We start from the raw sequence: 72,089 nt of genomic DNA on the forward strand, positions 1-72,089 counted from the left end.
TTCCATATGCATCAACAAACGTAAATGACGAAGAGGAGAAGAGTGAATTATGTGAAGAATTGGAAAGAACAGTGGAGAGCAATAGCAACATAAATCTTAAGATTCTTCTGGAAGACATTAATGCCAAAGTGGGACAAGAAGAAATTTATAAACCAACAATTGGAAAAGAGAGTTTACATGCAAAAGCAAATGAAAATGGCCTGTTGTTAACCAGTTTTGCGTTAAGTCAGAATCTTGTGGTGAGCTCAACATCTTTCTCCTACAAACAGATTCACAAAGCCACCTGGATTTCCCGAGATGGCAGCACCGTCAATCAGATAGATCACCTGCTAGTAGATGAGAGGCACGAGAAGTATCATATCCTAATTACTTGTACAGCTGTGCTACAAAACGAAAAAGGTAACAACTAAGAATAAATTGTTCAATGAGACTTGTGAACAAGCTGTGGAGGCCAGAAAGAGAGCGAGGGAGGTGCCCATGCTGGACAGACAATGTGCGGAATAACAGGAAGCACTCAAGACCGTAAGAAGATGAACAAATAGAATTCTGAGAATATAAAAAGAAAGTTCATGAACAATGTGATTGATGAAATCGAAAAGGCAAATACAATATCAGACAGCAGGAAAATGTTTCAGATTTTGAAACATATGAGGAACGGTCACAGAAACGAAGCTTTAATTATTAATGATAAGAATGGAAATGTGTTAACAGACAAGGAAAGAATAATTTGAAGAGTTATTAAATGCTGAAGATCCAGAGAGTGTCTTTCCGCACTAGAATAATACAGAGAGTGAAGGAGAAATCGCAGTCATTCAAGTGACTCAACAAGATGTAGAAAGAGCAATGAGGAAACAAAAGATTAATAACGCACCAGGAGAATACAGGATAACGGCAGATATGTTAAAGGCAGGAGGAGAAACACTTTAAAAAGAGCTATACAATCTAAAAAAAAGCATGGGAACAAGAGGAAATCCCAGAAGAATGAAAACCAGGCGTAACTATCCCACGGCATAAAAAGAACAGTAATAGAAATAACAGAGGCGTTTCTCTCGCAAGTGTAACTTATAAAGTGCTATCTTTAATAATACTTGAAAAACTGAAGCCATTTGCAAAAGATATTGTGGGAGAGTACCAGGCAGGTGTCGATAAAGGACGATCGACCATCGATCAAATTTTCACCATGAGGCAAATCTGGTCAAAGCTCTGGGAATTCAACCATCAGTTTCCGGTGACGTTCGAGGATTTCTCAAAGGCTTATGACAGTATCCACAGATTAAGTATATACAACATCCTGAGAGAGCTTGATATACGAATGAAGTTAATAAATATGGTCAAGGTATGCACAGCGGAGACAAAAGTCAAACACCTAAGGCCGCGCGGGATTAGCCGAGCGGTCTAGGGTGCTGCAGTCATGGACTGTGCGGATGCTCCCGGTGGAGGTTCGAGTCCTCCCTCGGGCATGGATGTGTGTGTTCATCCTTAGGATAATTTAGGTTAAGTAGTGTGTAAGCTTAGGGGCTGATGACCTTAGCAGTTAAGTCCCATAAGATTTCACACACATTTGAACATTTGAACATACACCAAGGGGAGCTGTCCAAGGAATTCCGTATCAGAACGGGTGTGAGACAAGGTGATGTTATTTCACCACTGTTATTTAGTCTGGTCCTAGAGAAAGTAATCCAAGAAATGAAAAGGGAAAACAAATGGGTGATGCCGAATGGTAGGACAGATTTTTTTGGGTAATACAGACGACATCGCACTTCTAGCAGAATCAGGGGAAGAAATGGCAGAAACTGTAGAGGACCTAGCGTAAAATGCAAGTAAGATCGGGTTATGGATTAATGTAGAAAGGACTGAGGTAATGGAGGTATCAAGAGAAACCCCTAATGACATCCTATTACAGGTAGCAATATGGAAATTTGCTAAAAGTGGAAAATTTTAAATACCTTGGTACGTGGTTCGAGAGGCAAAATAACTTAAAACAGGAAATAAACCAACATACTGTGAATGGGTCTAAAACTTATTTCAGTCTAAAGCAGATAATGTCATCCAAGAATCCGTCAATTAAGACCAAACTTAAAGCATACAATGCCATGATAGTGCCAGTATTGTTCTATGGGACAGAAACACAAAGCATAACAAAGAAGATTGAAGGAATCGGGGTGGTCTTCGAAAGAAAAATTATGAGAAGTAACTTTGGGCCTGTCCAGGATGAGAGCTCGTGGAGACATAGGAAAAAACCAAGAATTGTATTAGCTGATGAGGCAACCGAACATCGCTGAAAAACTGAAAGCGTGGAGAATAATCTTGGCAGGCCACATTCCTAGGAGATCAGACACCTAATGGGCAAAAGCAGTACTTATTGGAAGACTTGATGGTATCCGTGCAACCGGAAGACACAGAGAGCGATGGGAGTATCAACTACAGAAAGACCTTTACCAGCTAGGGGTTCTGACAACTGGATCCAAAGTGCACAAGATCGCCATCTGTAGAGGAGCATTGTGAGGTCAGCGCAATATCTACAAGCTCCTCGATAGCCGATTCATTGTTGATGTAAATAATGTATCTTTCTTTGATTCACGTCTATTATTTGTGTGCATAATGACATTAGGTTTCTGCCTGATTTTTTCAGCGTTGGGAGCTTTGTCATTCTTTCGTCATTGTTCGTCGAAGTGAAAATGGTGTCATTTGAGGAGAAGGGACATATCGTGCTTTGGTACGTGGAGTTTAATCTGTTGTTATGGTGAAAAGGCCGATTCATTCTGTTTCCAAGAATGTGGCACCAGACACCAAGAGGATTAAAGAATGTCTAAGGTAGCTTCTGGAAATTGGCAGCATTCTGAAGTGCCATGCAATGGGTCGTTGTGTCTCTTAAAAGCAAGTTGACTATGTCCCCCACAAACAAGTCCATGCAGATCATGTAGTCAAGTGTCGCAGGAACTTCACATATCACTAGAGGATCCATCCCGACACCACATCGAGCGATTAACGTGCCTACGATCAACATATGGAACACATCCTGGGAGTCATATAGCTTTTTTCCAATGCACCAATGACAGGTTACTGTAACCCGCGCGACTCTCACGTTGTCGATTTAACACAGAAATGGCGTCGCTATTCAATACTAGAGGATCCATGCCGACATCTCCCTGAGGGAGTAGCGTGAATACGGTCAACGTATGGAACGCCTCCTGGTAGTCATGTAGCTTTTTCCGATGCACCACTGCCAGTTTACTGTAACCCTACCAACCTCAGATGGACGATTTAACACAGAAATTGCGTTGCTATTCGATACTCATGGATCCATGCCGACCTCTCACCTAGCGAGTAACGCTCCTATGGTCAACATGTGGAACACCTCCTTGGAGTCATGTAGCTTTTCCCGATGCAACACTGCCTGTTTACTGTAACCCCCACACAGTCACATTGACGATTTAACACACAAATTGCGTCACTATTCAACACTAAATGATCCATGCCGACTTATCCCCGAGCGAGTAAAGCGCCCACGGTCAACGTGTGGAACATCTCCTGGGAGTCATGTAGTTTTATTCCGATGAACAATTGCCAGTTTCAGGAAGTGGGAAGTAGAGGGGAGGCAGGAAGACATGTAGAGTGAGGGGGCACAAGATGAGAAGGGGGATACAAGGTCAGGTACGGGGAAGGAGGAGGGGATAGACAATGAGAGGGGACGGAGGAGATGGACAGTGAAAGGAGGAAAGAAGATTAGGGGGCGTTTCCACTTCCATTGCACGATCACATTGACGATTTAACACAGAAATAGCGTCGCAATTCAATACTAAATAATCCATGCCGACTTCTCCGCAAGCGAGCAAAGTGACTACCGTCAACGTATGGAACTTCTCTTGAGGGTCATGTAGATTTTTCCGATCCCACACTGCCAGTTTATTGTAACCCTCGCACCCTCAATTTGACGATTTTACACAGAAATTCCGTCGCTTTTCAATACTAAAGGATCCATCCTGACTTCTCCCCGAGTGAGTAACACGCCTATGGTCAACGTATGGAAGTTGTCCTGAGAGACATGTAGATTTTCTCCGATGCACCACTGCCAGTTTATTGTAACCCTCGGACGTCATATTGACGATTTAACACAGAAGTTGCGTCGCTTTTCAGTATTGATAGATCCATGCCGACTTCTCAGGGAGCGAGTAATGCGGCTACTGTCAACGTATGGAAACTTCCTGGGAGTCATGAAGCTTTTTTCCGATGCAGCACTACCATTTTACAGTAACCCTTGGACCCTCACACTGACTATTTAACACTGCAATTGCCTAGCAAATTAGTACTGAATGTTCCATACGACTTCTTCCCGAGCGAATAACGCGCCTAAGGTAACTGTATGGAACTTCCCTGGGAATCCTGTAGCTTCGTTCCGATGAACCGCGGACAGGTTACTGTAACCCTCGCACCCGCACAGTGACGATTAACACAGAAATTGCGTCGCTATTCAATACTAAATGTTCCATGCGACTTCTGCCGGAGCGAGTAATGCGCCAACTGTCAACTTACATACTACCTCCTGGGCGTCATGTAGATATTTTTGGATGCATCAGTGCCAGTTTACTGTAACAGTATTACCCTCACATTCACGATAGGACGCAGAAATTGCGTCACAATTCAAAACTGAAGGATCGATGCTGACTTCATTCCGAGCGAGTAACGCGCTTACTTTCAAGTTTTGAAACACATCCTGGGAGTCATTTAGCTTTCTATTCGTTGCACCACTTCCAGTTTACTGTATCACACCCACCCTCACATTGACTATTTAACACATAAATTGCGTCGCTCTTCAATACTAAAGGATACATAACGACTTCTCCCCGAGCGAATAGCGCGCCTAAGGTCAACGTATGGAACTCCTCCTGGGAGGCATGTAGCTTTTTTTATGATGCTCTACTGTCAGGTACCTGAAACCCTCGCACCCCTACATTAACGATTTTACACTGAAATAGCGTTGCTATTCAATACTAAGGGATCCATGCCGAATTATCGCCGAGAGAGGATTTCGCCTACGTTCAATGTATGGAATATCTCCTGGAAGTCCTGTATGTTTTTTCCGGTGCACCAATGTCACATTCCTGCAACTCTAGCACCCTCACATTGATGATTTGAAACATAATTTGCGTCGCTATTCAGTACTAAAGGATCCATGCCGACTTCTAGCCAAGCGAGTAACGCGAATGCGCTCAACGTATGAAACTTCTAATGGGAGTCATGTAGCTTTATTGCGATGCACCACATCCAGTTTACTGTATCTCTGTCACCCTCATATTGGCGATTTAACATTGTAATTGGATCGCTATTCAATAGTTCAGAATCCATGTCTGCTTCGCAAGGAGTGAGTAATACGTCTGAGGTAAACGCTTGGAACTCTCCTCGGAGTCATTTAGCTTTTTTCCGATGCATCACTGCCAGTTTACTGAATCCCTCGCACCCTCAAATAGACAACTTAACACAGAAATTGAGTCGCTATTCAATATTTAAAGATCCAAGTCGACCTGTCCCGGAGTGAGTAACGCGCCTATGGTCAACGTATGGAACTTATCCTAGGAGTCAAGTAGCTCTTTTGCTATACACCACTACCAGTTTACTGTAACCTTTGGACCATCACAATGACGATTTTAACACAGAAATTGATTCGGTATTCAATACTTAAGTATCCATGCCTACTTCTCCCCGAGCGAGTAACGTGTTTACAGTCAACGTATGAAACCTCTCCTGGAAGACATGTAGCTTATTTCCGAAGCATCATCGCCAGTTTACTGTAACCCTCGCACCACCACATTGCCGACTTGACGGTGAGACAATTTAACACAGAAATTGCGTCGCTATTTAATACAAAAACATCGATGCCTACTTCCCTCAGAGCGAGTAACGAGAATACGGCCAACGTATGGAACTTTTCCTGGGATTCATGTAGCTTTTTTTCCGATGCACCACTGCCAGTTTACTGTACTTAATACGCAACTGCGTCGCTTTTCAATACTAAAGCATCGATGCTGACTACTCCCCGAGCGAGTAACGTGACCACAGACAACGTATGGAACGTCTTCTGAGAGTCATGTAGCTTATTTCCGATTAACCACTTCCAATTTTCTGTAACCCTCGCACCTTCAAATTGACGATGTCAGACAGAAATGTTGTCGCTATTCAATAACAAAAACATCGATGCCTACTTCCCTCAGAGCGAGTATCGTGCCTGTGGTAAACGTATGGAACTTTTCCTGGGGGGTCATGTAGGATCATTCCGATGCAAACTGCCAGATTTATGTAACCCTCGTACCCTCAAATTGACGATTTAACACAGAAACTGCGTCGCTATTCAATACAAAATCATTGGTACCGAGTACTCCACGAGCGAGTAACTAGCCTATGGCCAACGTATGGAACTTCTCCTGGGAGTCATGTAGCTTAATTCCGATGCAAACTGCCAGTTTACTGTAACCCTCAGATTGGCGATTAAAGACAGAATCGTTGTCGCTATTCAATAACAAAAACATCGATGCCGACTTCTTTCCAAGCGAGTACCGCGCCTACGTTTAACTCCTTTAATTTATCCTGGGACTCATGTGGCTTCAATCAGATGCAAACAGCCAGTTTACTTTAAACCTCACACCCTCTCATTAACGATTTAACACAAAAATTGCTCCGATATTCGATGCGAAAGCATTGCTGCCGACTTCTCTACGAGGGTGGAATGATCCTACGGCCAACGCATGGAACGTCTCCTGGAATTCATGTGGATTTTTTCTGGCGCACCACTTCCAGTTTGGGTAGCACTCACACCTTCGAATTGACGACTTAACACAAAAAATGGCCACTATTCAAGACAAAAGCATCCCTGCCGACTACTCCACGAGCGAATTACGTGCCTACGGCCAGTGTATAGAATTTCTCCTGGTAGTCATGTAACTATTCTCCGATGGACCACTGCCCGTTTGCTGCAACCCTCGCACCCTGAAAATGGTGATTTAACAGAGAAACTGCGTCGTTGCATCTCTGCCAACTTCTCCACGAGCGAGTAACGACCCTACGGCCAACGTATGGAACTCTTCCTGGAATTCATGCACTTTCTTGCGATGCACCACTGTTAGCTTGCTGTAACCCTCTCACCCTCAAATTGCGTCGTTATTTGATACAAAATCATCACTGCCAACTTCCCAACTAGCTAGTAACAAGTCTACGACCAACGTGTGGAACTTCTCCTGAGAGTCATTTAGCTTCTTTCCGATGAAATCTGACAGTTTATGGCAACCCTCACATTGACGGATTAACACAGAAAATGCTTCGTTATTCAATACTAAAGCATCCCAACTTACTTTTCCATGAGCGAGTAACGAGCCTACGCTCAACGTATGGAACTTCTTCTGGGATTCATGTAACTTATCTCCCATGCACCACTGCCAGTTTGGTGCATCCATTGCACCCTCAAAATGACGATTTGTCAAAGAACCTGCGTCGCTATGTGATACAAAAGCATCGCTGCCGACTTCTCCACGAGCGAGTAAAAAGCTTATGGCTAACGTATGGAACTTCTCCTGGAATTCATGTAACTTTTTACCCATGCACCACTGTTAGTTTGCTGTAACCCTCGCACCATCCAACTGTAGATTTAACACAGGAATTGTGTCGCTATTTAATACAAAAGCATCACTACCGACTTCCCAACTAGCGAGTAACGAGATTACGGTCAACGCATGGAACATCTCCTGAGAGTCATGTAGATTCTTTCCGATTAACCACTTACAATTTACTGTAACCATCGCACCCTCTAATTGACGACTTAAGACAGACATGGCGTCGCTATTAAATAAGGAAAACATCGATGGTGACTTATCTCCGAGGGAGTAATGCGCCTCCGGTCAACGTATGGAATTTCTCCTGGGATTCATGTAGCTTCATCCGATGCAAACTGCCAGATTACTGTAATCCTGGAACTGTGAATTTGACGATTTAACAGAGAAACTACTTTGCTATTCAGTACAAAAACATCGCTGCCGACTTCTCCACGAGCGAGTAACTAGCCTACAGCCAATGTATGGAACTTCTTCGGGCTGTCATTTATCTACATTCCGATGCAAAATGCCAGTTTGCTGTAACCCTCCCACCCTCAAATTGACGATTTAACACAGAAAAGTCGTCGCTATTCAATAAAAATGCGAGCCTGAAGACTACTCCATGAGCGAGTAACGAGCCTATGGCCAATGTATAGAACTTCTCCTGGGAGTCATGTAGTTCTTTCCGATGCAAACTGCCAGTTTACGGCAACTTTCACTCCATCACATTGACGGATTAACACAGAAATTGCGTCGTTATTTCATACAAATGTATCGCTTCAGACTTCTCCATGAGCGAGTAACGAGCCTACGGCCAAGGTATGTTACTTCTCCTGGGAGTCATGTAGCTCCAATCAGATGCAAAATGCCAGATTACTGTAGCCCTCGCACACTAAAATGGACGATTCAACACAGAAACTGCATCGCTATTCACTACAAAAGCATCCCAGCCTGCTTCTCCCTGAGCGAGTAATGGGGCAACGGTCAACTTACGGAACTTATCCAGGGATTCATGTAACCTTTTTCCGATTCACCACTGCCAATTTGATATATCCCTTGCACCCTCAAATTAACGATTTAACACTGAAACTGCGTCGCTATTCGATACAAAAGCTTTGCTGCTGACTTTTCCACGAGCGAGTAACAAGACTACGGCCAACGTATGGAACTTCTCCTGAGAGTCATCTAGCTTTTTTCCGATGCACCACTGCCAGTTAACTGTACGCCTCGCTCCGTCACATTTATACCTTAACACAAAAAAAAGCTTTCCAATACTAAAGCATCAATGCTGACTACTCCACGAGCGAATAGCTCGGCTACGGACTACGTATGGAACATCTCCTGAGAGTCATGTTGCTTCTTTATGATTAACCACTACCAATTTACTATAAACCTCGCACCCTCAAATTGACGAATTAAGAAAGAAATGGCGTCGCTATTAAATAACAAAAACATGGATGACGACTTCTCTACAAACGAGTAACGCGCCTATGGTCAATGTATGGAATTTCTCCTGGGATTCATGTACCTTCATTCTGATGCAAAGTGCCAGATTACTGTAATCCTCGCACTCTCAAATTGTCGACATTAGATAGAAACTGAGTCGCAATTCAGTACAAAAACATCGCTGCCGGCTTCTCCACTAGTTAGTAACTAGCCTGTTGTTGTTGTTGTGGTCTTCAGTCCTGAGACTGGTTTGATGCAGCTCTCCATGCTACTCTATCCTGTGCAAGCTTCTTCATCTCCCAGTACTTACTGCAACCTACATCCTTCTGAATCTGCTTAGTGTATTCATCTTTTGGTCTCCCCCTATGATTTTTACCCTCCACGCTGCCCTCCAATACTAAATTGGTGATCCCTTGATGCCTCAGAACATGTCCTACCAACCGATCCCTTCTTCTGGTCACGTTGTGCCACAAACTTCTCTTCTCCCCAATCCTATTCAATACTTCCTCATTAGTTATGTGATCTACCCATCTAATCTTCAGCATTCTTCTGTAGCACCACATTTCAAAAGCTTCTATTCTCTTCTTGTCCAAACTATTCACCGTCCATGTTTCACTTCCATACATGGCTACACTCCTTACAAATACTTTCAGAAATAACTTCCTGCCACTTAAATCTATACTCGATGTTAACAAATTTCTCTTCTTCAGAAACGCTTTCCTTGCCATTGCCAATCTACATTTTATATCCTCTCTACTTCGTCCATCATCAGTTATTTTGCTCCCCAAATACCAAAACTCCTTTACTACTTTAAGTGTCTCATTTCCTAATCTAATACCCTCAGCATCACCCGACTTAACTCGACTACATTCCATTATCCTCGTTTTGCTTTTGTTGATGTTCATCTTATATCCTCCCTTCAAGACACCATCCATTCAGTTCAACTGCTCTTCCAAGTCCTTTGCTGTCTCTGACAGAATTACAATGTCATCGGCGAACCTAAAAGTCTTTATTTCTTCTCCATGGATTTTAATAGCTACTCCAAATTTTTCTTTTGTTTCCTTTACTGCTTGCTCAATATAGAGATTGAGTAACATCGGGGAGAGGCTACAACCCTGTCTTACCCCCTTCCCAACCACTGCTTCTCTTTCATGTCCCTCAACTCTTATAACTGCCATCTGGTTTCTGTACACGTTGTAAATAGCCTTTCGCTCCCTGTATTTTACCCCTGCCACCTTTAGAATTTGAAAGAGAGTATTCCAGTCAACATTGTCAAAAGCTTTCTCTAAGTCTACAAATGCTAGAAACGTAGGTTTGCCTTTCCTTAATCTTTCTTCTAAGATAAGCCGTAAGGTAAGTATTGCCTCACGTGTTCCAGTATTTCTACGGAATCCAAACTGATCTTCCCCGAGGTCGGCTTCTACTAGTTTTTCCATTCGTCTGTAAAGAATTCGTGTTAGTACTTTGCAGCTGTGGCTTATTAAACTCATTGTTCGGTAATTTTCACATCTGTCAACACCTGCTTTCTTTGGGATTGGAATTATTATATTCTTCTTGAAGTCTGAGGGTATTTCGCCTGTTTCATACATCTTGCTCACCAGATGGTAGAGTTTTGTCAGGACTGGCTCTCCCAAGGCCGTCAGTAGTTCCAATGGAATGTTGTCTACTCCGGGGGCCTTGTTTCGACTCAGGTCCTTCAGTGCTCTGTCAATCTCTTCACGCAGTATCGTATCTCCCATTTCATCTTCATCTACATCCTCTTCCATTTCCATAATATTGTCCTCAAGTGCATCGCCCTTGTATAGACCCTCTATATACTCCTTCCACCTTTCTGCTTTCCCTTCTTTGCTTAGAACTGGGTTTCCATCTGAGCTCTTGATGTTCATACATGTGGTTCTCTTATCTCCAAAGGTCTCTTTAATTTTCCTGTAGGCAGTATCTATCTTACACCTAGTGAGATAAGCCTCTACATCCTTACGTTTGTCCTCTAGCCATCCCTGCTTAGCCATTTTGCACTTCCTGTCGATCTCATTTTTGAGACGTTTGTATTCCTTTTTGCCTGCTTCATTTACTGCATTTTTATATTTTCTCCTTTCATCAATTAAATTCAATATTTCTTCTGTTACCCAAGGATTTCTACTAACCCTCTTCTTTTTACCTACTTGATCGTCTGCTGCCTTCACTACTTCATCCCTCAAAGCTACCCACTCTTCTTCTACTGTATTTCTTTTTCCCATTTGTGTCAATAGTTCCCTTATGCTCTCCCTGATACTCTCTACAACCTCTTTTTTAGTCAGTTTATCCAGGTCCCATCTCCTTAAATTCCTACCATTTTGCAGTTTCTTCAGTTTTAATCTACAGGTCATAACCAATAGATTGTGGTCAGAGTCCACATCTGCCCCTGGAAATGTCTTACAATTTAAAACCTGGTTCCTAAATCTCTGTCTTACCATTATATAATGTATCTGATACCTTTTAGTATCTCCAGGGTTCTTCCATGTATACAACCTTCTATCATGATTCTTAAACCAAGTGTTAGCTATGATTAAGTTGTGCTCTGTGCAAAATTCTATCAGGCGGCTTCCTCTTTCATTTCTTAGCCCCAATCCATATTCACCTACTACGTTTCCTTCTCTCCCTTTTCCTACACTCGAATTCCAGTCACCCATGACTATTAAATTTTCGTCTCCCTTCACTATCTGAATAATTTCTTTTATTTCATCATACATTTCTTCAATTTCTTCGTCATCTGCAGAGCTAGTTGGCATATAAACTTGTACTACTGTAGTAGGTGTGGGCTTCGTATCTATCTTGGCCACAATAATGCGTTCACTATGCTGTTTGTAGTAGCTTACCCGCATTCCTATTTTCCTATTCATTATTAAACCTACTCCTGCATTACCCCTGTTTGACTTTGTGTTTATAACCCTGTAGTCACCTGACCAGAAGTCTTGTTCCTCCTGCCACCGAACTTCACTAATTCCCACAATATCTAACTTTAAGCTATCCATTTCCCTTTTTAAATTTTCTAACCTACCTGCCCGATTAAGGGATCTGACATTCCATGCTCCGATCCGTAGAACGCCAGTTTTCTTTCTCCTGATAACGACATCCTCTTGAGTAGTCCCCGCCCGGAGATCCGAATGGGGGACTATTTTAACTCCGGAATATTTTACCCAAGAGGACGCCATCATCATTTAATCATACAGTAAAGCTGCATGCCGTAGGGAAAAATTACGGCCGTAGTTTCCCCTTGTTTTCAGCCGTTCGCAGTACCAGCACAGCAAGGCCGTTTTGGTTATTGTTACAAGGCCAGATCAGTCAATCATCCAGGCTGTTGCCCTTGCAACTACTGAAAAGGCTGCTGCCCCTCTTCAGGAACCACACGTTTGTCTGGCCTCTCAACAGATACCCCTCCGTTGTGGTTGTACCTACGGTACGGCTATCTGCATCGCTGAGGCACGCAAGCCTCCCCACCGACGGCAAGGTCCATGGTTCATGGGGAGGGAGTAACTAGCCTAAGGCAAATGTATGGAACTTCTTCTGGGCGTCGTGTATCTTCATTCCGATGAAAACTGCCAGTTTCCTGTAACCCTCTCACCCACAAATTGACGATTTAACACTGAAAAGTTGTCGCTATTCAATACAAATGCAACCCTGCCGACTACTCCATGAGCGAGTAACAAGCCTATGGCCAATGTATAGAAATCCTCCTGGGAGTCATGAAACGTTTTACCGATGCACCACTTCCAGTTAGTTGAACCCTCAGAGCCTCACATTGATTGCTTAACACAAGGAGAGGTTCATGCAACTAACTGGACTCCCAATAATGGTTACAAGCACAGACCGTTTGTAGCGTTAGTCCCTAGGACATACGTCGGCATGGAGCCTGTTGTGATCAACTCCGATGCAAATTAGGTGTTTCATCGTCAATGTGAAGCTGGAGGGGTTACAGAAATCCTGCAGTGGTGCATCGGAAACAGTTACTGGACTCCCATAAAGGGTCCCAAACACAGACCGTTTGAAGCGTTACTCGACTAGACAGAAGTCGGCATGATGCCTGTTGTACTCAATCCCGATGCAATTTCTGACTTTCATCGTCAAAGTGAAGGTTCAAGGGCTACAGTAATCCTCCAGTGGTGCATCGGAAACTGCTACTGACCTCCCAAAAATGGTTCCAAGCACGGACCATTTGAAGCGTTACTCCCCATGGTCCGTGTTGTATTGAATCCCGATGCTATTTCTGTGATCTCATCGTCAATGTGTAGGTCAAATTGTTACAGTAATATTGCAGTGGTGTATTAGAAACTCCTGTTTAACTCCTAGGAATGGTTTCAAGCACAGACCGTTAGAAGCGTTACTCAGATGGACAGAAGTCTGCATAGTGCCTGTTGTATTCGGTTCAGATGCACATTCTGTGTTCCGTCCAAGGATTACAGTAAACCTGCATTAGTGCATCGGAAAGTACTACAGAACTCCCGGGAAGGGGTCCAAACACAGACCGATGTAGCGTTACTCACCTGGACAGAAGCCGGCATGGTGCCTGTGGTATTCAAATCCGATGCAATATCTGTGTTCCATTGTCAATGTGAAGGTCAATGGTTTACAGTAGACCTGCAAGGGTGCATCGGAAACCACTACTGTACTCCTAGAAGAAGCTCCAAGCCACTACTTTCGAAGCGTTACTCACGTGGACCGAAGTCGGCAGGGTGCCTGTTGTATTAAATCCCCTTGCTATTTCTGTCTTTCACCGTCTATGTGAAGGTCCATGGGTTACAGTAGACCTGCACGAGTGCATTGGAAACTTCTACTTAACTCCTAGGAGAGGCTCCAAGCCCAGTCCTTTCGTAGCATTAATCACTCGGACCGATGTCGGCATGGTGTCTGTTGCATTGAATCACATTGCTATTTCTGCCATTCATCGTCAATATGAAGGTCCAAGGATTACAGTTAACCTGTATTAGTGAATCGGAAACTACTACTGATCTCCCAGGAAAGATTCCTAACGCAGACCGTTTGAAGAGTTACTCACCTGGACAGAAGTCGCCATGGGGCCTGTTGTATTCAATCCCGATGCAATTTCGTTGTTTCATCGTGAACGTGAAGGTCAAAGGATTACAGTAAACCTACCATGGTTCATCGAAAACTACTACTGAACTCCCAGGAAAGTTTCAAACACATACCGTTTGACGCGTTACTCACCTGGACAGAAATCGGCATGGTGCCTGTAGTGTTCATTCCCTATGCAATTTCTACATTTCATCGTCAATGTGAAGGTCCAAGGTATACAGTAGACATGCAAGGGTGCATCGGAAACTGCTACTGAACCCCCTGGACATGTTCCACACACAGACCGTTTGAGGCATTTCTTACCTGGACAGAAGCCGGCATGATACCTGTTGTATTCAATTTCGATACAATCTCTATGCTTCATCCACAATGTAAAGGTCCAAGGTGTACAGTAGACAAGCAAGGGTGCATCGTAAACTACTATTGAACTCCTAGGATAGGTTCCAATCCCAGTCCTTTCGAAGCGTTACACACTCGGAACGAATTTGGTACGGTAACTGTTGTATTCAAACCCGTTCCTATTTCTGTGTTTCATCGTCAATGTGAAGGCCCCAGAGTTACAGTAAACCTGCATTAGTGAATCGACATTTCCCAGGAAAGTTTGAAAAAACAGACCGTTTGAAGTGTTTCTCACCTGGACATAAGTCGCCATGGTGATTGTTGTATTCGATCCCGATGCAATTTCTGTGTTTCATAATCAATGTGAACGTTCAAGGTTTACAGTAAAACTGCACTCCAGAAGACAGAAGTTAAAAGGTATTGATTTTTACGTACCTGGGTGACTCGTGAGGACGGGAAGGAGACGGCCTCACATCAGCAGTCACCTGTGAGCTGCTGATGAAGGTCTGACAGCCGAAGACTGTCACGCTGGAGTCCGTTGTTCGAGTCCGGGACACTTTCCTTCCCCCGCCGCGCCTCTCCGCTGGCCGACGTACAACACAGACACACGCGGCCGCATAGAGAAGGGAAACACTGGGACGCCACATCCAAGGTATCACCATCCGATTCACGACTTCGTTCTCAATAATTAAACGGGCCACCGCAGGAGGCGCGTCTCCAGTCAACTGGGCGAAACAGCGATGCGAGATACACACCGCCAGGCGTAATCAGACGCCGCCGCTCACGCAGCAAGGCTACGCAAACGACACAGCTGCCGCTCTCCCAGCTAGAACATCCAGTAAGGAAACAGTTGTACAAAACTTTCAATAAAAGTTATCTCATGTAATAATGCTGTTTCATTCTACCTCATACCCGAGCCAAGGAAGAACCCACCCTGCCCACATGTTGTTAAGAGAGAAAAAGTAATTATTTAGTGTGTTTAAACCTGACATGATGCTTTAGAATCAAATGCCTATTGCACTAATGCTCATCCGGACAACTGACTAGCATCAAAAGAGAAAACCCAGTTACAATTAGTGTCAGAAGAGCTACATTTAGTGTCAGAGAAAAAACCCTTGGCTCAATATGAGGTGTGAATGACAGTCACTAAAGGTCCACAGTTAGTATTGTTTAATGTGTGAAAAGATAGAGGTTTGCATAGCAGTCGTAATATTTTCTTTATTTATAAGTGTATTTTCTCTCATAATTGTTAGAGTTCGTCGAAAATATTTAAACATCTTTTCATTCAGTGAAGTAGGATTGTGTAACTAATAGTTTGCAAAATGATGACACGAAATCGTACATAGTCAGAGTCAGCACCACAAGCGGTTTCTACTCAGGAAGCTATTCAGAGCTTAATTAGTCAACTAGCACAGCTTAAAAATGATAATAATGTATTATTTAAACAGTTGTGTGAGGTTAGGCAAACCGGTTCAATCCCTCCCACCCTAGATTGCTCAGCAGCGTCCTTGGTAACTCCATTTTCAGGTAAAGCTGGCGAGGACATAACAGCCTTTTTTGATGATTTAGTAACAGCTGCATAGTTAGAATCATGGTCAGATGAACACCTCTTACAAATGACAAATTTAAGATTGATAGGAGAGGCTAAAGCACACGTATTGTACCATGAAGAATTACGGAATGCTCCAACATTTGAGGAATTGTAGAAAGGATTACTTAAACGTTTTCAAAAACAGAGCAGCTGTAGATTTTATAGGGAAAAATTAAACACTATCACTCAGAGGCAAAACGAGTCGTCAGAAAGCTTTGTAGATAGGATTAGAAAAGTTATTGTTAACACCTATCAGTTGACAACCAGCGATGAAGCAAATAAAGTTATTTTACAAGAGGCAGAAGATAGAGTTCTGCATACATTTTTACGTGGGTTACCTCCTGAAACATCCCGTCGTGACAGGTCAGAGTTTCCTAAAAATTTAGTGGAAGCTGTATCTGTGGCGACGGCTTTCGAAGAAATAGACATTTCCGCCAGATACAAGGAGAAGCGAAATGTATTTTCAGCAGGAGTACGATGTTTTAGGTGCGATCGACAGGGACATATAGCAAAAACCTGCAGACAACCTCAATGTGCTAATTGTCAAAGAATAGGTCACACATTTTAGGAATGCAGGTCTAAGAAAGTTTTTGGAAGTAGAAATCAGTTAAACTCAAACGGGAATGTCGGAGCCGCCGACAAATGTTCCCAATAAAATTTCATGCCTTTAAGGCGAATGTGAAGGCGGAATACTGGTTATCTGCGACCATACAGGATAAAGAGGCAAGAATACTGGTGGATACAGGCGCAAACGTATCGACAGTGAGTAATGAATGCATTGGAGGAAAGAAATATTATCCTCCAAGGTTTAGATTGAGTGGGGTAGGAGGAGGCACAGTAAAGTCATTAGGATGTACATCATTGATTTTCTATATTCACGGTGTACAATTACAAGAAGGTGTAGAAGACAATAATGAACATGTTGTGCGTATGTGTAACGTATTTCAAAGATCTTAGAAAAGCTAATTAACATCAAATTTGGAAACATACAGTTTTACATTGACAGAGGTTACATACCTAGGGCATGTCATTAGTGAAAAAGGAATTAAAGCAGATCCTCGATTAATTTCGGCAGTTAAGGACTTCCCAACACCACAATGCATTAAGGTAATACGAAGTTTCATTGGTCTCGCATCGTATTACCGAAAATATGTTCAAAATTTTGCTGAAATTGTCTGAACCTTAACCCAATTATTGAAAAAGGGAGCAAAATTTCATTGGTCTGAAGATTGTGAATCGGCATTTCAAACCGTTAAAGATAAGTTAACACATAGTCCAGTGTTAGCCTACCCAGATTATAATAAAGAATTTATTTTATCCTGTGACGCAAGTGATCATTCAGTAGGAGTTGTTTTGAGTCAGAATAATACTTTAGAATCAAATGCCCTTCGTAGAAATGCTCATCCTGACAGTTGACTAGCATCAAAAGAGGTTACCCAGTTATAACTGTAAGACATGACGCCATGATGGATGACATGATGGCATGCGTCATGTTATACGATACAACATCATTCATCATGTTACTTTACGTGACACAATGCATTATATTACATGACATGGATATTAACATTAGCAAATAAAAAAGTGAGAATATGTCTAGATATTTTGATTTAAATGTCATTAAAGTTGCCATATAAGTCGAAAAAGTAGTTCCCTTCTTTAGCATCCCTAACTCTGTCCAGGACACGTCCGTCCTTTTTGTGCTGTGATAGGAGCCTTTTTCAATATGGTGCACAATATATAGGTGAGAGAAAGAGCTCTCTTGACAATAATTGTATGTGTCCTGATCGACAGGTTGTCAGAGGCCACATTCAGTTCAAAAGCTCTGTTAGTGAGCAATTATTACAGTCAGTAACACTGTCATTCGTCTGTTCCTAATATGCATCGTCTTATGGTAAACTTTGAAACTTGTGAGGATATAAAATCTATTAAATCCGGGTACAGGAGGGGAATAAATCAATTAAAAAATGAGAGCTTTAGGAGACTACTCAAAGACTGGAACTGGATACATATTGACAACTATTTTCTCAAGTGAAAATTGTTTTCCCCTAAAGGTAACTCAAATTAAACAGAAGTCTAAAAATAAGCCGCGGATTACGCAAGGAATAAAAGTATCAAGCGTGACAAAAAGAAAACCGTGTCAACTATGTAGGAACAGTTATGATGCTAACAATGCAATACATTACAACGACTACTGCAAAATATTGAGGAAAGTAATCCAGAAGTCTAAGCAGCTTTATTATGAGAAAAAGAAAGTTACGTCAGGTAACAAAATAAAAACTATATGGGATACAGCGAAGACTGCGGCAGGTGAGACCAGAAAGAAATAGGAACAGATAGCTATAAAATTGTATGAGACATTGGCAACAAGAGCATGCTGGTTTGCAAACCTCTAAAACAAGTATTTTGTTTCTGTGCCTGACAGCTTGGGTTTATCAGAATCAGAATGCAGTGCAATGGTAATATCTAAGAACAGTCTCCACAAATAACTTAAGTAAAATGTAAATGACACTCACTTCTCCCAAAGAAGTAGCAACTATCACAAAATCCCTAAAATTAAATTATTCTAGTGGTTATGATGACATGTCAACAAAATTAATCACAGCATTTATGTGAATTGAGTCCTATCTTAAGTTACCTGTGTAATCAATCTCTTGATATGTGGAACATTTCCAGACGCTAAAATAGTCTGAAGTGAAACCTCTTGAAAAGGTTGTGTTGTTGTGTTCAAGCGTCTTGTCAAGCATCTGACTGCTAATAATATATTATCCAAGTCACAGTTTGGGTTCCTTAAGGGTTCCATATACAAAAGCCTATTTACGCGTACAGTGAGAACATACTGAATTCATTAGATAGGAAATTAGAGGCTACTGGCATTCTCTGTGATCTGTCAAATGTCTTTGACTGTGTGATCACAGACTCCCCTTAAGTAAATTAGAATATTATAGTGTCACTGCCAGTGCTACAAAACGGTTGGAGTCTTACCTGACTAACAGGAAACAGAAAACACCGTTGCAAAATACCTGTGAAGTAAGCAGTCAGTCTTCATGTGATTGGGAATTAATTAATGTGGGGTTCAAGTTTCCATCTTGGATCCGTTGCTTTTTCTCGGGTATATTTGTGACCTCTCGTGTGTTATTTTGTCAGATGCTAAGTTTGTTTTGTTTGCAGATACCTAGAAACGACACTTGTAAGTTGTGTGATTGTTTCCAATACCAATTTATACTTCAAGTTACAGTGAGTCCGGAAGCTAAGAGAACTCTGAAATTGCAGCTGCGCAAAAGTGAATGATCAGGAAAAGTGATGAGAGAGAATATAGCTGAATCCCAAGAGCTGCGTAGTTATATATTCTGTATCTCTATTGTAGTGAAAAAAGAATTTAGTGCATGACATCATAACATGAAAATTACCAATGAGATCGCCCCACACTGGGAGCCATACCAAAATAAATACCATAACTGGGCACCAGCTACATCACTACCTTTTTCGGCCTTTATGTGATTTTGGGTCCTTTCAGGTAGACGAACATGCAGGTAGGCAGCGGGAGGGCTTGAGTGCATCGTATTTTGAGGACCAGGTTCTACATGATATTGAGACGAACCCTAGTACAAGCTCCAGGCAAGTGGCCCATCAACATGGTGTAGTCAAAGTACGATTGTTGTTGTCTTGCATGACAACTGCTGCTATTCCTATAACCTGCAACGAGGGCTAGGATTATCTACAGCGGATTTTCCTCTATGGGAAGGATTTTGTCGATGCTTCTTACTTCAGAACATTACAATTATGGAACTTCTCTCATCAGTCCACTTTAATGACTAAGCAAACTTTACTAGACTCGCATCCTCAGACTACATAATCGTCATCTGTGGGCTACAGATAATCCTTGAGGAGTTGTTGAGGCGTCTCATCAGCGTCGGTTCAGCATCAGTGTGTGGGCAGGGATCTTGACGATCACACAATTGCGCAGACTAGTACTCCGCGACGCCTCGACGGAGCAACGTACCTGGACCTCCTTCGGAATACTCTGCCTGGGATGCTTGGAAATGTGCCTTTGGCAATACGACAGGTTATTTGATTTCAGCATGTCAGAGCACCACTCTACTTCCAATTTACATTTCACCAACACCTCATCTTCTCCGGACGTTGGCTAGGAGACGGAGGCCCTGTAGCATGGCCGGCTAGAGCACCGGAATTAAATCCCCTGGAATTTTACCTCTCAGTGCATCTGAAAAGCGTTGTGCATGCTGAACCAGTTCCTGATGTGCTAGACCTTTCAACAGTGTGTTCACAATGCCTGTGACGCTAGTTGGAGAGAAGCCAGAATGTGTGAAAAAATGCGGCAATCCGTGATGCGACCTGTGAATGCGTGCACTGCATCCCATGGAGTCCACTTTGAACATCTGTTGTGACGTCTTTGCGATGCAGATCTGTAACTTGTTCCGGGACGATTTTTTGTCTTTGCACGCACACTATCTGTTTCTAGACACACGTTCGTAGGACATTTTTCCTTCCATTTCCAGTCAGCAAACCGTCCCTGCAGTTTGCCAGTTTTATTAACGTTCACCCTGTATAGAGAGTCACCTACATACGACATGCATACAATGACTAAACAGCTCTATCTTTAAATTTTATGATTAAAATTTTAAGAGTGTCAGGAATAAAATAAAATGAAAAGAAACTTAGTACAGGCGGGAATCGAACCCAATTTCCAGGTTCTGCCTTCCTTTCCTTTTTAAATTTGAAGGACCTGTTAAGATTTGAACTCATAACCTTCTACACATCAACATTGTATGATAACCACTATGTTAAATCATCATTATGCCTTGTACCTTTCGTCCTTGGTGTAGACATGGGAATGGGGCTTTAAAAATCCATCATACTCTACGCTTGCACAATACACTACACGCATTTCATGGAAAGTGCATGTCTGAAAATTGGAGGGGAGAGGCTCGTACATCGGCGCTTCTGACAGAGCATCGCTGAAAGCTAATTCGTGTGGCGCTAGCAAGTCCAAAAACCATAGGTGAAGGGGCTTGGTCTGTGTGCCTATTTGAGACGCATGAATCGCTTACTGCAAAGAGTCAGCTAGTCCATAATTTATACGCTTTCTTTTCTTGACAGTTTTGGTACTGTGTGGATCTGTGTATTGTTCACAGCAAAAAGCAAACCTGTTAGCACGATAACTCGGGTCTCGCAATTTTACTCCACACAGGGACTAGTCTGGTACATGTTGGTGGACTGAGGAAAGTTACTATACAGTGTATGACGTTGTTGAACAAATAAAACATTCCATTGGTCGAGTGTATGTTGATTCTTTCATCAACTGCAGTTCCTGGTGGCCTACATACTATAAAAGAACATATCTGAGCGATGGTTCTTAATGTTAAGTCTTTCCTAGCACCTGAAAAGGCTTCTCACTTTCCAATATTACTTGAGATGACTGTAAGTTTAGTGTCATGAACAGAATTATTGTGCTAGGTACTTTTATCGTTTATTTACATCATGAATTCAATATTATGTGACAGAAGCAAAATAACATCATCATAGATACATAAGATTAGAATTTCAATCATGAGCTGCTGAAGGACTTGAACATAAAGCTCTTTTGGATCAGGAAGATGACGGTCCCAAGAAAAATTAATCCACGTTTTCTATCGTTCCAAGTGAAGACAGACTACAGAAATTCTGGTTTATTTATTGGTCCTGATGGAACTCAGTGGAGTAAAACACTGCCATCATGCAGCAGAATTCGAGTATACAGTACCATGAAAATTCCACCTGAACCAATAACATGTAGTTCAACTGCCACTCAAAGAATGTATGGAACAATTTCATCTCACAAAAAACTTTAGAGGATGTTGTATATTGTACTAATATAGAAGGAAGGTGCATTGCTAGTAACAAGAACAAACTGGTGGAGTATCGTGTCGGAGGAAACAAATCAATTTTTGGGAGCCTGATCAGACAAAACAAACCAGTGACAAACGAGCGACACTGAGAAGAAATACAACAATATTGGAATACATAATATTTCATAAATGTTCGTTTGCTTGAAGAATTATTGCAGGAAAAAGTTACAGCAAAAGGGAACTCTCAGACAAAACGAGGAAATTCCACCAAAAATGGTGGCTTCCACATCCAGAGAAGCTTTGTCATGGTCATACGGTTTTTGAGACAATTTTTTAACCGTAGTTACGTACCAAAAAAGATCTAATGTGCCAAACTGGTCAGTTCTCTGGACCACAGTGTCTTTGGCGCCCTCGACCCATCGGAGGGGGAAGACGATCTGGACGCCACACGGTACGTCTCCAAAACAGCCGCCATTACTATTCGAACGCAGACTGTCGCTTCCGAGATACGAAAAGCATGAAGAGACCAAATGGTTTCCTATAATCTTATACACTATTAGGCTAACTTGTTCGAGGTATGTATAAACATCCGACCATAGCACGTCAGGTATAAACGACTGAGGTAGTGAGAGACACCGGCGTCAGATTGGGAAGGATGGATCCCGTTGATTTCACTTCAGGCAAAAGCAGGTCTTATTGCTTAAACAGGTTTACGGCTGACCACCTGTTATGTCCTTATTTAACACATTTTATACATTCCAAACCCAAAAAAACCAGTAAAATAAAATAAAAGACAAAGAAAGAAAGAAAACCGACGCATCACGAAAGTAATTATCTGAATAGGACGGAAATCGGAAGAAGTAATGTACATGTACAGAGAAACTAATAATTATAGTTCCAGAAAAATTGAGGGATTTATTCAACAGATAGACATTCACAAATGGAGATGTCTATAACGTTTTCATCCACCTCTTGCCATTACGCAAGCAACTTGGCATTGATGACAAAGTTGTTGGATGTCCTTCTGAGGAGTAAGTTGCCTAATTCTCAGGAACTGGAGAGTTATTTTGTCAGAATCCCGGACTGGCTGAGACCACTGTCCAATAGTTATCCAAACGTTCTCAGTTCTGGAGAGATCCACCTTGGTGGCCAGGCAGGGGTTTGGGAAGCACGACGACTAGTAGCAGAAAGTCTAGCAGTAACAGGATGGACGTTATTTTGCTGAAATGTAAGTCTGGATGCTTCCCAATGAAGAGCAACGACTTGGGGCTTGAATATCGACAACGTACCGCTGTGCTGCCGCGCATGACAACTACAGGGATCCTGCTGTGAAATGAAATGGCGTCCCAGAGCAGCACTCCGGGTTGTCGGGCCGTATGGCGGGGGACTGTCAGCCTGATGAGATTCCAGGCCGAACATCCCAGACATCACTGCATACGAATATGTTGGTGTACAGAGAACAATGGCAGTCGGCGCTAGAGGCACCGTAAGCTCAGATCTGTTTATATCAGCACCCTAGCAACTCTTGCTTGATAGGTATGGTCCTTTTACATCCCAAGGTCCCGTTACATTAAATGAAACAGTTTCAACCTTGAAAAAGGATTCTCGACCTCCAGGTATGTATTATTATTTTTATTATAAATGACCAAACTACTCAAGATTGTTCTGCGGGGTGTACAATAATAATTTTGATTTCTTTAATTGAGGCCTGGAAACACCCCAAGTATAGAAAATGTGATTTTCAATGTTATGTTTCAACTTTACAAGATAGCTAAAAATCTGGGATCAACGCTTTCTCAACCGACTTTTATGTGTCCATGGTTGTAACCAGTCCACAGGAAAAAAAGACGTGCATTCCTGCAATAAATGCACAAATTGAATTTGTGTTTTGTTGAAGTAGACGGTGATATATTTTACTCATATTGGATGATGACTGAAAAGGGCTAAGACCTCAACGCCGTGAATTACACAGTCCACAGGAAAAAAAAGACGTGCATTCCTGCAATAAATGCACAAACAGAATTTGTGTTTTGTTGAAGTAGGCGGTGATATATTTTACTCATATTGGATGGTGACTGAAAAGGGCTAAGACCTCAACGACTCTTTAGCAGGTACATATAAGAGTACCAGTGATGATGAATCAATTTTGGGAAATGTGGATTAGAGTGATGGTCATGAAGATATGACAGAGAAAGACATACAGCTGGAAGTCTAGGTGTATGTGAATTAATATGGAGAAGATGATAATAGTATAATATCCAGGTAACTATTGCGCCTACAATTGCATGTAGAAGTGGACAGGTAATATTTTACAGTACCACCTGATATGCCTAAACAAGCTGCCAGGAATATAATATCTGAAAATTCATATATCCCATGTCACCTCACACCACAATTCTGAGAAGTGAAAATCGTCGCAGACCGTTTATTACCAATCACATGCAGAATGTAATAGTAATACACACCAATAATAATGCAGAAGACAGAGAAATTCGACAGCCATATCCTGAGGGGGGCGTTGAACTTGACTTTACATATCAACAGCAGTCCTTTGATCTACTAATAACACCTAGTTTACACAAGGCACGTGGAGAACCTTTGAGTGACTTTGGTGAGATTATTGTGGCTTACATGTTTTTCGAGCCACAATGAGCTTCATAAGATGTGATCTCGGAGTCTTTCTATGTAGCATGCTTCTACAAAATCTACTCGGTTTACAAGCCGCGTCATTTCGAATAAGACACTCGATTTTCCTGGGACATCGTCATCAGGAGTTGAAATATATGACTGCCTGTCTAGGATCGCTATTCTACTTATATAGATGCTACGGCAGCGTGTGGAGCCTTCCAGAGAGGACTGGAGTGGTGCATATACAGGAGGCAAGCTGGACAGCAACTAGAGGTTACGGAACCGAGTGATGTCACATGGAGCGAGCGGTCGGCGCTACGTTTGAAACCGCCGCCCCCTGTCGACACACCCGTCGATCCTACGTCTTTCCTACTATCACCCTCTCATGCCCATTCCATTTTATATCGCTCTGAAATGTTAGGCCTTGATATTCAGTCGACGTTACTGTGCCAAGTAGTACACTAGCATCACTGTATTCGAATAATATCGATTTGTTTTTCCTACTGATATGTATTAACTGACATTTTTCTTTATTGACACCTACTAACCATTCACCATAACAACTAGAAATTTTGTCTAACTTATACTGTATACACGCACAGTCACTAAACGATGCCACCTATCCTTACATCACAGTATCTTCAGCAACCAGTCGCAGACTGTGCTTACTCTCTCCACCAGATCACTTAAGTATATCGAAAACAACAGCTGTGCTATCACACTTCCAGGGGACATCTGACGGAGCCCTTCACTCTGATGAATGCTCCCCGTCGAAGACAACGTACTGGGGTCTGATACTTTAGGTAACGTAATCTGTATGCTTGTACCGCCCTTAAGAATCTGCTTTGGGGCATTGTGTCAGACGCTTTTCAGATAACTAGGAATATGGAATGCGCGTGTTGCTCGTCATGCATGGTTCGAGGGGTGTCATATGAGAAAAGGGCACGAGAGATGATTTCCAAAACAATATGATTCGTGGACAGAAGACTTTCGTTCTCAACGGAATTTACTGTATTAGAATTGAGAATAAGGCCAAGAACTCTGCAAAAAACCGATATTATGGCAATTGGTCTGTAATTTTGCTGGTCGGTTCTTTTGCCTTTCTGCAACGATTTTTTCCATTCCTTGACCCGGCACTGGGTAGAGATTCGCTATAAATACAAGCTAACTGAGGGCAATACCAAAGACTACTGTTCGTAATACCTAATCGGTATTCCATCCGGACATGGCAAACTAATTATTTTCAGTTTTGTCCTGCTTGTCTACGAAAGGGATTCATATTAGTATGTCCTCCATACGTGAGTCTGTGCAGTGGTCGAACTACGGGATGTTTGCACGATTCTCGCGCGTGAAGGGTTTCTTAAACGCGAAATATAAGATTTGGCTACGCTTCTGCTATCTTTTGCTGTCGCACTAGACTGGTGAGCGAGAGACTGGATAGAAGTGTAAGACACACATAGCGATTTTGGGTTTGTCCGTATTTTTCTCGGGTATTTGTCAAGATCTTTCGCTAAGGTGTGGTGATGATAGTTGTATGCTTCGGTACGGACATTTTTAAGCCACTCGAACTTCTATTAACTTTCGCCTCTCTGTTCTGTACGAGAGTAAATTTATATATTTCCAGTAGCACGTTAGTTCAATAATTTCTTTATTCACTATTAACTCATTTTAATCCATATACATATACCCTTTAACGACGCGAGGTCTTTCTATAGCTCATAATTTAAGGACCAACGTCACGGCATCCATGCATAATTGTATTTAGGTTATTACATGTGTTACCTTTCTAAACAACAGTGAATACAAAATGCCCGCATAACATCTCCGATAAAACACTGCGGAATTCTCTGTGTAATTCACGGCGTTTTTGTTCAGTGACGATCCCTGGGAACGTTCGCAACAATGCACGGTCGGTGGAGAAGGGCCTGAGTCGTTGCCTAGCATCATTGCGATTTCTGCCGAGGCTATCGTAGTGTCGTTACGAAATCGTGCGCTTAGTTAAACCGCAAAGAAACTATTGATATTCTGTTGTGAAGTGTTAGAGCTCTTGTTACAGCACAACAGCCGCTGTTAAAATCTCATTCCGAGCTTGTGAGCTTCGCAAGAAGTCTTAGCTCCAGCTTTGGGGACACGAGACGCATCAGTAATAACAGGTATGATCCAGTGGCTTGGTGTCACTCCTTATTCGTCTTTTAGCAGGAGATTTGAATTACAATCAGCATAACGTAGATTATTCTGTCTCACTATCTGTATAGGAAGTTAGTGCTGGCGTATAAAACTTTGCTGTCGGATGATGAAGCGTGTTTCGGACACCTGGTTGGTTACTAGATTCCCTATGATAGATAAAACTCTAATGACGTGTTTATATTGTAGCACTTCTGGGTAACTTCCACAGAGCTGAAATCTTTGTTGCTTTAATTTTTGTAACAATCTCACGGAATATGTGACGCTATATATGCAATGCTTTCGAGTATTCACAAAGTGAGTTAGACGTTTAATAGTTTAAAGTGGGGATTATAATTTTATGGAACAGCGCTGAAATGAGCTAGACGCCTGTGTGTCACACTTGGTAATGAACACTAAATCACATTTCTGGCAATATTTTGAACTTTTAATGAAGAGGGAGTTTTCATTACGCGAATTGTACACTGAGGTGACGAAAGCCTCCTAACATCGTGTCTGACATGCTTTTGCACGGGTTCGCGCAACAACTCGATGTGGAAAGGGCTCAGCAAGTCGTCGGATGTCCCCTGCTGTCTCTACCCTCTACCGCCGTCGATGTTTGCGAAAGTGTTGCTGAAGTAGGATTTTGTGCGTGAACTGACCTCTCGATTATGCCCCATAAATGTTCGATGGAGTACATGTCGGGTGATCTAGGTGGCCACATCGTGCACTCGAATTATCCAGAATTTTCTGCAAACCAATCGTTAACAATTGTAGCCCGGTGGCAAGGCGCAGTGTCATCGATAGGAATAAAATCCATGAATGGCTACAGATGGTATCCAGGTACATGAGTACGACTAACTCCAGTCAATGCTGGGTTGAGATTGACCAGAAGGCCCAGTCTATTCTATGGAACCACAGCCCTCACCATTACAGAGACAGAATGAGCTTGCACAGTATCTTGTGGAAACTTGGGTCCGTGCCTTCGTGGGTTCTGCGACACACTCGAAGCCTACAGTAAGCTCGTACCCAGTGAAACTGCGACCAATGTGAGCATGTTATGAATTTTCCAATCGTGTAGAATTCTATGAATATGGCCGCGAACCCAGGAGAGGCGCTGCAAGCGATATTGTGCTGTTAGCAAAGGCACTCTCGTCAGTCGTGTGCTGCCATAGTCGTGTGCCCATTAACGTCAAATTTCGGAGCAATCTCGTGATGGATACGTTCGTCGTAAGTCCCACAATGGTATTGCAGTTACTTCACATAGTGTTGGTGGTCTTTTAGCACTGACAACCTAATGCAAACGCAGCTGCCCTCGGTCCGTGACAGGAAGTAATACCCAAAATTTGGTATTCTCGACCCGCTCTCGACCCTTTGGGCCTTGAAGTATTCAATTCCCTATTGATTTCCGAACTGCCATTACGCGTTCACAGTTTGTTAATTCCCGTCATGGAGCCATTATCACGCCCGAAAGCACTTCACATGAATCACCTGACAATGAAGGACAGCTCTGTCAAACGACTGCCCATTCTTATATTTTGTACACGATAACACTGTCTGCTGAATATGTTCGTATAGATATCCACTGTCCTTTGTCAGCACTGTATATTACGTCGTGAAAGATAATATCAGTTACGAATGAGGTACTCAGTCTTAGATTAATGGTATGACAGAGAGAGAACGAATCGGTATCTCAAAGAAAGCTTTACAGCGGATCCCATTATTATTTCTACTACAAAATCCTATTGTTCCAGAGACGCTTCAAAGGTTGAAATGTAATTTATTCCGGGACGAGCACAAATATGAAATCGAACAATAGTGTAGAGCAAATAAGTTCAAAGTGTACTACAATAGGTGATGTCACACTAAGGCATTACAATTTCGTCACTGTTCAAAGCTGCCTATATAGTAATATCGCACATTCCTCTTCAGGTGTTTCGCGTTGCTACATTGCTAACGAGACATTCTCCCGATTTGATGACGTAAGGATAATCTTCGTGTCCACTCTTTCATCGTGATACTGCCAATTCAGCCATTTGTGAAGTGGTAGCTGTTTCAGCTGTTTAGAGCCGTGTGGAGTTGAACCGAAGTGTTCTCTTCCTGTCGAATAGGTGGCCACTATTTCTGCAGCACAGTTATCTGGTCTTCACCGAAGTGCTTAGTATGGAATTCAGTGGATCTCATTCCCGTTAGTAGGCATGTTTTCATTGCGAATTGTGATTATTGTGTTGCACGTGAAAATCTACTGCCTAGCATTGACTTAAGGTCTTCTTCAATGCTGTGGCAGAAAGTGGCTTGGGGTGAAGCTAGTCGTTGGCGTGCTGACCCAACCTCACGGATCGCCACATGCACTGCCACGAGTGCTCGAGTCTTTAGAAGCTCCCAAGACGTTTGTGACTGAAACCGTAGCAGCGTAATTTTCCACCAAACACTGATTTCATGTCCCACGAGCGCACTGACACCGGCACTTAACAGCCGACACAGCGCTATGTCTTATCAGCGCTTTAATATGGGGAAGCACATTAGCACACGTCTCTAGAGACGTTAGACGACTGTGGTGTTATGATAAGGATTGGAGTACATTCTCAAGCGCATACAACGAACGTTGTAGGACCTCTCGCTTTCCAAATAAAGTAATACGGCAGTTCTCAAATAGTACTGAGTCTGTGGTAGAGTTATATACATTAAAATGTGTTGACAAGAAATATATGGAAATTGTTCATGATAAGGAAAGTAGAATGATTTGGTGACCGAGGCCATCCTTGTCTAAATCAATGTATCATTTCAACTTTCATCACTGCACAATCATTTTAACACATGTTTTGTCATACGCATGATCGTTCTAACTAATTTTGTTTAAGGCCTTTGCGTAAAAAGACTTGAAGTAATTTTTTTGGAGTTACCTAATCAAATCCTTTTGCGTTGGCGATACGACCAATGTTAATACAATTTTTCATTCTTATATGGACAGTTGAAGAAATTTAGAGTTCATATCACCACATTCTCATGCCTTCTTCCTTCTTAGACTTTATAAGCTTTACTGAGTTCATCTGTTGTTATTGGATGTACAGTTCCTTTTTCATCTACTGTGAAATCTACTAGTGAGGAGTTTCGTAGTTATTTAATCCATAAATTAGGACAGAATATTACTACAATCTGCGTATAAATGCTGTATACGACTCTTAGGAAGACTCCTACGGGGTGATGAGGAACATAATGAACAAGATCTAACAACCATTCAGGCAAAATGAGATCTCACTAGCATGAAATACGTCTCATATGTCCAGGTAGTAAAACTACAAGGTGGCTAGGCATGTTTGTGACCTTGTCAAGCGACACAATAAGTCATAAAAGTGAGTCTGCTGCTAATTTCTTCTTTGCAATTCAGTTCTGTAACAACAGTCAGATGCAGATTTGTTCTCGGATACTCAAGTGATTAAGGCTGGAAGTAGGAACAGGGGAATATGTGAAATTTTCTACATCACTTATCCGAAAATAAACTGGAGTCCCTAATCAGGGAACCGACTCGGGAATATAACATATTAGACATCCTGGTCAGCAACAGGCGAGAACTTCCGACGCAGTAGAAAAGGGAACCTCCGGTAGTAAAGCCGTTATAGCACAGTTGAGCAGGATTCTATATTGCAATAGCGAGAAACGTAGGAATATATCTCCGCTTAACAAGAGCGACAAGAGTTCGGATTAGCTAATCGGCCAACGAAAAAATTACATATCTAGGACTGACATCAATGTACAAAATTCAAAAGAATTGTACAATACGCTTTTACAGCTGATATGTGTGGAACAAAGTTGCGAGGGATGGAAAATATACGTCGTTGTTCGACAGTGATTATAAAAAGCTGCAATGAAAGCAAAGAGAGCCCCATTGCAAATTTAAGCGTACGCGGAGTCTCGGAGACAAACAAAACATGAACGAAGCCAAAAGCAGCTTAAGGAGTGGCACTCATGAAGCGCTCAACGAACTCGAAAATAAGATTCCATCTTCCGACTTGACACAAAACCTTAATATGTTTTGGTCTTGCGATCGAAATCAGCAGTATAGATACTCCCGGATCATAGTGATATCGAAGCGGAGGATGACAGAGGGAAAGCCGTATTACCAGAAGTCTTTTCGTCAAAACTGTTTCACCGAGAAAGACTGCACTGTAGTTCCTCCTTTGACACGTCACACGAGTCTCGAAATGACACCTACCACAATAAGCGACTGTGGGATAGAAAAGCATCTGAAATCACTCAACAGAGAATAAGACACTAGACCTAGTGGGATACGAAACAACTTTCTCCTTTCCTATCAGCTTTGTATCGTTGGTCCTGGAGAAGCGGAGCATTTATAGTGATTTTGCTTGTGTAAATATGCCTACAGTTTCCATAGAATGTAAACTGCTGTGTGTAATTATGTACTTACGCTCACTGAGTCACAGACAACTATCATTTCTCGGTGAAACTTGGACCGTACGTAGAAAGAATAGCTGCACTACAGCACATAAGGTAACAACAAGGAATACTCAGTGAGACGAATGTAAATGCCACTTATAGTCAAAGGCAATAACTACACTCAGGTGACCACGAATGGTCGAATGGTGAATGTGCCCTGGACTTTACAAAAGGCTGGACGAGCCTCTTAGCAGGGTGTGTGATCCCCACGGACGGTAACACATGTTCAGCAACGTGTTCCCGTTCTATAACTTTTGCTTTTATATCGATTGAGATGCGGAGTCCTAAACATGAAGTGACGGACGAATGCCATCCGAAAATACCCACATGGGAAGCAGTACAGTGTCACAATGACGTTGACCGGAGGCTGTACTGTGTTCAAATCTTTCGAGGTTAATTTGCCGCTACAACATTATGCCTCACCATACCACAAAATCTGGACTTCCAAAAGGTTCATGTCCGACAATGTTCCTGGGTGAATTACGTATTCTCACCTCTCGCCAGATGAGGGAACGTCCAGAATCACTGGCTCTGCTCTCAAACGAGAAGAGTAAGCGACATGATTCGTCGTTTGTGCAATCCCTGCACACCTGGCGCCATAGCAGATCTCTGAACACGGTTCATTCGAAGGTGAACGTTACTATGACAACTTACTCCTTCCCCAAATCCGTCCTTTCAAGGAACAGCCGCTCCTGACCCCATTTCTGAGGATGACGATGCCTGACCGCATCGAAGAGGGCTGTGGAGCAGTTCTTGGAACGAGAGGATATCCGGAGAATAGACTGGTTCAGTTAGCAATAATTCCCACTACCGAGACCTCATCGAGCACGTGTGAGATACGTTGGGAAGACGTACTGCAGTACGACCACATGAACCAGAGACCATGCTGCCGTTGTGGTCCGCCCTGGTGGAGGAATGAAACACCCCACCACAAAAACTCCTTACAGACTTTGTGCCCAACATGGGAGCAAGTTGCAGAGCGTGCGTTGTCGTCCGTCCTGATTAAACGTGTCCCTCTTTTTGTAACGTCCAGGGGACCACCATACAGCAGGGTTACTTCGCTGTATTTATAGTCTTTCAATAAAGGTGTAATCTCTTTTCCTCTCATTTCGAATACTTTTAGTTACCGTTTGTGCTGTGCTGTACGTGTTCCTTCTATGGACGGTTAAAGTTTCATTGAGAAATGTCGGTTGGCAGTGACTCATGGAGCGAAAGCTACTTTCGTTCTTACGTCTGGCCCTCCTCCGTATAAATGACATAGCGGATGGCGTCGGAAGATCCACGCGCCTCTTCGTTTACGGTGCTCGTAAAAGAAAAGTTGCAAAGGTAGCAAACTGTGTAGAGATGCAAGAAGACTTGCAGAAAATCTGCAATTGGTGCAGGGAGTTTTAAAAGACCTTCTTCACAAACAGATGTAACGTTTTGTGTGTAACAGGCAGAAAAATCCGTTATTGTATCCTCTTGCAGAACAATCACTGGAAGGAGTAACATTTACAAATGCCCAGAAGTGCGAGTACGGAGCGATTTTCGTGGAAAGACTTCATAAAACTGACTGGAGGTTAAACAGATGGTATACTAAAGTTAATTGCAAGAACAGTCATGAAATTGAGCTCATCAACAAAGGAAGTAGCTTACAAAACACTCGTTCGATCAGGCGATAGAAGAGCCGCCTGTTTCCCCACGGGTTCACACAGTGAGGGCGAAAACCATTCCGGAGATACTCAGGCAACTCCCGTCGCAGACGGTTCAAAGAAAGCATTCAGTAAAACGGTTGCTTTACTGGTAAAGTTAAAAGAGAGTACGTTCCTAAATTTATCAGCCAACAACATATCACTGTCACTTACGTGACCTCGCGAAAAGAACGTGAAGGCAAAATTAGACGGACTCGAGCACACCCAGAGAGTATTACCACCTATCGTTCTTCCCATGAACCATTTACGACTGGAACAGAACAAGGAAATGACAGTGGTACACAGTATACCCTCTGACACACGCCGTATGGTGGTTTGCGGGGTACAGATGTAGATGATACATTAATAATTTAGTTCCTGCCCGGCAAGCTGCTAAACGATGTGTGGCGGAGGGTAGTACTTCCCTGTTCCACTCGCGAATGGCACGGCTGAAAATGGCTGTCGTTAAGCCTCTGTATTAATTTTAATTTATCGAATTTTCTAGTCGAGATAATTTCGTGATATGTATAATATGGGGAAACTCATGTTGTCCATCTCTTCTGAGAGACTGCTCTCTCGAAATTTCAATAGTAAACATCTTCGTATATACAAACTTACAGCATGTTGGAGTAACCAGGATCAGCACTTCTGTTACTCGGTAGAAAGAAAAACCAGTCCAAGCTGCAAATATTTTATTTTTCATTCGATGTCTAGTTTCGAGCTGAAACTTCTTTTGAAATCTACATTACAAAGTTGGAAATGGCATTTCCAAAGATTTTAACAAATGTGGAATGTATATTTAAAGTTATCGGTATGCACAGTAAATGTGCATAACACTTTTTTTTTATCTTCGGAAATGCCATTTTTGACTTTGTTACGTTGATATGAAAATGGGTCTCGGCTCCAAACTAGTGGCGGCCGGAGTGGTCGTGCGGTTCTAGGCGCTACAGTCTGGAACCGCGGGACCGCTACGGTCGCAGGTTCGAATCCTGCCTCGGGCATTGATGTGTGTGATGTCCTTAGGTTAGTTAGGTTTAAGTAGTTCTAAGTTCTAGGGGACTGATCACCACAGCAGTTAGTGCTCAGAGCCATTTGAACCATTTTGAACCCAAACTAGTCATCCAAAGAAAAATAAAACATTTCCAGCTTGGACTGATTTTTCGTTTTATTGAATCCTCTCCATGACGCACAACACCTGTCTTGCAAAAACTGCCTACGGAATTTGTTGAGCATCTCTGTAACGCTCTCGCGTTGAGGAAACGAACCCGTGACAAAGCGCTCCGCTGTTCCTTGGATCTTGTCTATCTCTTCTATCAATCCTACCTGCTAAGGACCCCACATTGGTGAATAATACTCATAACTCTCTCCAAGAAGTGCCTTGCAAGCCAATTCCGTTGTTGTTGAGTTACATCTCGTGAAGAATGCAGCTGCGGATTTCTTTTTCTCCTTATCCGCAATATGTTCCATTTATTTACGTTTGCCCATTTCGAAAATCGATACGGTGTTCCGGCGTTGTTACTTTAAACCACATCATCTGCAAACAGTCTTAAGGTTGCTTTCTTACAGACAACCGCGAACATTCTGAAGAACTTTCCATTTTTTCTATTAGATAATTTATCCATTTCTTTTCTTGCTGAGTCATCAGTCTTCTGACTGGATTGATGCGGCCCGCCACGAAGTTCCCTCCTGTGCCATCTCGGAGAAGTACCACTTTCAACCTACGTCATCAATTATTTGCTGGATATTTTCCAGTCTCTCTCTTCCCTACATTTTTTGGGCTCTACAGCTACCTCTAGTTTCATGGAAGTCATTCCATTATGTCTTAACAGATGTTCTGTCTCCCTATCCCTTCTCCTTGTCAGTTTTTTCTACATATTGCTTTCCTCCCCGATTCTGCGCAGAACCTCCTCTTTCCTTACCTCAACAGCCCACCTAATTTTCAACATTCATCTGCAGCAACACTTCTAAAATGCTTCGGTTCTCTCCTGCTCCAGTTTCCCCACTGTCAGTGTTTCCCTATAATAAAATTCTGTGTTCGAAACTTATGTTCTCAGATATTTAGTCCTCAAACCAAGACTTATGTTTCATGCTAGTAGACTTCTTTTGATGGGAAATGCCCGTTTTTCCATTGCTTGTTTCCAGTTCATGTCCTCCTTGCTCCGTCCTTTATTAGTTATTTAACTGCCTACATAATAAAATGGCGTAACTTCCACCAACTTCGTGACCATCGAGCCTGATGGTAACTTTCTCGCTCTTCTCATTTCTGCTACTTCTCATTACTTTCGTCTTTCTTCGATTTATTCTCAACCCATATTCTGTACTCAGTCTTAGCACTGATATATTGATATCCTCTCACCTTCTATTTAAATTCCACTCGTGAACCTTTTTATTTATTTCCGTCATTTCCTCTTCGATGTACAGACGAAATGAAGGGGCAAATGACTACGTCCCGTTTAAATCCGAATACTTGGTTCTTGGTCGTCCATTCTTACTATTCCTTCTTGGCTCTTGTATATATTGTGTATTACTCGTTCCGTCTCTCCCAATAGCATATCAATATTTTTCTCAGAATTCAGCCTCCAATGTCGCACCATTTTACATTGTGCAATGCTTTTTCCAGGTGGACAAATCCTACGAACGTGTCTTGATTTTTCTTTCATCTTGCTTCCATTATCAACCACAAGGTCTAAACTGCCTCCCTGGTGCCTTTACCTTTCCTAACGCCAGACTGATCGTCCTGTAACACATGCCCAGTTTTATTTTCCATTCTTCTGTATATTATCCTTGTCAGGACCTTGTACACATGAGCTGTTAGGCTGATGGAGCGATAATTCTGGCACTTGTCAGCTCTTGCCGAGTTTTGAATTGTGTGGATTATATTTTTCCGAAGTCTGACGGTATGTCGCCAAACTCATACATTCTACGCACCAACGTGAATAGCCGTTTATTTTCCACTTACCCCAATGATTTTAGAAATTCTGATGGAATGTTACCTAATACCCTTCTGCCTTATTCGAGATTGAGTGCACCGAATCTCTCAAAAATACTGATTCTTATACAGGATCCATAATCCCTCTTAAACTGACTCTTGTTTCTTCTTTAATCACCTCAGACAAATCTTTGCCCCATTGAGGACTTCAATGGACTCTTTCGACCTATCCGCTCTCTCCTCTGTATTTAAAAGTGGAATTCCCGTTGCACTCTTAATGTTACCACCCTTGCTTTTAGTTTCACCGAAGGGTAATTTGACTTTCCTGTATGCTGGGTCAGTCTTTTCTATTTTTCACATTTTTTAAGCAGCCATTTCTTCTTAGCTCCCTGCACTGCCTATTTGTTTCATCCCTCTGCGACTTGTATTTCTGTGTTCTTGATATTCCTAGAACATTTTTGTACTTCCTTCTTTCGTCGGTCAACTAAAGTTCTTCTTCTGTTACCCATGATTTCTTTGCAGTTACCTTCTTTGTACCTTTGTTTCAGTTTCCAACACCTGTGATTGCTCTTTTTAGAGATGTTCATTCCTGTTCAACTGTACTACGCACTGAGCTAGTCTTTATCGCTGTATCCATAACCTTAGAAAACTTCAAGCATACCTCGTCATTTCTTAGTACTTTCGATCCCACTTCTTTCGTATTGATTTTTCCTGACTAATCTCTCAAACGTCCGCTTGCTCTTCGTCACTACTACACTGTAATATGAGCGTATGTCTATTGGGTACGTCTTACAATCCGGTATGGATTTAGCAATCTCTGTATGGGCAAGATGTAATCGAACTGAAATCTTCCCGTATTACCCGGCATTTTCCAAGTATACCTCCACCTGTTGTAATTCTTGAACGGAGTATTCGCTATTACTAACTAAAATATATGACAAAACTGAATTCATCTACTCCTTCCCCTACATCTGCATTCCAGTCCACCCTGACTATCAAGCTTTCATATCGGTTTACTTACTGTATTAACATTTCAAGTCCTCATATACATTCTCTATCTCTTCATCTTCAGCTTGCGACGTCGGCGTGTATACCTGAACCATCGTTGTCGGTGTCGGTTTTCTGTCTATTCTGGTAAGAACAACCCTATCAATGAACTGTTCACAGTAGCACTCTCCCTTTCCTACCTTCCTACTCATAACGATTCCTGCTCCCATTAAACCATTTTCTGCTGCTGTTTATACTACCATATACTCATCTGACTAGAAATCCTTGCCTTCTTCCACTTCACTTCACTAACTCCTATTATATCGAGACGGAGCCTTTGCATTTCCCTCTTCGGATTTTCTAGCTTCCCTACCACGTTCAAGCTTCTGGGAGCCCACGCTTCGATCGTGGAACGTTACCCTTTCGTTGGTTACTGAATCTTTTTCGAATGGTGACCTCCACCTTGGCAGTCCACTTCTGGAGATCCAAATGGGGGTCTAGTCCGTAATCATTGGCCAATGGAGAGGTCATCATGACCCCTTTTCGATTACAAGCCACATGTCCAGTGAATATAAGTGAAGTGTCTTTAATGGACTGGCTTCCATTCCCTTCTGCATGTTTATGCCGTTCCGTCTTTGGAGGCAGTTTCCCACCCCAAGAACAAGAGAGTGCCCTGACCCTTTGTCGGCTTCTCCACCCTCTTTGTTGAGGTGGTTGGCTAAATGGGGGTGACATCTTATGCCGGAAGTCACCGTCATAAATTATATACACTGTAAAAAATAAAGGTCCGATCACTGTGCCATGAGATAATCCGAGAATTACCTTTAAAGCAGTCGATATAGTTCCGTCAAGTGCGACGTGTTGGGTTCTGTCTGCAAGGAAGTCTAGAATCCAGTCGCTGTACCGAAGATTAGTAATAAGTTATTTTAAATTAATCAGTATTTATTACTGGTCAATCAAGCATAAATTACCCACGGAAGGCGACGGAGTGAAACCTTTGCACGGCAGAACTACAGTAACCCCTGTGAATACGGCTTAAGTCTCGCTGCCCAATTCAAGCTTAAACCCTTCCGCCAGATGTTCAAGAATGAGTACAAATTAAACGGTATATTTAACAGATCCATATACTTGTGAGATTTCTGCTGTTACCAAGCTAAATTTCTGAACAATGACTTCCAGGTATGACGATCGCACAATAAAGTTGAATCCTGTTGACTGAAATGACATACTTCATGAACTTAATGCTGGAGGCGCGTTAAATAGATTTACACGTGTGGTTCAAAACAGCAAATAGAAAAATCTTGCCTTTATGTTCGTACTAAAACGTTGCAGGCTGAACTGCACAAACTGATGTAGGTGTTCATATTAACAATGGCAGCGCAATATTTTGCCACAATTAAAGTTCTTAAAAACGCGGAACGGGAAAGTGGAAACATAATCGCCGCGTCGTCGAAATCGCGTCGTGCCTGAACGATAGCAGAGGCTGAGTCTGAGCAATAACAAAATCAACTTTCTTGTGGCGGCCAAATTTGCAACAGCTGGATACGAATTGCAGGTGCTTCTAAGCATAACGCCTGTTGCTTGCTGCACGTTACTATGGTTATTTAAGTTGTACAGAAAAATGCGTGTCCCCTTATTCACAATTCATTCTTAGTGGGTATCCTGAAATGTTGCACGATCGATACTTTTGTTTGCAAATTTAGATAATCGTTTGAACAAACTGGTTAGGTATAGATTTAAAAGAGTTCATTCAAATGTTTATAGTAAAACGGAAGGGTACTCACTGACGACTATCTAATCCTCTAATCATAGCATGTAAGGCTATCTAATCCTCTGTTTGTAACACAAACAACTTTCTCTCATGTTGCAAGCCTTGGGGTTTTACTAGTGGTCATTCTGTTTTCTAAATGTAGCCCCATAACTGTCTGCTTACATGTGCAGAGAATCTCTGTTTTCTGTAAGTGTTGCAAAATTTCTGAGTTTCCGTACTTTCGTTTTCTAATACGATCTCCTTTCTGGTGGATATCTGCGTCGTTTGTTATTTGAAGAATGTATTGAATTGTATGTTTTGAATGTTAGGTTTAGATCTTGTCTTTTGAAAATGTTTGTTATTCTGTGTGAGAGTTTGTTCCTGCATGTCACTGTGTATCATCTTGGATCTTCTTCCTTGTTTTCATGTTTGCTTTGTATAGTTGTTGTGTGTGCTTGTTTGTGTTTGTTTTGTTGTGCTGTTGTGTGTGGCTGTGTATATATCGTTTTTAATGGCTGTCTTTTTTGTTCAGTTTTCTGACTAGATTACTGTTGCTACCACTGTTTGTTCTTGTTTGTGTGGTGATGTCTAGTTCTTCCGGGTAGATGTTTCTGCTGAGCGGTCCTGTGTTGGGTCTACGAAACTTGTGCATGAGTGCTTATTATTTTTTAGAGTGTGTATGATCTGACGTTGGATTTATAATTTTGTGAGTCTTTTGTAGGTTCATATCTATCCTGACATTTTTGTGTCATAAACTAAAAAGTTTATTCCATTGTCATACTCTTTTCCTAGTGTAAATTTTATCGTTTTGTGTTCTGTGCTTACATCTTCATTCAGCTGGTCAGTTTCTGCTGGAGGCTCATCTATTAAACAAAGGATATCATTCATGTAACTGATCCAGTAATATATGTTGCAATTCGTAAGGAAAAAATCATATCATTGCATGCAATATTTTGAAAGTGGTGAAAGGTATAATGAGCGATGGGAAAAAATAACTAGGAACAGGTTAAAAGCGGATATTAATATTCCATTCAGAAGTTACGGGAAAGTTTCCAAGGACTGCATTCCATCGTCGGAATACTTGCCCACCATTTTATGTTCCACGTGAAGAAGGAGCTAGGCTAGGAATATTCACTCAGCTGGAAACTGGAAAAATGTTACTGTCAGCAATGGAAAGGCTTACAGATCTTGTATTACTCATATAAAAGTGTCGTATTCATACTTTACGTCTTCTTTTGTACGCATGCCTCTAGTGGGAAACACGTCAAATCATCCTGACCCGAAGTGTTTTGCTCTGATATCCACTACGAAAGGGCCTTGTCAGTGATGACGTCTTTGTAACTTTAAGGCGCGTCTGTGTTTGTTTACACAACCGTAGTAAAGATTCAATAATTCACGCCAAGCACAGAAATATATTTCATGGAAACAGTCACAATTTGGCAGTATATAGTCGTCCGAAATCACTGTCTTTCTTTTCTTTTGCTATCCTTATATTTATACGCAGTCCTAAACAACTAATTCCGGTAGGATACAAAATTTTACTGTTGTGACTGTCAGTGTTCAGTCTAATTACGTACGTTTCAAGTAACTGACTTAACGCATGGTCCACATGTTTTCCTGACTGCGATGAGCTGCACTTCACTAGTCAACATTAGTATTCATATGCCAAAACTGAAAAATTCATGATCAAGAATGCTTCACAATAATAATTTATATGGAAATAATAAATGCATTTGCTAACAATAATGTTCCATTTATTGTAAGTACTACTCAATTTTAACTATGTGGTTACAAGATTTTTTAATTTTTTCTTGTCTGTCCCTTTTTTTCTCTTCCCAAAGTCTCTTCATTCTTTGACTGTGTTTCTCTTTCCTTTATGCTGTCCATTTTTCCCTTTTTCTTCATTTATTTTACTTCAAAGTAAGAGTTCATAATTTAGTTCTGAATTTGACTATTTCATTTATCCTTTCCCCATTTGCTTTAGGTATTCTTCTATTTGTTGAAAGCAATCGCGTTTGACGATTGAGATGTTCACAGCATCAAAAATGCTGTTTGTGAGGATGCTGCTGTTGATTCTATGTATGTGTCCGTATAACGTCAGTACCCGTTTTACGATAGTGTCTCTAAGTCTGCCTACATGTTCTTATAATTTATTGGTTGGATTCTCCGTAAAAACATCGTATATTACTCCCAAAATATTTATGAGAATTTTATGTTCTATCTCTCAGTCTCTCTGATCAGACATTGAACGCTTCTAATGTTGGAGTGCTTCCGGTAACTGTGTTGTAGTTCCTGAGTTTGTTTTGTCTTGAAATGTTTCTTTTAATTTAGTGCGCCCATGTGAGTTTGTGCACTTTCTGAAATGTTTGTATTCCTTCTGCGTCAGATGGCTTGTTTGATCCTCTTATTTGTATATATTCCCCTAGATATTTGAATTTTTGCAGTCTGCTAACCTTATCGTGTTTTGTGCGCATTACTTGTGTGTTGCTTTTTCTTCCATGTATTGCCTCTACTCATACATTATGTGTAAATCTGTTAGGACATAGAGTTTCTGCAAGTATTCCAGAGCTCCTTTTGCTTCGTGCCTATTGTAGCTGAGTCTGCCGTGTAATCTGTGAATTCCAGACGTTTTATCAGTATTTTTTTGTACATGTTCTTCCTAACTGACGCCGTTTGACTTTTGTTTCCCATTGTTTGATAATCTTGTGCGGTTCTAGGAGCTTCAGTCTGAAACCGCGCGACCGCTACGGTCGCAGGTTCGAATCCTGCCTCGGGCATGGATGTGTGTGATGTCCTTAGGTTAGTTAGGTTTCAGTAGTTCTAAGTTCTAGGGGACTGATGACCTCAGATGTGCTCAGAGCCATTTGAACCTTTTTTTTTTTTTTTTTTTTTGATAATCTTGTGCAAAACCAACTATAATAAAATATGGACCATCCTTTCACGGGATGCATTTCAGCATGGAAATACTTGTCCATTAATTTTCAATATGAAGCAGTAGATCTGTCAGAATGGTCGATTATCTGGAAATTGGAAAAAATTTTACTTTTTTCGATGGAAAACACTACAAGTCTATTAGTACACACATATTTCATCAGGAACGGTACACTGCCCGTAGTTGTTCTGGAAAATATTTAATAACGCTTACATTGTAATCAGCTTGTACGCGTAGGCATATTTAATATAAAGAACTGTTCTTACGGGAAGAAAGAAGACAAGGTTTAAGTCACGTTTTATTGCAAACGCAAGAAAACGCTCACTGGTCTTGTCTTAAGAAAATTTGATGACTTAGTCTGTATGCTACCTACAAGGTAAACGACATCATTGGCTACAAATAATTTAAACGTGTATCGAGATGTATAAAATTCCTTGATTGTAATTTGTTACAACATATAATTAAAAGACTCGTTTTGAAGTGTCCTCTAAGTGAATTTATGAATGGATTTGCAATGGAGCCATTAACTGGTATGTGTGTGGTGAAAATGCATCACTTCCTCCATTCTGAATACACTGCAGCTTTTTCGAAAACCGACATTTAGTGGTAACGCTGTTTCTGTTACAGTAAGCAGTACAGATTAAAGAGTACATCTTCTTTTCTATCCACTGTAGTTATCTCGAATGGTACTGAGGTGCCTTTCACAAATTATATTCTGAATGTGGTGCCCTTGAGAGTGTATTGTTCGGGTGCCCTAAGCTCTCTGTCTTTTATACGAGTCAAAGATAGTCTGCTTCTCTAGAGAGTCGTCGGCTTTCTTAAAGCCCACGAATATGATCACAGTATTAACCGTGTTTCCGACTTTTGGAAGTGTTCAGATAGTTAACATCTTTTTTCAATACATGATCTTACTTTTCTGATGTCTGCTTGGTAATCACCTAAGTGTAGCATCAACTTGTGGTTCCAGTCTGTTAAGTAAGGTCTTGATCATAGTTTCGTAAAGAAACGATGATAATGAGGTACGTTTGTAACTATTAAGAGTCTGTCTTGACGGACGCTTTGTGAGTCAACACACTTTTGCATTCCAGTAGGATTTTATCTGTAATCCAAATTCATAAGAGAATTTTACGATTGTTCTTATTGATGATTTGCTTTTTGAGTTTCCACATTTCGTTGATAGTGCCATCTTCTCCTGGGGCTCTGTTGCTTTTTAGATGTATTATAATATTCTCCAGTTCTGTCACTCTGTGATGTTTCGAATCTAGATTTGGTACTGTTTTCGTGAATTTTAATTTTTCTTTAGGCTTCCCGGCATTGAAGAATTTTTCAAAGAATTGTTTATTCAGAATTGAGCAGTTTTCTTCAGTATTTGTTTCCAGAAGTCTGCCTGTTCCTTCGAACTAGATATTTGGAGGGTAATAACTCTTTAAATTTTTGTAAATATTCTGTAGAAATTTACCACGTTGTTCATTTTTTTCTGAAATCGCCCACGATTTCACTTAGTCTACTCGACGTGTACCCTTTTCAATCTTCCAGTATCATTCGAAGATTATTTCTGGACTTTTTTTGAAAAGCATGCCTTTTTTCTGTTCTTCTGTTACAGAATTCTTCGTTGAGTGGTCTCGTCATAAGTTGCGTTCCGCCATTTACGCTTGTGTTTCCTGGGATGATGACCTCAACATACTGATGGTGAACTTTCTTCCCGAGGTCTTTCGATTTTTCCGTTGTATTTTGATGAAATTGTTCAATGTATTTATCTTTGTTTAACTACACTTATTTTGGATCCAGTATTATAATTATGTTCTGTTTTGGGACTGGCCTAATTTTTGCTTGTAGCAAGTGACGATCGGACTCGGAGAATCTTTTACTTGAAATTTCTTCGAGGATTAAAATTGTGTGTCTGACCGAGGCTCGAACTCGAGACCTTTACCTTTCGTGGCACCCCGAGCACGGTCCCTGACCCATTCTCACAGCTTCACATCCGCCCGTACCTCGTCTCCTTACAGAAATTTTCCTTGCGAAACGTCCAAGACTAGCACTCCTGGAAGTAGGCATACTGCGGAGACATGGCTTATCTGCAACCTGCCGGATGTTTACAAAATAAAATTTTCACTCCACAGAAAGTGTTCGTTGATTATGCATTGACGCAATTTTTATGGTAAAATTTTGATAATAATACATGAGATGATACTAATTTTATTTCCCTTCGAATAGTTGTAGCCTGAAGTCCCCAAATACAGCTTTAATATGTGTTTGTGATATTTTGTTTTCCTTCCACAGCTCCATAAAAGTCTCTGACTTGTTGCGATTTCTTTATGTTGTGATCATTCACCGATGCATGTGCGTTGATGGTCGCATATCTTTCGCTTCTTGATTTGTAGGCGATTCTGAAGCAACTTTGTGATATTGAAATGAACTACAGGATGTTGCCTTTGACTTGTTTACTGCAAATCCTGTGTCAAATATTGCTATTGTTTCCCTTCTGACATCATGTTGAGCTTCTTACTGTGCATGCTGGACGGACAGAGTGGAAAACGATTTTATTCATGGTTTAACTCTCGTAATACCAAACGAGGAGGGGGAGAGAAGGGGGGTAATTGATGCCCACCTCTGGAAATATTGCAGTTTGCTCAGTTGCGTTACATGTTAATTCGAAAAAAACGACATTTATTGGTTTAGTGCATTCTTCTATCAGATTCCATGTATATTATAAATTTTTCTGTTGAACTTAACCAAAAATTTATGTCATTAACCAGTGAATATTGTGTCCAATATTACAAGGGTTGTGGCCTTGCTTACATATCACTCATTCTTTGAAAACTATCCTGAGAGTGAAAGTCTACGACAATGAACTATATTGGCAATTTTAGTTGTTTTGTGTATTGGTCACGAATTCCGTAGTACACTTTCCTGAAAGGGAGTTGAATTGCTAAGAGAGTGTCAGAGAAGTGTTTCAGGTTCTTGACCCTATCTACACATCAGTAGCTCTTTATGAAGTATGCTGTTAACGTAAATCAACAACAGTTAATGTATTTTGCAATTTTTAATTTCTTCGGTTGGGGATAAAGTACCACGTTACCCCCATTGGTAACGCGCGTCGTGGAACATGTCTGGTATTGCAGCTGTTCAAAATTTTTTAATTTAATTTTTCAACTCTTGCTCATCGTACAATGTAGAAAGGTTTTTCTGCAGAACTGTGGTTGGGCTTTGGCCGGCGGGATCACACCGGCCTATTGTCCCGTTTTCACTAATGTGAGTGACCTGTAAAAGATGGAACATGAACTGTGTTCATTGATGAGTTTCCCAAGCTAATGCGCCATTTTCTTGGATTTCGTATTTGTATTTGGTGTTACGAGAAGATGAAGTTTAATTGATGCGCAACATTGAAAGACTACATGAAGCCGCACCGTTTATGTACGATGTGAGGAGGAAACGAGACGGTAAATGTGACTTCGTTGCATTAAACTCTTACCTTTATTTTCAGTTAAAAAGCCTTAAAGATAGTGTGATAATTGTGGTAAAAGGACTTATTTGCTGTGAAAGAAACAAAGTAATAATAAAAGTAAAGGAAATTTGTGTTAAACAGCAGCCTGAAATTAGTAGCGAAGTTGATTCTTAAAATGTAATGTCACCAGCCGTTATGTTTACCCCTGTGGAGTGTCTGGACTACATGTGACGTGGTGCCTCCTCTGCACAGATGTTTCCTCGTGTGAGGGAGTGGTTCTGCTGTCGCTCAGCAGCGCCAGGGGAGGCGGGGGAGGCGCGCGTGGGAGGCGCCGTCTCTCCAGCAGAAGACGCCTTGCAGGTGAGTCTCGTCGCGCTACATTGCTTCCCAGAGCAAAACTTAAATTGTCAGGGATGACGACAGTTCATTTGTTTTTCTCTCGATTCAGTCGGACTCTGCCGGAATGCACACAGTTTAATGTTACTGAAAGTACTGAAGTGTCCAAAAGAGTTCAACAACAAGCTACTTATGGCTTTAGCTGCGAGGAACAAGACCGACACGAAGGAAGCTGAATACAGGGAACGTCAGGGTAGAGCTGCAGGTAGTGATGTCGCAGTGTTACGTGACAGGGGAGCCTTGTGTATAGGACCTGGTGATGGAAGGCGCCAAGGCAGCTCGTCTGCTTGATTAACGGCATATCACTTGCTCTGGTGATGTATAAAAGGAGTCTTCCAGGCGTTGAGGATGCACTGAATGTCCTTGTGTTGTGAAGCGCCTTTTTTATCAGGAGCGGAGGCAATGTGACGAGGCTTCCCACTAGTTTGATGCGACCACAAAGAACAAAAGAACACTGTGCCCACCTCCTCGTCTTAGAATACCTTTTACAACTATCGTCCTGAATTATTTGCTGAACGCGTTACAAAATGTGCTTTCTTCAGAAGATTTGACTCTTTACGGCGCACTGTGGTTAAATGGAATTTATTCCCTGACATCCTGATAAATTTCAGTTCATGAAGTTCAAGATTGTAGTCCGCGGATTTTCATACACTCCTGTTTTCTCACAGGAGGAACTCATTATTTCTTATCTTACCAGTCTTCTGAATTTTAAGGCAAGTCTCTAACAGCACTTACCAAACGCTACTAACCTTTGTTTGATGTTAGCAGGCTTCTATTTACGGCGGTTCGCCGTCCTCAACTGTTGTAGTCTACTACTTGTAGCTTCCTTGCTTGACCATGCTGTGTTATTTTGTTTCCATACTAGGAGTATTCCTTCCCCCTCCACCTGATTGGTTACTTATTTAATTGCATTCCTCAGAAGGCCTATTCTCTGCCCATTAACCTGCTCAGTTCACTCTCTTTGTTTCGTAAACCTTGTTCCCATTCAAAGAGGATTGCAATCTCAGTGAATTTTACCATTCATATTTTTACCCTCCGAATTTTAATAGCACTGATGACCCTCTCTCTTAGTTTCTTCAACGCTTTTGATGTACAGCAATGACAGTAGGGAAAGAAAACTGCCTCCTGGTTTTACTACGCTTTTAATCATAACACATTTCTCTTAGTCTTCGATTCTAACACTTTCCACTCGGTTCTTGTAAATATTGTGTATTACCAGTCTTTTACGAAAGTTTCCATGTAGTTCCACATGCAAACAAGACTCGACAGCGTCAACTTAAAAAGTCGGACTGACCAACGATGACACGATAACTCGAATCGGCGAAAATTTCTATTTTAATCAAACAACATAGATGTAGACATTTGTCGAGGCTCTATAATGTGTGATTACCGTTACAGCACCGAATAGCAAACACACGTTGAGTATTACAGCGTCCCAATATTTCAACTAAATGTTCGCCGTCTACACTCGTACTTTCTTCTCCAACAGGTGCGAGCTTTGACACTGCACGAGTTTTTTGTTGTGTTGATGGAAAGCCGCCTGCATGAAGAGGAAGAGCGTGGTGCTGGAGGGGTGAGTACCACAGATTCCGTACTCTTGCGCTATAGCAGTGGTCTGGAGACAATTACTGCAAATGTCCTCCAGTCATTACATGTTAGCAGTGCAGACGGCATCTTGCAAATATACGAGGCTATTTTTTCCTGGCCCCTTTATTTAGCACAGTTGACGCAATGTAACCCTTGTCACTTATATTAAGTGTCTGACAAACATATGTGTTCATATATAAACACATATATTCATATATTCATACAGTTCATAACACATACCTTTCAATGACAAGGCAGCAACCTTAGCTTCCCGCTAATGCTTATATCCTTACCAAAGACATCAGCCTAGCACACCATAACTAGGTGGCGTTATTTCAAACTTTTTAATTTTTTTCTCCAGGACACTGGTGGCGCCTCGTCTGCCTGCTGGACTAGTGTGGACACCGAGCCGTCCCGCTCTTCAGAGATACCACACCACGCGTCGCGCCCGTGGCGTTGGCGCCCCCAACCCACGGGAGTGGGAAGAGAATCTGGACGCCACACGGTACGTCCCTAAAACAGTCGCCATTAGTGTGCGAACGCAGAGTGCAGTTGTAGTAGAGGTATAGACTGAGAGGATGGCGTGTTTTCAATTCTTAGTATGTACATGTAGTGAAAGATAAACAGTAGCAATGGCATCGTAGGGTGGAAGATGTCTAGGGATTGTTGAGTCTACCGAATCGATGACCTAGAATGTATTGGGTTTCCATTACATAAGGTAACTGCTGTCTGCTAGTAACGTAGCTGCATTATCTGGAACTTCAACGTTTATTTGTAATATTTACGTTCCCGAGGGCTGCGAAACTAAGGTTCCACACACATTGACACACAGTCAGATGTTTTTCAGCAAAGAGGACAAGGCTCGTAATTCCTGCATGACCTGAACTGTATAGCATCATCAGCATGTATTAAATTGCGTTGCATTTCGCTTGCTCTGGCAACTGTCTCACACCTCGTTATGTGTATGCAGATTTTCCAACGCATCAGGAGCCTGTGCTGCTTGGGCGCCGGATACCAGGAGATGGAGGAGGACGTGCAAGAGGAGGAGCAGTGCCGTGCTGCGGTCCCAGACACTCTGCAGGTGAGGCGTCCCTTGTTACGTCACTAATGACAGGGCAAACGGAACAGTGGCAACTGGCGGCAACCTGACTGCATGAAACATCTTCACAGGCTACTAAAGTCTATCACGTTTTCATTGAATTCCAATAAGGCTTTCCTCTTGGCTTTACAAATAATACGACTGTAGTGACTTCTCTCCTCCAAAGTGTTCTAATCGCAACATTTTGTATTCACATATGAAATGTTGGGTGTAAGTACCGATCAGCCAACCCAAATCTCTAATTTGCGTTTGTGTCCTGACCCACTTTGTGTGTGGCGGAGAGTTCTTCTGGTAGCATTGTCGCTTCACCCATTTCTGTGCTGCTTTGCCGATGTAGTGTGGGTGGAGTGAATGTCTGTTGTTAACCTCTGAATCAGCTATATTTTCTCTGACTTTTTCGCCGTTCTCATTTGTCCGGCATGAGCGGCAGGAAACCAAGGAGAAAGTACTCAATATGTCAAAGATCTTATTAATTTTGCAGCAAAAGATAGTGGCACCGTCTGTTTAAACGCAATTCCGTAAGATGAAGCTTTTACTGAGTAATCAGAGACTTAACGTTCGTATTGTAATTACGTTTTTAGTTTACATTCACTGCTGACAATCACAAGCGGTAAATCTTCAGTATACAACAGAACCCAGAGTGTGGTGCATGGTAGAGTGACCTTCCTAACAACGTTATCGAATATCTGTGAAAATTCATTCTTGTGCTGAGTGGTGAAACCTGACTGTGTAGCCACCTCTGTCTCCTGCTAGTCTATTGTTCTGATGTTCTCTTTGTGATGCAGACGACGGCAGCAGTATTATGTCGTTAACTCCTACTCAGATACAGGATCTCTAAATTTACGCAACAAAGTTTCAGACGTGCGTAGTCTTTCATCCAAAGAGTCCCATTAAATTTAGGTGTGCATTTCTGTTTCTTTTGGTATGGGCTAAACCGACCTGTTCCTATCGTAGGAGTACGCTTCTGAATTCGTTCTATGCGAACAGTGCGACCTACTTCATGAGAACTCCTTTCATGCAAGAGCAATACCCTAGAATTGTTACATCGAATGACTTTCATGCAATTTACCTGATACATGCAATGTATTTTCCCAGAACCGTTCCAAGAAGGCTTTGACTTCCATTTGCGTTTGTTAATACTGATTTATGTATTTGTCCCACTCTGTATTGGTTCTTATAATTACCTCTAAATTCTTATTTGAGGAGACTTGTCTAGTCGGAACGATTGAGAGGTACTTCTCTTGTTTATAGAAATGATGTATTTACGTTCATTTAAAGAGTGCTGCCATTAATACACCTAGAGGAAATTACTTGTAATTCTCATCACATTCCCGTAATTTCATCATATGGCAACAAGTCCTTGTAGATATCGGATACTACCGATAGCAGTAGATAATTCGATTAAGTATACTGAGAACATTACAGGTGCTATTACGTCTGCTTGGTGGTCAACCTATGTCAGTGGTCAACCAATGTCAGTTTCGTTTGCGCGCAACATTCTCTACCTAGTATTAAGTACCAGAATCTAGTAGTGAACTATTTAGCGAGTGAAAGACGTGTCTGCAAAACACTCCGCATGACCGTCTTGATAGTCGACCATGTAGTACAGTGTCTAACAGCCACTAGCGCCAGTGAGCTGACCACACGAATGTCTGTGACTGCGAAGTCGACCATCCTGTGCTCTCGATTATTTGAAAATCAGAAGAGCATGGTTAGGACCTTCACGCTAACTGACAGCACTTGGAATTAAGGTATTTTCCTGCCAGTTACTTTGAAACAATCGATTGCAGTACGCAGACTACTGTTTGGTGGCGAAATTCTCAAGCTTCTTTATTCCGCCTGCATAACGCTGGAGAGCCCCTACCCCCCACCCCTGTGGCTCTCACCGTCGAAGCGTCCAGCACTTCTGAGCCGCCGACTCGCACGACACATCTGCGCGGGCGTCGACGTTCTCGTCGTCAGCGGCGAACTGGACACGTGGTGGCTCGACTGAGAAGTCGCCGCCATTGCCAACTGTTTTTGCGACTTCTGTTCTAATAACTATACAGATTGTTGTTGAACTGAAAGAAGCATAAGGGGGTAAGGGGAATACTGCCTTACTATTTAATAAAGTGTGATGCAGATTTAATACCGTCTTTTACATATTAGTTATTAACTCAGTTATTTACGCGAGCATCAAGTGTTTAACACGTCTGCTGGATATTGGTATTGATGCGTGAGACCACTATTGGATCTGGTTGGATGTTGTGCATGAAGAACGAAGTACCACAACGGGCTCGTGTTCATTGTTGTAGAAAATCTCCAAAAAGTTCGATCCAGGAAATGCAGGTCCGGAAACATCCTCATAAGAGCTAATGGTGCTTGATATATTGTAATTGTTTAGCACGAACCATTAATGAAATCTGGAAAAACAACAGCCTATCTCTCATTAGTCATCATAACATAATGTCACGGAGCACATCTAGGAAATCATTATGTGACACACAAATACATAGAACCTAATGTCTGACGACCACAACCATTTGTACGCACTGTATTGCTATTTTACACAAACAAAACGAGATGCGGAACAGAATTACGATTCTAACACCAGAGACTGAACATTGTAAGTACCAAAATCTCACAGAGTATGTTCTATAGCTTGATAGCGTTAGTTACTTGGTCTTAAAACAATTTTGTGACACCAATAGCTGTCAGTGTGTGGGTCTAATAAGTTTCAGCAAAAATTGTAACAACTCATCCTACCGCAAGAACTGTTGGAACCTATGTCACAGCAAAAATTGTAGCAACCTATGTCAAAGTAAACGAACTGCCTATTGATAATGCAAAATCTTAACACTACATACATTTGACACATATACACCTTAGCAGAAAGTAACAATTTGCCAGCGTCTCTGCTTTACAGTGAAACCATTTTCCTGTGTAAAAGTTGGTAGGGTAATTATTTCGCAGTATAAACATTTTCCTGTGTAAATGTTATCCAGTGTAAATATCTACTAATGGTGTTACCACATGTAGTTAAAGTCAGTGAACCACACATGACATTACGTCATCACTCTTAAAGGCTACATGACTAGCAATCACCAGATTAGCGATCTGATCTGAGCATGTGATATCAGGAATCTGCGTGTTTTGCTTGTTGAAACAGGTCTTGAGGAAAAGGTTACCCTGGAGATGCTTTTACCAAAATTGGTAAGTTTGAAAAGCAATTACACTGGAAATCGATTACACTGGGAAACAGTGCCACTGAAAACGGTCATACTGGTTACTTGTTACACTGGAAAATGGTTACATTAGATGAGTCTTACATTGGAAAATTGTTGCAATGGAAAGTACATACACTACATAACAGTTGCATTGTAAATGATTTTACTTGAAAAAGGTTACACTGGAAATGGTTACATTGGAAAATGATTGCAATGGAATCAGTTACACTAGAAAATGGCCGGCCGGGGTGACCGAGCGGTTCTAGGCGCTACAGTCCGGATCCGCGGGACTGCTGCGGTCGCAGGTTCGAATCCTGCATCGGGCATGGATGTGTGTGATGTCCGTAGGTTAGTTAAGTTTAAGTAGCTCTAAGTTCTAGGGGACTGATGACTTCAGAAGTTATGTCTTATAGTGCACAGAGCCATTTGAACTGGAAAATGTTTACACTGGAAAGAATATACAATGGAAAATGTTTATGCTGAAAAATAGGTACAATGAAAATAGTTACACTGAAAACAGTTCCATTAGGAAATAGTTCCACTACAAAATGGTTACATTGGATAATGATTTCACTGGAAAATGGTTGTGCTGGAAAATTGTTGCATTGGAAAATGGTTCCACTGGAGAATAATTGCAGAGGTATGTAGTTATACTGAAAAAACTTAGCACTTGAATACTGTTACCCTGAAATACAGTTTCCCTGGAGAAAAGTTACACTGGAAAGTAGTTAAACTGGAAGTTGTTCAACAAGGCTAAGGCAATATTGGAAATGAGGGAAAATCATTTCACTGGAAAAGGTAACGTGGAATAAATTGAGACTGGAAAATGTTACCCTGGAAGTGGGTACAAGGGAAAATGTGACTTTTAGTAGTACCCAAACTGGAAAACTGTTACACTGAAACACATATACAGCAGAATGGCTTTGCTGAAAAAGTCTACCTCAGCACTCAGTTACACTGGAAAACGGGTACGCCGGCAAATGCTTACACTTTGAGATAGTTACGCTGGAAATTTGTTAGACCAGGAAACAGTTACACTAGAAACTGATACACTGGAGAGCAATGGAATATAGAGTGGAAGACAGTTACAATGGAGAACACATACAATGCAAAACGGTTACATTGCAAATGGTTACACTGGAAATTGTAACTGTGAAAAGAGTTACACTGGCAATGGCTACAAAGGAGAGAGGTCGACTGGAAGATGACTGCATTGGAAATTGTTATACTGAGAAAATGCTTAGGTTACGTTACACCAGGAAATGGTTAATGAGGAGGTGGTTGCACTGGAAAAAGTTTAGACTGGGTGTTGTTACAAGGTAAAAGGTAACATCAGAGTCAGTCACATTGGAAAATGGTTACTTTGAAACGGATACAGTTCAAAATGGCTATGCTGGAGAATGGTTACACTGAAAATGGTAACACTGGAGAATGATTACACCGCAAAAGATACCCTGGAAAATGGCAACACTGGAAAATTGTTGCATCATCAAATAGTTACACAGACAACCGTTACGTTAGAAAAATGTTCTCAATGGAAAACACTCTTACCACTAAGGGATAAAAAAATGTCACACTGATACTGGCGCACATGTGCTGTTAGATGTTTGATAAATATTAAGATTAGTTGTCTGCATAATCAGGTGACACCGATTCCGATGATTCAGAGAGATGGCAGGAAATTTGGACCAAGCACAGTAACATGATGTTCTACGTGATGACATTAGTAATTCAGTATGGTTGCAGGAAGGATGAGTGTTGTAATATCTGCAGCTTGGTCCCTACTGATCTACAGATTTAGAGTTCTATCCTCCTCGGTCTTCTTAATGTGAGTCCTGCCTACGGGTAATCTATGAATCTTGCTTAGCACTTCTCTGTCATGTAGTTTTTCACTGCGCTGAAAAGTGCACCCTATATTAAACATTTCCAAGAATTGATGCTGACGCTATTAAGTGAAACAGTATATATGCAGAAGATTAAAACTAAAGTTTTTCATTCCTTGTAGAGACTCTTTTGAGTGAAATACTAAACCAAATGATGACTGGATTCAGACAGTACGAGAAACATTTGGAAAGAACAATGAGACTAACCCGCGTTTAATAGAGATGAAGTCGCTGGCGGGCTGTGAATTTCCTTTCCTAGGGTCTCGATTATTGGGTCCTTGCCCACGCTTCTCCAAATTGAGTGGATTTAAGGAAATTTATTGTTTAGTGGACTAACGAAGGAATTCGCTTCCCAACGGTATGTGGACAACAGCCCTACAAACGAGTTGCGCCAGGTGACAGACTATAGAAAAAGCTTACGAATCTGCAACATCACTCGTCGAGTCTATGGTGTGTGTTCAGCTGCGCGTCCCAGATGCTTCCTAAACCTATATTGCAGGCTGACGGTAAGTGCCCAGTCCTTAGAAGCGTTACTCATTCGGATCGAAGTCGGCATGGTGTCTGTTGTATTAAATCCTGTTGTTATTTTTGTGTTTCAGCGTCAATGTGAAGGTCCAAGGATTACAGTAAACCAGCATTGGCGAATCGGAAACTACTACTGAACTCCCAGAAAAGGTTCCAAACAGAGACCGTTAGAAGTTTCTCTCACCTGAACAGAAGTCGGCATGGTAATTGTTGTATTCAATGCCTTTGCTACTGAATTCCTAGGAAAGGTTCCAAACACAGAGCTTTTCAAGCGTTACTGAGCTGGACAGATGAAGGCATGGTGATTTTTGAATTCAATCGAAATGCAATTTCCGAGTTTCATTGTCAATGTGAAGGCCCAAAGGTTGCAGTGGTGCATCGAAAACTACTACTGAACTCCCAGGAAAGGTTATAATCACAGAGCCTTTTGAAGCGTTACTCACCTCGACAGAAATCGGCATGGTACCTGTTGAATTCAATGCCTTTGCTATTTCTGTATTTAATCGTCAATGTGAAGGTGCTGGGATTACAGTTAAACTACATTAGTGAATCGGAAACTACTACTGATCTCACAGGAGAGGATCCAACACAGACCGTTTGAAGCATTACTCACCTGGACATAAGTAGGCATGGTGCCTGTTGTATTCAATCCCTATGCAATTTCTGTGTTTCAACCGTCAGTGTGAGTGTCCAAGCGTTACAGTAAACCTGCAGGAGTGCATCGAAAACTACTACTCAACTCCCAAAAAGGATTTCGTACACCGATCTTTTATGCGTTACTCACCTTGACAGAAGTTGGTATGGTATATGTTGTATTCAATTCCGACACTATTTCTTTGTTTCATCGTCAATGTGAAGGTGGAAGGTTTACAGTAGAGCTGCAAGGGTGCATCAGAAAATATTACTCAACTCCTAGGAAAGGCTCCAAGCCCAGTCCTTTCGAAGCGTTACTCACTCGCACCGAAGTCGGCGTGGTGTCTGTTGTATTCAATCCCGAAGCAATTTCTGTGATTTATCGTCAATGAGAAGTTAAAAGGGTTGCAGCAGAACCAGCAGTGGTGCACAGAAAACTACTACTCAACTCCCTGGAAAGGTAACAAACACAGACCGTTTGAAGCGTTACTCACTTGGACAGAAGACGGCACGGTACCTGTTGTATTCAAATTCAATACAATTTCTGTGTTTCATCGTCAATGTGAAGGCCCAAATTTTACAGTATTCCTGCAAGTGTGCATTGGAAACTACTACTGAACTCCTAGGAGAGGCTCCAATAAATGTCCTTTCGAAGAGTTACTCACTCGGACGAAATTAGCATGATGGCTGTAGTTTTCAATCCCGTTCCTATTTCTCTGTTTCATCTTCAATCTGTAGGTCCAATGGTTAGAGTAAAGCTGCAGTCATTCATCGAAAACTACTACTGAACTCCCAGGAAAAAATTCCAAATGCTGATCTTTTGAAGCGTTACTCACCTGGAAAGAAGTCGGCATAGTGCCTGTTGTATTCAATTGCGATGCAATTTCTGTGTTTCATCGTAAATGTGAATGTCCAAGGATTACAGTATACCTGAAAAGGTGCATCGGAAATTATTACTGAACTCCCTGGAAAGGCTTTTAAACACTGACTGTTTGAAGCGTTACTCACCTCGACAGATGTCCTAACACAGACGGTTTGAAGCGTTGCACTTTCTGTACTTCATCGTTAATGTGAAGCTCCAAGGACTACAGTAAATCCGCATTAGTTAGTGAATCGGAAACAACTACTGAACTCCAAGGAACGGTTACAAAAAATGACCGCTTGAAGCGTTACTCACCTAAACAGAAGTCGCCATGGTGCTTGTTGTATTCAATCCCGATGGAATTTCCGTGTTTCATGATCAATGAGAGGATCCAAGGGCTACAGTAAACTTGCAGTGGTTCATCGGAAACTCCTACTGAACACCAAGGAAAGGATCCAAACACGGACCGTATGAAGCGATACTCACCTGAACAGAAGTCGGCATGGTGCCTGTTGAATTCAATTCCGATGCAATATCTGTGCTTCATCGTCAAAGTGAAGGTCCATTGTTTACAGTAAATTTGCAAGGGTGCATCGTAAACTACTACTGAACTCCCAGGAAAGCTTCCTAACAAAGTCTATTTGAAGCGTTACTCACCTGGACAGAAGTTGGCATGGTGGCCGTTGTATTCTATTCTAATGCAAAATCTATGTTTCATCGTCAATGTGAAGGTAAAAGGTTTACGGTAGACCTGCGAGTGTGCATCGGAGACTACTACTGAACCCCCCAGGAAGTGTTCAAATTACTGACCATTTGAAGCGTTCCTCATATGGACAGAAAACAGCATGGTGCCTGTTGTATTCAATCACGATGCAATTACTGTGTTTCATCGTCAACGTGAACGTCCAAGGGTTGCAGTAAACCTGCGTTAGTACATCGGAAACTACTAGTTAACTCCCAGGAAAGGTCCCAAACGCTGACCGTTTGAAGCGTTACTTACCTGGACAGAAGTCGGCATGGTGCATGTTGAATTCAATCCCTATGGTATTTCTGTGTTTCATCGTCAATGTGAATGTCCATGGGTTGAAGGAAACCTGCAGTGGTTCAATGGAAACTACTACTGAACTCCAAGGAAAAGTTCCAAACACTAACCGTTTGAAGCGTTCCTCACCTGGAGAGAAGTCGGCATGGTGGCTGTTGAACTCAATCCTGTTGCTATTTCTGTGCTTCATCGTTAATGTGAAGGTAAAACGAATCCACTATACGCGCATTAATAACTCGGAAACTACTACTGATCTCCAAGGAAGGGGTGCAATGATGCCTGTTGTATTCGATCGCGATGCAATTTCTGTAATTCATCGTCCATGAGAAGATGCAAGGGTTACGGTAAACCTGCAGTGGTTCATCAGAAACTCCTACTGAAAACCATGGAAAGGTTCCAATGACACACCGTTTTAAGCGTAACTCAACTGGACAGAAGTCAGCATGGTGCCTGTTGTATTCAATCCACTTGCTATTTCTGCCTAGCATCGTCAATGGGAAAGTCCAACGGTTACATTAAACCTGCAGTGGTTCATCGGAAACTATTACTGAACTCATACGAACGGTTCCAAACACAGACCGCTTCAAGTATTACTCACTTGGACCGAAGTCGGCTTCGTGCCTGTTGTATTCAATTCTGATACAATATCAGTGTTGCATCGTCAATGTGAAGGTCCAAGGGTTACAGTGAACCTGTAGTGGTTCATCGGAAACCACTACTGAACTCCCAGGAAATGTTCCAGGCACAGACCGTTTAAAGCGTTACTATCATGGACAGAAGAGTGCATGGTGTTACGTCGTGAATCACAATAGAGCAGCGATTAGCAGTCCAACAACACTTTATTCCATAGTCACAGAACATACAATATAACAAGTCAAAGATACATTGTCCTAAGAGTAAACAAACAGTCTCTCACTTGCGAGAAGTACATCACTCTGTGACATCCTCCCCACCCTGGTCGACCTCCAAAGGTACGGCCAGCTGCACAGGACGACTAATGATGTGACCTTCTGGTGTCCGGAGTATTATCGTCCTTACCCTGCCGTCTCTTCCTGGTAGTACCTTTTCTATCCTGGCCTTCTTCCACATATGTCGCGGACGAAGGTCCTCTTGGATCAGCACGATGTCGCCAGGGCGAAAGGGGATGACTCGTCCGGATGGGCGTTTAACTTCATGGTAGTTCCGGAGCTCCAATAGGTATTCTTTAACCCAACGGTTCCAAAAACTGTCACAGAGTTGCTGTCTCAGTCGGAATTCCTTTGTTAAATTCGTGCTCGCTGAAGGCTCTGGTCCCGTCGGAATAGTCGTAAGTTTTTCTCCCGTCAGAAAATGGGATGGTGTGAGTGCATCACAATCATCTCCTGGTGTGATGGGCCTGGAGTTCACCGCGGCTTCAATACTGATCAAGGTGGTGTTCAGTTGTTCCTCAGTGAGCTTTGCGAGTCCCAATACCTTCCGTAGGCAACGCTTTATAGTGCCCACCATTCTTTCCCACCATCCTCCCCACCAAGCCGCACGGGAGACAATGAATTTCCAAGTAATACCGTGGTGGGCGAGGAACTGATAAGATTTTGTGGTAGTTAATGCCTTCCAAAGTTGGGCTAGTTCCATATTCGTGGCGTGGAATGTTTTCGCGTTATCTGTATATATCGTGTGGGGTAGTCCGCGTCTTCCGGCGAATCGCTGAAGTGCCATAAGAAACTTGTCCGTTGACAAGTCTGTACAGAGTTCGAGGTGGACAGCTCGTGTGGTAGCACATGTGAAAGGAGTGATATATGACTTGTGCGTTTCCTTCCCCACTTTGATGAATAGTGGGCCAGCAAAGTCTATTCCGGTTACAGCAAATGGTTTGGCAGGTGAAACTCGTTCAGGTGGCAGCGGTGCTTCGATCTGTTGCCCTCGTGGATTCTTCAAGATCTTGCATGCGAGGCATGAGTATAGGATTCTTTTGATTGCCTGACGAGCTCTAAGGATCCAAAATTCGGTTCGCAGTTCGGATAGTACAGAACGAACACCAAAGTGATGAAGGCGGATGTGTGTCTCTCGAATAACCAATTGTGTGAAGTGGTGGGAACCGTCAAGGAGTACAGGATGTTTTTGTTCCCTATTTAGGCTAGTGCACTGCAGTCGACCTCCTAGACGTATCAGTCCATCTTCTAGGAAAGGATTGTATCGTGCGATTTTTGACTCTCTTGGCAGTGGTAAGTTATTCTGAAGTGCATGTAATTCGTTGGGGAAGGAATCTCTCTGGCCCACTCGAATCCAATACATTTTGGCAGCTGATAATTCGGTGGCTGTAAGTTCTCCTGAAGATTTATTCTTCTGACGAATGTTGTGTAGGAAACGGAGAGTCCATGCTGTGATACGAATGAGCTTCCAGTACGAGCTGAATTTAAGTAAGTTCAAAAGGCCGGTTGACGTAGATATCGACAAAACTTGGCTCTGGGTTTTCTTCCTCTTTTCTTCGGGAGGAAGTCGTACCATCGTTGGAGTATCGTTGTTTGGCCAGCATTCAGGAGGGCGTGTAAGCCAAGGCGGCCCATGCCACCAAATATCCAGAGAATTCATTTGTTAGCCGAGGAGTCCACGTGAGAGGTGGTCAGCAGGATTGTCTGGTCCTGGGCAGTGTTTCCATTGCGTGGGAGTCGTGTGAGTTTGTACCTCAGTTACACGATTACAAACGAAGGTCTTCCATCTGTTGGGATCACAGCGAATCCAACTTAGTGTTATTGTAGAATCCGTCCACAGTATCGCACGGGCAATTTTAAAGTCTGTTGCGCGGCAAAAGTAACACAATAGTCTGGTCCCAACTACTGCCGCTAAAAGTTCGAGTCGAGGCAATGTCACCTTCTTAATAGGTGCAAGTCTGTTCTTGCTACAGACTAAATGGGTTACGACGTCATCATCTAAGACAGTACGAATGTACAAAGCTGCTCCATATGCCTTTTCCGAGGCGTCACAGAATACGTGCAGGTGAGAGTCTCTTCCATGAGCTGTAGCTATCCATCTAGGGACACGTATATGTGACAATGAAGGTAAGCTAGATATCCAAGCGCGCCATCGTGCCCCTAAGTCCCAGGGCATAAGTTCATCCCAGCCAATTCCTCGGCACCATGTGTCCTGGAATAGCAATTTCCCAACAAGAGAAACTGGGGAAAACAGTCCGAGTGGGTCGTAGAATTTAGCCGTACATTGTAAAAGGAGTCGTTTGGTCGCTGGCTCTTCTGACGACCTTCTAATGTTTTCGCTAGGATCGATACAGAAGTAGTCACCTGCGGTGTTCCAGTCTACACCTAAAACTTGAGTCTGGGTGTGGAGTTCTCGCCCTTCTGCCCTCCAGATAGTGTGGAGTTGTTCACAGTTGGTAGCCCATTTTGATAAGGGGAGACTGATCAATTTCATTAGGGTTACAAGTTCATAGTATATAGTTATCACCAAATTATCACCTTCTACTGAGATCACAAAGTCGTCCATGTATGCAGTCTTGTTTATAAGTGGCGCTACGGTGGGAAATGCTGTCATACACTTGTCGGCAAGTTCTCTTAGTGTTGCAGAAAGTAAAAATGGGCTGCAGGTCAGGCCGAATGGGAGTCTGTTAAAACGGTATTCTGTTAGTTCGTCCGTCGTTTGAAGATTTCCTGTTTGATCCTGGCTAATCTTGAACCAGAAAAATCTGGTCAAGTCTTTGTCCTTTTCGCTCAAGGTTAATTGAAGAAAAGCTTGTGTAATGCCCGCGACGATAGCCGTAGAATATAATCTGAAACGCAGTAAAATTTCCAGAATCTCTGGTAATAGGTTCGGTCCTGCTTCTAATACCTCATTCGGAGAAGGTGCATTGTTTTCGTGAGATGAGGCGTCAAAGACTATTCTCCACTTAGTGGTTCCGTATTTCTCCTTCCTCACTGCATGATGAGGGAGATAAAATAGCTCCTTTCCTGAGAGTGGGGTGGGAGCGACCTCTACTTGCCCCTTCGTAATGTAGTCTAGCATAAGATCGAAATACATTTGCTTAAATGTCTCTTGACGTTGAAATCTTTCCCTGAGGTGCTTGAATCGTTTTTCCGCGATAGGTCTGTTACTCGAAAGCACTTTATGTTGCATTTTGGGAAGTGTAACGACTGCTCGATGATCCTTTATAGACAAAGATGCTCTAAACTCTTCAAGAAGTCTCGTATCCTTGTTGTTTACAGGTAGATCCTGATCGGCAGTAATCCCTATAGTTTCCAAGTCCCAAAAGCGTCTGAAATCATTGTCAGAGTGCAGAGGAGATCGGTCAGTCCGAGCAAAATTTACCACGGTTGCATGCACACAGGCTTGTGACTTGTTACCACTAAGTATCCAGCCAAACAGAGAAGGAACTAACACTAAGGTTTCAGAGATGCGTATGGGCGAATTGTGCTTCACTATCTTCCAATAAAAATCGCCTCCTACAAGAATCTCCACGGGAAGATCTTCTGTTGAATCGGTTTTCGGATCTGCTAGCGTAATCTTACGGGCATCTGGTAAACTCTTTATATGTTGTGGAACTGAAGGCTGGTGAGAAATAACGTCAGTACTTTCGAAGGCAGTAAGTGGCACTGAAGAATTCTGCCAAAGCCCCTTCATACTAAACTGAACAAGCCTGCGGTGGCGTGGGCGTGTAGGGTTTGATTCAAAGGAACAAACAGTTAGTTCTTGTCGATCTATCGTTTCCAGTTTGAGATCATCAATCAGCGATTTTGCTATGAAGCTGGACTGACTGCCTGCATCCAGTAGACATCGCGTTGTCCTGCTCAATCCTGTAGGTCTTGAGACGCATACTTGGGCTGTCTGAAGGTACGTGTAACCGTGGGGAGCGACAGATACCTTTCCAACGGAAGTAACGTTTGTCTGACCCGCAGGACCCCTAATATCCTTTCGTTCCTCACAAATGGACTTATGATGCAGTCTTTTACAGTTAACACACCGAGCCTTTTCCTCCTTTTGCAATTTGACACCTTGTGCCCACGTTGAAGACAAAGAAAGCATCTGTTTGCTAGTTTCAATTTATCTATTCGATCATTAACGCGTACGATCTTCTTACAGTCTTGCGCCCAATGACCGTCAGATTCACAAAAGACGCAGAATGGTTCCTTTACGCTGGTATCCTTCGGAGTCGATCTTTTAGATTTCGCGTGTACGTGAAGTGTGGACGCTGTGGGAAGGTTATTAGAAGTGCTTGAAAATTCACCGCGTATCTTCTGCGTGGTAAGCGCCCCGTCGACTTCCTCGTTCAGAAACTCCATCAGTTGCAAAATGTCCCCTTCGGATATTCCTGTACGCTTAGCGTGAATTATCCAGCGGTGGCATATATCATCCGGAAAAGCGCGTAAAATTTTCGGCGCAAGGACACGGCCGTATCCGTTCACGTCTTCCCCAAGTGCCCGGAGAGCTTGAATACGTCGCTGGCATTCAATGAATGTTGAATTAAGTTCCTCTGGGGTGGACAGCTTAATTGGTTTTATGGCTTCGAGATAATCTAAGTGGGCTTGAATTATTCGATCCTTGTTGCCATAACGCGCTCGGAGAATCCTCTTCGTTTCTGCGTACGTCTCGGCCGTCACCGCAATATCGTCCACTAAATGCTTTGGTTCTCCCGAGAGATAGCCGCGAAGAAAAATGTGTTTATTGATTGTAGTTACCGTCGGATCTTTGTCAACCGACTGCTCAAACTGCTCCCAGAATCGCGCCCATGTCTCAATATCGCCTGAAACAGGCTCAAGTTTGATCGGCGGAAGTTTTACTGAAGCTGTGGGAACACTCATTGTTACAGATTGTGCCGGCGGATCGTCGGGAATCTTTATGTCTGCTACCGATTTCGCAAGCTGTTTCTCTATTTCGTGAGACAATCGGGAAATTGTGAGTCTCGCGGTGTCTATATAATCTTCGCATTTAGGAACATCTTCTTCGTATTCGCCATCGTCTAACAACTCGTGAATATCCTCATCTAATTTAACGAGGCGGTCCAGAACGCTTCCCAATCTGTCATTGTAATATTTATAATCCGCGATTTCCGATGTGTCGGGCAACCTTGCAACTTCCGCCACGAGTCGCGTAATGTTTGCTCTTTCTCTCATACGTTTTCTTTTTAGAGAGTGTAATTGCGCTTCTGGTTTGTGGTCTGGCACGTCCATTACGTCCGATTACTCGAAAGTTTAAAGCAGTGTCGGCTAGCGATCAGCTGGTCCTAGTAAGGCGTTATCTTTGGATCGCTAGTCGAAGTAGTTCAATTGATGGTCGCTAGATGGCAGCACTAGTCATAAACAATCTACAGGCGTAGCGTAGGATCTGATAATTCGTTAAATCGCTAATCGAACAGCTACAATAGCAGTACACAGCGGCATTAATGTAATCAGTTGCCTTTACAAATGGCATTACAAAACATGTTGCGTGATAATTCAATTGAACTTAGCTGTGTATGATGGCGGTTGTCGTCGAAGAGCTTGTTGCGTGGTGTAACAAATCGCTGCAGTAAACCCCGTCGTAGTATTGCCGCGTGACGTGCGTCCAGAATTCCGTGCACTACAACAATCGTGGAATTGTCTCGGGCAAAGTCTTTCCCGGGTTTCGGCACCAAATTGTTACGTCGTGAATCACAATAGAGCAGCGATTAGCAGTCCAACAACACTTTATTCCATAGTCACAGAACATACAATATAACAAGTCAAAGATACATTGTCCTAAGAGTAAACAAACAGTCTCTCACTTGCGAGAAGTACATCACTCTGTGACACATGGTACCTGTTGTATTCAGTTCCGATGCAATTTCTGTGATTCATGGAACCTGTTGCATTCAGTTCTCATACTATTTCCGTGTTTTATCGTACATGTGAAGGTCCAAGGGATACAGTATACGTGCAGTGCTTCATCGGAAACTAATACTGAACTCAAAGGAAAGGTTCCAAACACAGACCGATGGAAGCGTTACTCACCTGGTCAGAACTCGGCATGGAGCCTGTTGTATTTAAATTCCGTTGCAATTTCTAAACTTCATCGTCAATGTGAATGTCCAAGGTTTACAGCAGACCTGCAAGGGTGTATCGGGAACTACTACTGATCTTCTAAGAGAAGCTCCAAACCAGTCCTTTTGAGGAGTTTCTCACTCGGACCGAAGTCGGCATGGTGCCTGTTTCATTCAGTCCTGTTGCTATTTCTGTGGTTCATCGTCAATGTGAATCTTTAAGAGTTACAGTTAACCTTCAGTGGTTCAATGGAATCTACTACTAAGCACTCTGGAACGTATAAAATCACAGACCGTTGAAGCGTTACTCACCTAGACAGAAATCGACATGATGACTGTTGTATTCACCTCCGATCCAATTTCTGTGTTTCAACGTCAATGTCAAGGTGCAAGGGTTACACTAAACCTCTTGTGGTCCATCGGAAAAGACTACTGAACTCCCAGGAACGGTTCCAAACACAGACCGATTAAAGCGTTACTCACGTAAACAGAAGTCAGCGCAGTGCCTGTTGTATTCAATTCAGATGCAATTTCTGTGTTTCATCGTCAATCTGAAGGTTCAAGGATTACAGTAAACGTGCATTAGCTAATCGCAAAATTATTACTGAACTCCCAGAAAAGTTTCCAAATACAGACCTCTTAAGCGTTACTCACCTGGACAAAAGTAGGCATGGCGCATGTTGTATTCAATAGTGTTGCTATTTCTGCGTTTCATCGTCAATGTGAAATGCAAAAGGTTACAGTAAACCGGCAGTGGTTCATCGGAAACTATTACTGAAGTCATAGGAAAGGTTCCAAACACAGACCGTTTGAAGCGTTACTCACGTGGACAGAAGTAGTCATGGCGCCTGTTGTATTCAGTTCCGATGCAGTTACTGTCTTTCATTGTCATGGTGAATGTCCAAACTTCACAGTAGACCTGACAGTGTGCATCGCAAACTATTACTGAACACCCAGGAAAGGTACCAAACACAGACCGTTTGAAGCGTTATTCACCTGGAGAGAAGTCGGCATGGTGCATGTTGTATTCAATCCTATTGCTATTTCTGTGTTTCATCGTCAATGTGAAGGCCCAAGGGTTACAGTAAAGCCGCAGTGGTTCATGGAAAACTTCTACTCAACCCCCAGGAAAAGTTCAAATTATTGACCGTTTGAACCGTTACTCACATGGACAGAAGTCAGCATGGTGCCTGTGGTATTCAATACCGATGTAATTTCTGTGTTTCATCGTAAATGTCAAGGTCCAAGGTTTACAGTGGATCTGCAAGTGCGCATCGGAAACTACTACTGAACTCCTAGTTGAGGCTCCAACCCAGTCCTTTCGAAAGGTCACACCCTCGGACGGAAGTCAGCATGTTGTCTATTGTATTCAATCCCGATGCAATTTCTCTGTTTCATCGTCACTGTGAAGATCCAAGGGTGACAGTTATCCGGCAGTGCTTCATGAGAATCTACTACTGAGCTCTCTGGAAAGTCCAAATCACAGGCCGTTGAAGCGTTACTCACCTGGACATAAGTGGGCATGGTACCTGTTGTATTCAATCCCGTTTTTATTTCTGTGTTTAATCGTCAATGTGAAGGTCCGAGAGTTGCAGTAAACCCGCAGTGGTTCATCGGAATCTACTACTGAACTCCCAGGGAAGGTTCCAAACACAGACCGTTTGAAGCGTTACTCACCTGGACAGAAGTCGGAATGGTGCCTGTTCTATTCACTTCCGATGCAATATCAGTGTTTCAGCGTCACTGTGAATGTCCAAGGGTTACACTTAAGCTGCAGTGGTTCATCGGAATCTACTACAGAGGTCTCAGGAATGTTTCATATCACAGACTGTGGAAACGTTACTCACCTGGACTGAAATCGTCATGCTGCATGTTGTATTCACCGCCGATGCAATTTCTGTGTTTCATCGTCAATGTGTAGGTCCAAGGCTTACAGTAAACCTGCAGTGGTTCATGGAAAACTTCTGCTCGACCCCCAGCAGAGGTTCCAAACACAGGCCGTTTGAAGCATTACTCACCTGGACAGAAGTCAGCATGGTGCCTGTTGTATTCATCCACTTCCTATTTCTGCCTTTCATCGTCAATGGGTAAGTGCAGTGGTTCACCGGAAACTATTACTGAACTCATAGGATCGGTTCCAAACACATACCGCTTGAAGTAATACTCACTTGGACAGAAGTCGGCATCGTGCCTGTTGTATTCAATTCCCTTACAATATCAGTATTACATCGTCACTGTGAACGTCCAAGTGTTACAGTGAACCTGCAGTGGTCCATCGGACACCATTAATGAACTCCCAGGAAAGGTTCCAAGCACAGACCGTTTGAAGCGTTACTGTCATGGACAGAAGAGTGCATGGTGCCTGTCGTATTCAGTTCCGATACAATTTCTGTGTTTCATCCTCAATCTGAAGCACTAAGTATACAGTAGACCTGCAAGGGTGCATCGGAAACTACTACTGAACTCGTAGGAGAGGCTCCAAGCCCAGTACTTTCGAAGAGTTTGTCACTCGGACCGAAGACGGCATGGCGCCCGTTGTATTCAGTCATGTGACTATTTCGTTGTTCCATCGTCAATGTGAAGGTTTAAGGTTTACAGTAAACCAGCACTCTTTCATTGGAAACTACTACTGATCTCTCAGGAAAGGAACCTAACACAGACCGTTTGAAGCATTACTCACATTGACATAAGTCGACATGGTGCCTGTTGTATTCAATTCTCATTCTATTTCTGTGTTTTATCGTAAATGTGAAGGTCCAAGGGATACAGTAAACGTGCAGTGGTTCATCGGAAACTAATACTGAACTCAAAGGAAAGGTTCCAAACACAGACCGATTGAAGCGTTACGCACCTGGTCAGTACTCGGCATGGAGCCTGTTGTATTTAAATTCCGTTGGAATTTCTGTGTTTCATCCTCAATCTGAATGTACAAAGTATACAGTAGACCTGCAATGTTGCATCGGAAACTACTACTGAACTCGTAGCAGAGGCTCCAAGCCCAGTACAGTTTCTCACTCGGACTGAAGTCGGCATGGTGCCTGTTTTATTCAATCCTGTTGCTATTTCTGTGGTTCATCGTCAAAGTGAATCTTTAAGGGATACAGTTAACCTGCAGTGTTTCATCGGAATCTACTACTGAGCTCTTTGGAACGTATAAAATCACTGACCGTTGAAGCGTTATTCACCTGGACAGAAATTGGCATGGTGCCTGTTGTATTCACCTCCGATGCAATTTCTGTGTTTCATCGTCAATGGCAAGGTCCAAGGGTTACACTAAACCTGCTTTGGTCCATCGGAAAATACTACTGAACTCCCAGGAACGGTTCCAATCACAGACCTATTAAAGCGTTCGTTACTCACGTAAACGAAAGTCCGCCTAGTGCCTGTTGTATTCAATTCAGATGCAATTTCTGTATTTCATCGTCAAACTGAAGGTCCAAGGATTACAGCAAACCTGCATTAACTAATCGGAAATTATTACTGAACTCCCAGAAAAGGTTCCAAATACAGACCGTTTGAAGCGTTACTCACCTGGACAGAAGTTGGCATGGTGCCTGTTGTATTCAATTCCGATGCAGTTACTGTCTTTCATAGTCATGGTGAATGGCCAAAGTTCACAGTAGACCTGCAAGGGTGCATCGGAAACTATTACTGAACTCCCAGGAAAGGTTCCAAACACATACCGTTTGATGCCTTACTCACCTGGACAGAAGTCGGCATGGTGCATGTTGTATTCAAACCATATGTAATTTCTGCGTTTCGTCGTCAATGACAAGGTCCAAGGTTTACAGTGGATTAGCAAGTGCGCATCGGAAACCACTATTGAACTCCTAGGTGAAGCTCCAAGCCCGGTCCTTTCGGACGGAAGTCGGAATGTTGTCTGTTTTATTTCATCCCGATGCTATTTATCAGATTCATCGTCACTGTGAAGTTCCAAGGGTGACAGTTAACCTGCAGTGGTTCATCGGAATCTACTACTGAGCTCTCAGAAAAGTTCAAATCACTGGCCGTTGTAGCGTTACTCACCTGGACAAAGGTCGTCATGGTGCCTGTTGTATTCACTTCCGATGCAATTTCTGTGTTTGATCGTCAATGTCAAGGTCCAATGGTTGCAGAGAATCTGCATTAGTTACTTGGAACCACTACTGAACTCCTAGTAAAGGTTCCAAACACTGACCGTTTGAAGCGTTACTCACCTGGACGTAAGTCCGCATGGTGGCTGTTGTATTCAATCCCGGTTTCTATATCTGTGTTTCATCGTTAATGTGAAAGTCCAACGATTACAGTAAACCTGTGGTGGTTCATCAGAAACTACTACTGAACTCGCAGGAAAGGTTCCAAACACAGACCGTTTTCAGCGTTACTCACCCGGACAGAAGTCGGTAAGATACCTGTTGTATTCAATGCAGTTTTTATTTCTGTGTTTCATCGTCAATGTGAAGGTCCGAGGGTTACAGTAAACCTACAGTGGATCATCGAAAGCTACTACTGAATTCCCAGGAATTGTTCCAAACACAGTCCGTTTGATGCGTTACTAACCTGGAGAGATGTCGGCGATGAGCCTGTTGCATTCAATTTCAATGCAATTTCTGTGTTTCATCGTCAATGTGAAATTATAAGGTTTACAGTAGACCTGCAAGTGTCCATCGGAAACTACTACTGAACTCCTTGGAGACGCTCCAAGCCCAGTCCTTTCGAAGCGTTACTCCCTCGGACTGAAGTCGGCATGGCGCCTCGTGTATTCAATTCCGATGCAATTTCTGTCTTTCATCGTCAATGTGAAGGTCCAAGGTTTACAGTGGATCTGCAAGTGTGCATGTGGAACTAGTACTGAACGCCTAGGAGAGGCTCCAAGCCCAGTTCTTGCGAAGCGTCACTCATTTGAACGGGAGTCGGCATGTTGCCTGTTGTATTCAATCCCGATGCAATTTATGTGTTTCATCGTCAATGTGTAGGTCCAAGGGTTGCAGTAAATCTTCATTAGTTAATCGGATACTAATACTGCACTCCCAGGAAATGTTCCAAACACAGACCGTTTAAAGTGTTACTCACCTGGACAGAAGTCGGCATGGTGCCAGTTGTATTCAATTCTGTTGCTATTGCTGTGTTGCATCGTCAATGTGAAGGCACAAGGTTTACAGTAAACCTGCAGTGGTTCATCGGAAACTACAACAGAACTCCCAGGGAAGGTTCCAAACATAGACCGTTTGAAGCGCAGCTCACCTAAACAGAAGTCGGCCTGGTGCCTGCCGTATTCAATTACGATGCAATTTCTGTGTGTCATCGTCAATGTGAAAGTCCAAGATTTACCGTAGACCTGCAAGTGTGTATCGGAAACTACTACTGCACACCTAGGAGAGGCTCCAAGCCCGGTCCTTTCGAAGCGTTATTCACTCGGACCGATTTCGCATGGTGCCTGTTGTATTCAAACCTGTTGCTATTTCTGTGTTTCATCGTCAATGTGAAGGTCCAAGGGCTACAGAAAAGCTGCATTGGCTCATCGGAAACTACTCTTGATGTCCCAGTAAAGGTTCCAAACGCAGACCGTTTGAAGCTATACTCACCTAAACAGAAGGCCGCGTGGTGCCTGATGTATTCAATTCCGATGCAGTTTCCGTGTTTCATCGTCAGTTTGAAGTTCCAAGGTTTACACTACACCTGCAAGTGTGCATCGGAAACTACTACTGAACTCCCAGGAGAGTCTCCAAGCGCCACTCACTCGGACCGAAGTCGGGTTGGTGCCTGTTGTATTCAATCCTGTTGCTATTTCTTTGTTTCATCGTTAATGTGCAGGTCCGAAGATTACAGTAAACCAGCAGTGGTTCATCGGAAACTACTACTGAACTCACAGGGAAGGTTCCAAACACAGACCGTTTGAAGCGTTACTCACCTGGACAGAAGTCGGCATGGTGCCTTTTGTATTCAATTCCGATGCAATATCAGTGTTACATCGTCAATGTGAAGGTTCAAGGATTACAGTATACCTGCAGTAGTTCATCGGAAGCTACTACTGAACTCCCATGAAAGGTTCCAAACACAGAGCGTTAATGCGTTCCTCACCTGGACAGAAGTCGCTATGGTGCCTCTTCTATTTAATTCCGATGCAATTTCTGTGTTCCATCGTCAATGTGAAGGTCTAAGGTTTACAGTAGACCTTCAACGGCGCATTGGAAACAACTACTGAACTCCTAGGACAGGTTCAAATCCCAGTCCTTTCGAAGCGTTACTCAGTCGGACCGTAGGCGGCATGGTGCCTGTTGTATTCAATCCCGTTGCTATTTCTGTGTTTCATCCTCAATGTGAAGGTCCAAGTATTAGAGTAAACCTTCATTAGTGAATCGTTAACTACTACTGAACTGCCAGGAATGGTTTCAAACACTGACCGTTTGAAGCGTTACTCACCTGGACAGAAGTCATCATGGTGCCTGTTGTATTCAATTCCGATGAAATTTTAGTGTTTCGTTACACTTGAAAGACCAATACACTTAGTTTTAATTTTTTCCTGCGATTTTCAGATCATTCTCTATTTTTATTTTTTAAGAACTTTTAAAGAATTTGCTATACGAAACACTCATATTAGAAGACAAAGATTTTGAGAAATAATGAAAAATTTAACAATAACCATGATAACTAAACTGAAGTTTTAACCTCAATATTTTTTCAATAGTGAATATATCAATGTTTTTTCCGACCACCAAAAATAGAAAACGTATAAAAGACTGTTAATATGGCTTTTTTACGTACTTGATCCTGTGATATGACAAGGTAACAATCACGCTCGATGAGGGTATCCTCGAGGAAATTTTGTTGGGAACACATGTTCTAAATTGTTGTGAGAGGCAGGCAGGATCATTGTCACTGACAATGGTACGGCGATGACCAAATATGGAAAATGTCCGTGACAACTGATGAATACTGGCGAATACTCCAGAATAATCTGGCGGAGGCGTCAACCACAAGCAGGATATACTGGTTTCCGTTACGAGTACTTGATAGGGGACCGAAATAATTAACAAAGAGCTTATCAACGGGAGATTGTTATCATAGAGATTGTAAAAATCCCGTGCCAATTTTAAAATTTAGTTCAGATCTGTTACATTCGTGGGACTCCCCCACCAAACGCCGTTGATGTATATCAACGCCTGTCGACAGCTTAGGGTCTTGAGTTAAGTACCTTTCCACATATTTTTATACAAGGTTGGTCAAGTAAGAAGTTCCTTAACCTTGCCAAGGTTCCAACAGATTCTTAACTGCCCTCCAACCACAGAGTTATGAAAGTAATGGAAAATTGCGGAAACTAAGCCTTCCGTAACAGAAATGTTGGACTTGTTATTCAGCTTGCCCTAATAACACAATACTCCTTTTTGCAAGTTATATCCGGCACTGATTTGCCGCTTAATAAATTTGGTTCCATATTACAAAGAGCAAGGTCTTGGTCTAGTTGGTGCTCGAAATTATTAAATAACTCGTGAACATCGGTTAAGACCTCAGCAACCCAAACTGGTTCCCCTGTTACCTTTTCCTGATGATGATGATGATGATGATAATTTATGGTAGGGGGGGGGGGGGCTGAGCGCTAAACAGCAAGGTCATCAGCGCCCTTGCATTAATGTTATACCGAAGAAGATTTTCAAAATCTATGGAGAAATACCAATAAACTGGAAAACTACGTGTGATCCCACCACAGGAAACGTTAAGTGACCCCAAGAAGGTGAGGCTCAGAAATTCTCGTAAAAAGCCCCTGCGAGACCCAGCGTGATAACTAAATAAAATAATGGATAAAATACCTGTGAAGATGCTGTTCAAAAAGGACAAATGACCGTGGTTGGATGACAGAAATAATACGTGACCCAGCCACTCTGTGACACATTAAGGTCTGATAGTCAGGATTTTGGAAAGAATTCCCGGCACACACAAAATCTTAAGACACGAACAACACTCGTCATCAGTTAAAATAGAGGGAAAAACCTGTGGGAGACCCAGTTCAACCGTCAGGTCGTCATATAAAACACACTCAGTTAAAATACGTCGTACTGACAGCTGTGTTCCGCATCTCTGACAGACAGGGGGCTCCTATCGACGTAAGAGGAAGCCATGCGTCAATAGACGATGTCCCACTCTGAACCGGATAAGGTTACTTCTTCACACCGTTGCCAGCGAAAAGAGATGATCCATAGTCGCACTGAATTCTTAATGGAACGCAGTTTATTATTTCTCACTTCCATCCCCTGAGAGTCCCACCAACATATGGCCTTCCTGGTCACAAATGAAGTGACAGCTCGCAGAGGGACTGAACAGCGAGCAGGAGGAGGAAGAGAGCAAGCATCCTTGGCGGCAGCATCAGCGAGTTAGTTCCCTGGGTGTCTTATGTGCCCTGGAGCCCAGCAAAAAATTATTTCCTTGTTTTGCCTGTGCAAGAGAATGAGAGTGTCCTGTACTTGTTGCATCATCCGATCTGCTGGGTACATCTGTCCAACAGCGAGGGGGGCACTTGAGAATCAGAGCAGATTACAATTTTTTTTCACGACGCAGTCTCATCTGCTCCATTGCACTAAGGAAAGCAAACAATTCCGCGTAATAAACTGATAATTGCTCTGGGAGCCGAATCCTGAGGACAATGTCGGGGAACACGACAGAACAGCCGAATAAATCACCCTGCTTAGAACCACTCGCGTAGACAGTAATAAAATCTGAGTGGCTGCCCAAAATCTGCTTAAATTTAAGTTTAGAAACATAATCTGCGGTACAATGATTCTTGTAAGCAATCAGTTGTAAATCCAATCTGCACCTTGGTAGTAACCAGGGGGATGCCCTAGTACAAGCCTGGTGGTAATGGTTAGTGTTTAACGTCCCGTCGACAACGAGGTCATTAGAGACGGAGCGCAAGCTCGGGTTAGGGAAGGATTGGGAAAGAAATCGGCCGTGCCCTTTCAAAGGAACCATCCCGGCATTTGCATGAAACGATTTAGGGAAATCACGGAAAACCTAAATGAGGATGGCTGGAGACGGGATTGAGTACAACCCTGGGTTGTGAGACCTGAGT

Source organism: Schistocerca americana, chromosome 3, assembly GCF_021461395.2.
Source record: "Schistocerca americana isolate TAMUIC-IGC-003095 chromosome 3, iqSchAmer2.1, whole genome shotgun sequence".
In the NCBI taxonomy this organism is placed as follows: domain Eukaryota; kingdom Metazoa; phylum Arthropoda; class Insecta; order Orthoptera; family Acrididae; genus Schistocerca; species Schistocerca americana.